General features: G+C 41.4%; 5 protein-coding genes and 2 non-coding genes across 7 annotated transcripts; 2 read left to right on the forward strand and 5 right to left on the reverse strand.

Annotated features, from left to right (window-relative positions):
* Positions 1-778: 778 nt before the first annotated feature.
* Positions 779-1600, forward strand: BNACNNG22440D. Its single transcript, XM_013855361.3, has one exon. The coding sequence runs from the start codon at positions 1333-1335 to the stop codon at positions 1567-1569; it is 237 nt and encodes a 78-aa protein (XP_013710815.1). The 5' UTR covers positions 779-1332; the 3' UTR covers positions 1570-1600.
* A 7396-nt stretch (positions 1601-8996) lies between these two features.
* LOC125582307 lies at positions 8997-9944 on the reverse strand. The gene is made up of 2 exons (XM_048748929.1): positions 9741-9944; positions 8997-9617 (listed from the first exon to the last, which is right to left on the reverse strand). Exons 1-2 carry the CDS (start codon positions 9942-9944, stop codon positions 8997-8999), a joined length of 825 nt encoding a protein of 274 aa, XP_048604886.1.
* Positions 9945-19639: 9695 nt separating this feature from the next.
* Positions 19640-20380, reverse strand: LOC106412721. Its single transcript, XM_013853625.1, has one exon. The coding sequence runs from the start codon at positions 20378-20380 to the stop codon at positions 19640-19642; it is 741 nt and encodes a 246-aa protein (XP_013709079.1).
* A 4274-nt stretch (positions 20381-24654) lies between these two features.
* LOC125582607 lies at positions 24655-24761 on the reverse strand. Its single transcript, XR_007320064.1, has one exon. It is a non-coding gene; the product is annotated as a small nucleolar RNA R71 (small nucleolar RNA).
* Positions 24762-31811: 7050 nt separating this feature from the next.
* LOC106412722 lies at positions 31812-33802 on the forward strand. Its single transcript, XM_013853627.1, has 2 exons — positions 31812-33182; positions 33422-33802. Exons 1-2 carry the CDS (start codon positions 31812-31814, stop codon positions 33800-33802), a joined length of 1752 nt encoding a protein of 583 aa, XP_013709081.1.
* Positions 33803-34485: 683 nt separating this feature from the next.
* On the reverse strand, positions 34486-36606 carry LOC106412723. The gene is made up of 5 exons (XM_013853628.2): positions 36316-36606; positions 36078-36249; positions 35792-35881; positions 35141-35697; positions 34486-35073 (listed from the first exon to the last, which is right to left on the reverse strand). Exons 1-5 carry the CDS (start codon positions 36604-36606, stop codon positions 34486-34488), a joined length of 1698 nt encoding a protein of 565 aa, XP_013709082.1.
* Positions 36607-44333: 7727 nt separating this feature from the next.
* Positions 44334-44440, reverse strand: LOC125582692. Its single transcript, XR_007320148.1, has one exon. It is a non-coding gene; the product is annotated as a small nucleolar RNA R71 (small nucleolar RNA).
* Positions 44441-63222: the final 18782 nt, after the last annotated feature.

Genomic DNA, 63222 nt, shown 5'->3' on the forward strand with positions numbered 1-63222 from the left:
ATAACTTGTAGTAGCTTAAGAATTAGTCAATAACACTATAAATTGTTTAAAATAACAATCAATCAAAATAATGGATAGTCTCGCTAATATAATTATATGTTCGACTCTTACCCAGTAAAAGTTATCTTTCTTTTTTGTAAAAAGCAGTAAAAGTTATCTTAAGAGAAAAAAGACAAAAATAGCACTAAATCAAGTTTTTGTTCCCAAGCTAGCACTCAAGGTCAAAAGTCACAAAATAGCACTTAATGTTTTATCAAAAGTCACAAACTTAGGGTTTAGAGTTAAAGGGTGGGGTTTAGGATTTAGGGTTTAGGGTTTAGGGTTTAGAGTTTAGGGTTTAGGGTTTAGGGTTTAGAGTTTAAGGTTTAGGGTTTAGGGTTGAGAAATGAGGTTTTGGGGATAAGATTTCAAATTTTGAAAAATAAAAAATTAAAATTTTCAAAGGATAAACTTAGAAATGTGCTATTTTGGTCATTTTAGTTTTTGAGTGCTATTTTTGTGATATAAACTTAGAAAGATACTATTTTGGAGATTTGCCCTTATCTTAATCTAAAAGGATACGTTTACCCAAAATTTTGGGTAATTCTGGTCATGAAAATGTCTGGATACATCATACATGACTAGGCGTAGTACTTAGAGCACCATTAACCCTAGCACTCCATCTGGGGTGGTTAATTTTTTTTTTTTTTATTTTTCTTTTGATTTAAAAAAAATAATTAAAAATGAACTAATCGCGGGCCGTCACGTATCAGTGGGGTCCGCGAAACAGTGTTAACACTGGTGCTTAATTAAGCAGAACTAGCACAAGTACTTAGTTTTTGTGTGGATCCCACCTGCTATTATATTAATTTTTTGCTAAACACCCCCTCTAAGCACCCCTATTAATGATGCTCCTTGGATCGGCAAACGCTAAACTCCTACAAACTTCGTTGATATAAAGCGTAAAGAAATATACATACAGAAAAGCAGATATATAGCGTATACGTATTTATAATATATTGTGGGAACAAACCCAATCAGTAAAATGGACCCCATCCTTTTTTTTTTTGGTTAATCAGGATGGGTTCGGGCCTTCGGCCTTAATCCCCCCCTGAGCACGGAACCAGCCGGCGTCTGTACCCACCAGGGGGCCTAAGTCATTCCGTGACCGGGTCTCGAACTCGTGATGGCGGGCACCTCAGTTGAGGTTCCTTTACCACTAGACCACGAGGCCCGGTTGACCCCATCAGTTTATATCTATAAATAACGTCCCAAACCTCTCTCCCCTTAAAATGCAACAACACTCATCTTTACCAAAATACAACAACTTTTGTTTTCGTAATCGCTAAGAAGATGTCGCTAGCTATCGCGGAGGTTTACACGGTGAGGAAGTTTCACAGAGAGAGTCTGAAGAAACCGGCCAAAGCAACGGTTACCGGCGAGGGAGATGAAAAGATCATCGGAGGTGGGCTCCGGGAGGTCATGAAAACGCTGGTGAAACAGAATGGAACTAGAAGATTTGGACAGTGGTTTGTTGGGAAGCCAAACAAAAGCTCGGCTAAAGTTTCGGATCCCACGACGATTGAGTGATAAAGAAGAAGAAACGTGTTCTCTTGTTTTCCTTTTATTTATCTTTCTTTACCAACGCAAAATCTGGTCACTACGTAGCGACCGAGCTCTCACCAAAGTCCGGTCGCTACGTAGAGTGCTCGGTCGCTACGTAGGGTGCTCGGTCGCTACGTAGGGTGCTCGGTCGCTACGTAGCATGCTCGGTCGCTACGTAGCGTGCTCGGTCGCTACGTAGCGTGCTCGGTCGCTACATAGCGTGCTCGGTCGCTACGTAGCGTGCTCGGTCGCTACGTAGCGTGCTCGGTCGCTACGTTGCGTGCTCGGTCGCTACGTAGCGTACTCGGTCGCTACGTAGCGTGCTCGGTCATTACGTAGCGTGCTCGGTCGCTACGTAGCGTGCTCGGTCGCTACGTAGCGTGCTCGGTCGCTACGTAGCGTGCTCGGTCGGTACGTAGCGTGCTCGGTCGGTACGTAGCGTGCTCGGTCGGTACGTAGCGTGCTCGGTCGGTACGTAGCATGCTCGGTCGGTACGTAGCGTGCTCGGTCGGTACGTAGCGTGCTCGGTCGGTACGTAGCGTGCTCGGTCGCTACGTAGCGTGCTCGGTTTACAAAACCTCTGCCAAACTTCAGAATGAAAGTCGATGATTTGCTGAAGTCATCAAGATCTTTTCCGATTTGATAAAACGAGTTTCGTATAAGAATCATTATATGAGAAATATTTAGGCATCAAAGCATCACTCTCATTTTCCGTTGAACCAACCGACTCACGGAAAAACATCAAAAACATTTACGACAAAGCAAAATCAAGAACAAAAGTAAAAGAAAATACGACAAAGAGAACACGTCCTCCCCGCTCGTCGACTAAGTCTATCGCTGTTTAACTGATTCATTCAAGAAACCTGCAAAAACGTTTTGCGACTAGATCTCGGTGAAATAACCTTTGGTAAAATTCCATGAGTGACTCAGAGAAACTTTCACCGAAGAATAAAAACAAAAGAGAAAACGTTTCTCAAAAATCTGCGGAAACATCGTTATTTTGACATCTCCATATGTCGCGACAATTTAATAAATTCGCCCGCTACTTACGCAAAAAATCCTTCGTATAATCAGATCATGTCATGCGAAGTAACTTTCCAAAGTAAACGTAACAGGTTTTACGAAAAAATGCTTTCCTTATAGCAAAAAACCAAGCTGTATGATCCGACACTGGACGACCAATATAAACTTTACTTCCTTGCACCACGATCTGAAAGGTCTCATTCTTTAGCCATGTGACTCACTGGCATCCGCTCTCATTCCGCTTGGTCATGTCCGAGCAGGAAATCACCCCGCAACCGACTCCGCACGGGCTCTGTATCGAGCTTCTTAGGCTTTATCTCCCTCGGAAACAAAGGAAACAACTTCCATACGAATAAAGGAAACATTATACAAAACTTTCATCGTATAAATTAACACTAAAGTGGAAAAACGTTTTCTACCACCATGGGCATACTCGGCCTATCAATCACGATTAACGCCATTCGTCACTCGCCCAATTACGCCTTTCCTTTGAAGCCAAACTAGGTTACAGCATCCCCTTTGAGGATGATTCTAACCGACTTGACCTTTTTGACAGCACGAAAGTGTCATGGTCTAATCCTTTGGCAACAACGTCCTTGGCTATAAAGCTGAGCACAACCTTCATGCAAAGCCAAAACAATTGAGCGCCACTCCAATAACTTGACGGTTAAACGGTAATCCGGAATTTGTCTTGAAACGCCAAGTAACGATTACACAAACAATTATCGTACCACCCAAAAACGGGAATCATACGGTAAATTCGTCATAACAAAACTCAGTCCTAACAACCAAACAGTTAACGGAAAGGTTCCACTTGTCAAAACTCGACCAAGTTCCATATACTACGATTCACTTTAAGCCCGCTGTGTTTTACTCGTAAAATGCGGCATGTAAGGAAAACTCGTAATAGAGTTCCTATGGCTATACGGAACATCCTCAAATAGACACGAAAGAAATCTCGGAAGGCCAACACCACACAAAGCACGATATAGGAGGATGCCTCTTTCCGGGGACAAATTTACGTGACCCCTTGGTCCTAACTCCTCGATCACAAATCAAATCCAAACAGGAACAACAATTCTGGCTGCGAACATCCGTAGTCAAACCAGAATGTTTCCCAAACGAAGGGCTAAGACTAATCCCTTGCAACATCGCGAAACATCTTCAGGCCCGCGAACATTTCAAGCATGAAACGCGGCATACGAAAGAATAACAAATCTTCAGCATCGCGAGACGTCGCAGACGCCTGAAGATTCGTTCTTCGACGAAATTTCTTTCCTCGATAAAAACACTTTCTTGGAAGACCAGACAGTCATACGCACTAACATCTTCTCAAAACATATGCTTCGTGAAGACTCGAAACGGTAATTTTAACCATTAAGTTTGTTGCTGATCACAACAAACTCTTAACGTCCTAAACAGACTTAGCCATCTCGTAGAGATGACTCTCGTACATCCGACACAAGGATAATAGCGCTATAAAAGAAACCCAAAATTTTTGGTCAGCACTTCCAGGAGGCTTAAAAATTGTCCTTGGAGAGATGCTCGGTTCCAACCATACAACTCGTATAAGCCGAGAACCAATCGCGGACTTTAAATCGGTATGAAATCAGGATGAAACTGAAACGGGATACGTAAGTCGAATTAGTCATCGCACCCTATAAAACTAGGAGTAAACCTAGGTCTTGCCCTAAACCCACCGCACTGGTCTCTAACATCTCTAGGCATAGTATCAAAAACCTTGATACGAGATCCCAAAATTTGTCTCTTTGCCAATATTCGAGCGTCTTCAGAAATCCTGGAAGTTTACACACTGCGGAAAACTCTCGAAACAGATCACAGATATATCAGTTCACATAGAGTTAGATTACGAGATGACAACTCGTAGTCTTCCTTCTACACCCATATAAAATGCCATCGGCAGCAACACGCCTGATAACCTCTACATATAAACCAGACCGTAAAGGTCTCGCTGGAAAACTAGTCATACAAACCTTAACTCCAAGACGAACTACGAAAGGCTTGATCCCTTCAACAAGGGTACGTAGGCAGCCGTCATAAGGTGCAGCCCCAATCTTATCGCGTTCTACTTTTAGAAGAGCGAGAAGACCACTTACCACGGACCTTTTCGACCATTAATTCCGCCTAACTCACCTAACTTGCCTAACTTGCCAAGCCACTCGCTAAAACCTCACGCTAGAAGCTCATGGTTCTAACGAGCTGGGGGGCTAACTGTTGGGGTCAAAATCGGTCACGACAGAATCAATGTCTGAAAGTCCGGAAAAATCGGCATGAACGTTTTTACGAAAAATAAATCTTAGAAAAAGATCTATTTTTACGAAGAATCTTGCAGAGAAAACACATTCACGAAAAATCGTAGAAAGACGCGAACAAGGTTGCCGCGTAGCAACCAGCGCAAAAGCTGGTCGCTACGTAGCGTGCTCGGTCGCTACGTAGCGTGCTCGGTCGCTACGTAGCGTGCTCGGTCGCTACGTAGCGTGCTCGGTCGCTACGTAGCGTTCTCGGTCGCTACGTAGCGTGCTCGGTCACTACGTAGCGACCGAGCTTCGGTACTGAGCTCTCACCGAAGCTCGGTCGCTATGTAGCGACCGTGCTTTCTTAAAAATTGATACGACACGAATCCATGCATTCTCGTCTACTCTTTAATGCTATCTCCCGATGACCGTAGCCAACCCATTTCATGTTTCTCGTCATTTGAAGTCATCAATCGAACTTTACGATAAAAACTGCGGAAAGTTCGTTTTTATCGAAAGAAGCCGTAATAAATGTTTCGAGTCAAACAACGGCCCAAAGAGACCTAGGACGTGACTCGAAACCCACTTACGATTTCTTAACCAAAAGCATATAAACCGTAGGACGGTTTATGCTTGGTTCGCAAGGAAAGATAAATGTCAAGTTTCCGCGGATAAATATGAAGCATTCGAAGATAATTAGAAAGATCGGGAAAAACGGAATATCTCAATTTTTAAGTTATGACGGCTTAAGGGCAGAAGAGGAAAAAGCGTAAACCGACCTAGGAGCTAGTATATAAGGAGTCCTAGGCGAGAGGCACGAGGGATAACTTTTTAGAGGGAGAACTCTCGGCACTTAGAAACTCTGAGGCATTATTCTCGACATGCTCTGTTTCCATGACTGGCACCCGATTACCAGACGAACGCGCACAAGCAGTTTGATCTCTTGGTTCACTCTTGAACTATGTTCGGCTTGATCCTCGATAGGGGTAGGTAGGCAGCCTTTCATAAGGTTCAGTCCGAAATCAATCAAAAGCTTTTCTGTATTTTCTTCGTCTTTTGTTATCGAGCTGCGACTCAACTAGGTTTGAGCTTTTAGGCCGCTAGAACTAGGTTACTCGCTTACAGCCTTTGCGGCCAAAGCTTTTATGATCTCTTGTAATGATCGCAACGCTCTTACGCGAACTCGAAATAATATCCTCTGTTTTCTCTAAATTCGTTTGTTATCTTTTCACGATTTCCGCATATATTTGGTCACTTGCCGTTGGCTCTCGCAGAGATCCGGGACCTCTGGGAAATTAGGGTTTTCCTAGTTTCCTAATTTAAACGTAAATCGACAATGCGAATTTCGGTTCCCACAAGTTTCCCCGTTGTTTTTCTTGCTCGTCGTAGAACCCAATCCCCTTGCTGGAAGGTCCTGGTTCTGACTTTTTTGTTGTACGTCCTGGCGACGTCTTGCTGGTAGGACCAGTTTCTTAGCCGAGCGGCCTCTCTTTTTTCGTCAAGTAGGTCGAGGCTTAGCGCCATCAGCTCATTGTTCTCCTCCTGAGAGTTGGACCCGGAGACCGTTGTTCTCACGTGCATCTTTGTGGGTACAATGGCCTCATAGCCATAGACCAGCGTGTATGGAGTTTCCCCTGTTTCTGTTTTGGGAGTGGTCTGGTAGGCCCGGAGGACTCCGTGTAGCTCTTCCGCCCATTTCCCGTGAGAGCCCTCCAGTCGCTTTTTAAGCATGTTGACCATGGTTTTGTTTGTAGCGTGCCTCTGACAATGGTCGCAGTGTTTGGCTTGTTTGTCGGCGTTGGCGGCCATCGTGGGCCAGTAGTAACCCGCCCTTCTGGCTCTGAGCACCAGGCTTCTTCCGCTAGAGTGTGATCCACAATCTTCTTTATGTACTTCTACAAGGATTCTAGCGGCTTCTCGAGGTGTGACACACCTTAGGTACGGGCCAGAGAAGGATCTCCGGTACAGCTTCTCCTGGGAGATACAGTACCTCGCGGCTTGCTTCTTAATTTTCCTGGCCTCGTTGCGATCTTCCGGGAGAATGTCGGCCTCCAGGTACCGGACTAGGGGGTCATCCAAGTTTTGCCTTCTTCGACAGCGGAGACCTCCTCTAACGGGGGTTCCTCCAGGGTGGCTGGCCATTGAAGCACAAGCAAGGGTATATTCATCTGGCTATTCGTTTCGAGGGTGGACCCCAGATTAGCCAGGGCATCGGCTTGCGAGTTTTGTTCCAGGGGGATTTGAGTGAGCTTGCAGCTCTTGAACTTCTTGATCAGTCGCTGGGCGACTACTAGATATTGGATCATGTTGTCATCTTTTGCTTGGTATTCTCCATGTACCTGGTTGATTATCAGCTGGGAGTCGCCGAAGACCTGAATGTTTTTTGCCCCCATTTGGTGGGCGAGAGTCAGACCTGCGATTAGGGCCTCGTACTCGCTTTCGTTGTTGGTTGCTTTGAAGTTGCATCTCACGGCCCTTGACGCCGTGTTCCCCGTCGGCAAGGTAAGCACTATTCCTACTCCAGCTCCTTTAACGTTGCTGGATCCATCAACGTGCAGGATCCATTCTCCCTCTTCTTTAGTTTCGCCTCGGACGTGTACCTCCTACTCCAAAGCTGGGAGTAAGGCAGGGGAGAATTCAGCCACGAAGTCCGCTAGGACCTGTGACTTTATTGTCGTGGCAGGTCGAAATATTACGTCGTACTCCCCTAGTTCCAGAGCCCATTTGGCTAGGCGTTCGGAGACTTCAGGTTTGTGGAGGACCAACTTTACAGGGAAGAAGGTAACAACCACGATTGGATGAGCCTGGAAGTAGGGTTAGAGCTTTGGAGCGGCGACTATCAGGCCTAAGGTCAGCTTCTCTAGATGGCTATAGCGGGTCTCCGCGTCGAGGAGAGCCTTACATACGTAACAGATTGGTAGCTGCTTGTTTCCCTCCTCGCGGACTTGGACGGCGCTCACGGCGTGTTTGGGGACTGCTAGATATAGCAGCAGGACCTCACCGAGTAATGGCTTGGATAGGAGAGGAGGAGTGGTGAGATACGACTTTAGCTCTTGGAGAGCGGATTCGCACTCTTCCGTCCATTGGAAGTCCCTTGGATTCTTGAGGGTTCCGAAGAAGGCATGAGATTTGCCGGAGACTGGAGATGAACCTGCTCAAGGCCGCCATCCTTCCCGTTAACCTTTGAACCTCCTTGATGTTCTTCGGGGAAGGGATTGAATGAATGGCCCTGATTTTCTCCGGGTTGGCCTTGATGCTCCGGTGGGTTACAATGTACCCGAGGAACTTGCCAGAAGTGACCCCGAATGAGTATTTAGTTGGGTTGAGCTTCATGTTATACTTCCGGAGGGTGTAGAAGGCCCGCTGTAGGTGATATATGTGGTCCTCCGCCTCCAGGGACTTGACCAGCATGTCGTCGATGTAGACCTTCATGGTTCGCCCGATCTGGTCCGCAAACATCATGTTCACCAGTCGTTGGTAGGTTGATCCTGCGTTCTTTAGGCCGAAGGGCATAACCTTGTAGCAGTAGATCCCTCTGGACGTCATGAAGGATGTTTTCTCCTGGTCTTTCGGATGCATAAGTATTTGATTATATCCTGAGAACACGTCCATGAAGCTCATCAGCTGATGCCCCGCGGTGGCGTCCACCAGCTTGTTGATATGAGGTGGCGGGAAGGGTTCTTTTGGACAGGACTTGTTGAGGTCCATGAAGTCAATGCAGACTCTCCACTTCCCGTTCTTTTTCTTGACCACGATGACGTTGGCTAGCCATTCTAGATATTGTACCTTACGAATGAACCACGCGCCGAGCAGGCTTTTGACTTCATCGTTGATGATTGCGTCTCTTTCGGGAGCAAATTTCCTTCTCTTTTGTCTGACGGGTTGATGTAGGGGATCCACCTGCATCTTGTGCATGGTGACTTCCGGATCGATCCCAGGCATGTCTGCGTGGGACCAAGCGAAGCAGTCGGAGTTAGACCTGAGGAAGTCTATCAGTTTTCTCCTCAATCCTTCGGTCAGCTTGGAACCGATCTTGAGATGTCGGTTCTGATCTCTTTCGGTTAATGGCACGTCGTCCATCTCCTCCACCTCCGGTTCCTCGGTGTGATGAGCCGGAGGCTTACTCTGTAATTTCTATAAGACCTTGGTCTTTCCCTTCAGAGTAGTCTGGTAGCAGGAGCGGGAATACTCCTGATCTCCTCTGATCGCCTTTATGCCCCAGGGTGTGGGGAATTTCACCATCTGGTGAAGAGTCGAGGGGACGGCTCCCATGCCATGAATCCATGGCCGTTCTAGGATCATATTGTAGGACGAGTCGCAGTCAACAACGAGGAACTTGGTTGACATGTTGATTCCTTCGGCGTATACCGGGAGGGTCACCTCTCCGGCGGTTTGTTTGACTTTCCCGCTGAACCCTATAAGTTGGGTTATCCTCTGAGTTAGAGCGCTTCCCTCCAGCCCCAGGTCCTTGTATGCAGCCTGGAAGATGATGTTGCCGGAGCTCCCATTATCTACCAATATCCTTTTAACCAGGCAGTTCGCTACACTGAGCGATATGACCAGGGCGTCGTGATGTGGGGTGAGAACTTTCTCCTGCTCCTTGGCCGTTAAGTTTATTTCGTCTGTGCCTAGGAGCTGGCGTTTTGGCTTAACTGCCTCTAGGCCGTGCTTAGCGTTCCAGGTGCTTTTCTTCGCGGCAGCATGGCTTATGCCGCTGATCTCCGAACCGCCCGATATAACATGAATCACTCGGTCCTGTCAAGGTGGCGAGACAGGAGCAGCTTCAGTGGACTTTGCCGTTGTCTCCTTGCTTAGATGGCTCTTGGCCTTCTCGGAAAGGAACTCCCTGAGGTGTCCTTTCTAAAGCAGCTCGTTGACCTCGATCTTTAGTGCGACGCAGTCCTCCGTTTTGTGACTGTGGTCTTGGTGGAAGTCGCACCAGAAACCAGGGTTCCGGAAAGAGTCGGGTGCTTTCATCTTCTGAGGCCACGTGACCTGTTGGCCCATCTGCCTCAGAACATTGATCAGCTCCGGCCTGGAGACGGAGAGATGAGAGATGTCTGGCCATGTGGACACTGCCATCCCTTCTGCCTTCTCGATCGGTCGGTTCTGGTATCTGCCCCGGTTTTGATTTCCGGAGTCCCTAGCTGGTCTTTGAGAGGGTTTCTCGTCTCGCTCTGTTCGGTTTGGTCTGATCATCTTGGGATCTGGCTTATGTTGCGCCTTAGCGCAGCTGGCAACATCTTCCTCCTATTTTACCTGCCCAGGCTCGAGATAGGACGTCTTCCATGATTTTGCATTGGTATTTGGTTAACTCCTTACAGAGGTCTCCGTCGGGGAGCAAGCCTCTCTTGAAGGCAGAGATAGCAGTAGGGATGCTGCATTCGGGAATAGCCAACTTCTCTTGATTGAAGTGGGCTATGTAGCCTCGTAGGGGTTCAACCCGGTGCTGGAGGATTTCGTAGAGGCTATCAGAGGTTTTCTCCAGGTCCTTGCTGCTGGTGAATTGTTCAACAAATTTATCGCTGAGAACCGCGAAGGAGGGTATGGACCTGGAGGGTAGGTTGATATACCATTGCAGAGCGGATCCGATCAGGGTGGAGCCGAACCCTTTGCACATGGTATCTTCGTGCAACCCCTTTGGGAGTGCTACGACAAGCATCCTTTGTCTGTAATGGGCGACGTGGTTGTCCAGATCAGTGGTGCCGTCATACGCCTTTATGCTGGGGAAGGAGAACTTCTTGGGCATCTCGATCAAGGTGATCTCATCCGTGAAAGGAGTATCGGCATAAGAGTCGGGGTTGCTCTTCCGGATGGGGGGAACTACCTCTGGGAGCCTCTTTACCATGGACTGCGTGGCATCGAGCCTCTTGGTGAATATATGTTCCAGGTAAGCGACCATGGGAGACTCCGCTTTTGTTGCTCCATCAGGTGATTCCTTGTCGGGTTCCGGCTCAGATTCACTATCATCCACGTCGTAGGTCTGGGCGTCCTTAGCCTTCTCACATGTTGACGCGTCTCCTCCCGACACCGTAGGTGGGAGATTCACATCCGTTCAAGAGTTGGATGTCTCTAGAGTCGGCATAGGCGGGAGATTCACATCCGTTCAAGAGTTGGATGTCTCCAGAGTCGGCATAGGGTGGACCTGAGCCCGGAATCAATGCTTCTTGTTACTCGCCGTGTTGAGGGCTTGGTTCTCGTCATAGAGGTTAAGATTCTCCGATTCGCGCTGGCTGAGCATCTCGGCGCTCTGCTCCAGTTGCTTGGAGTGTTCGTTGAGCTTCTCCTTCAAGCTCTGGAACTCCGAGGAGAGCTCGGGATTGGTCTCCTCTCGAGTTATATGCAACTTGGTTACATGACTCTGCAGACCATCGATTTTCCTCTGGAGTTCGGCCTCTCTTTGGGCAGCTTGGGGTAGCTCATTCTGCTCGTCCACCGCCATTATCAGGTAGTTTAGATTACTCCCTCCTTCTAGCGCCAAACTGTTAGGGGATTTTTGTGTGTACCACGAAACGATGGACAAGGCTTTGATTTCGTATGAGTTTGAGAGAAATAGACTTGAAGAGATGTTTTATTAGATGAATAAGCTGGAGCTAAAACAGATTGGTGTATAAACCCTAGTTCTAGCCGCCTAGCTATAATCTCTAAGTCTTGAAGTGTCGATCCCTTGCTTTAGGGTTTAGGTTCCCTTTATATAGTCTTCTTAAGGCGGGCATTAGTCGGTTGGAGTAGGTTAAACTCCATATTCGGAAATATGGAAGGTTCTCCTTATCGGAAGCTTTTCTTTTCCTGGGGGAAAGGGGCGGTACCGGGGACCGGACCCAGAGTACTTTATAGCGGGGAACCGGGGTACCTCCTAGCCGGGATCCAGAGGCCGGTGTCCTGCCTGGGGTCTGGAGGAATTCAATACCTGAGTATTTTTCCCCAACAATAGAGATCAAGTCCGATAGGTTCACCGAGCACCCGAGTATCTACTTTCGCTGACTAGGGATGCTCGGCTCATTCATTCAATATCAAGCAATCTACTACACGGTTAGCGAGCAGATTAAACCTAAGCTCTAGCAGTAAGTGATCAGGTTAGAACTAGTGTTAAGAACTGAGATAAACGAAGACACAATAAGGTCGCTTATTTATGTTTAGCCTAGCGATTAACACCCTAGAACCCTGGACAAGCTATCCGACTACTTAGCCATTAAACAAGATGAAACAGACATGATAACTGAATAATACTGCATATAAATCCAAAGATGAATAAATAGGGTTCAGGATGATCTTCTCTGTCAAGAAGAGGAGTCGTCTCCCTTACAATAGCAAATATCCAAGTATAGGTCTAGCTCTCTTGCAAAAATGATGTAAAAAGAAAGTAAGGATAGGGATAACTTTTATATGGAGGCGCCATCGACTTCATAGGAGGGAATAAGTGATTAGGGCAAATCTTTGAAAGATATGAACTTTCCATAAATGTCGGGAACAATCGCCTGGCTGTTCCTGGTGAGATCAACCGTCAGACTGCTCCGCATGATTGTTCTGCAGGAAAAGTCTCCAATTCTTGCTCCTTTCTTCACGCTTCTCCCTTTAGCTCTTTAGTCCACTCCAGACCTGAAATGACTCTAAAAGGACTGGACTAACTCGATAAAACAATGAAAAACCAGTTAGAAAGCATATGCACAATGGTGCCAAAAACACTATATATGAGTATTCGAAAGATTTTTGTAGTTTGTTTTATTTGTTATTTTTAATATATTTTAGTTAGATTAGATAGTTTTGATTTATTTTAAATTAGATTTATGAATAATTTAAATATTTTGAATTCTTTCTGTCAATTTTTGAGTTTAAAAAATATATTTTGGGACGATTTGAGATACATGTTACAATCTGATCTGAACCGAATCCAGAAAGAATTGAACCAAAGCCGACCTGATAATTAGTAAAACCCGAATGAGACTTATGAGCATAATATCAAAATCTGAAAATCCTAATCAATCGAACTGATACATTTTGTTTTATTTTCATGTGTCTTTTTCATTTTATTGCGTGATTGTAAGTTTATAAAATAGTTTGTTAACGTTGTAAAATATATATGAACATATGAGCAACACTATATAATGGAACTTTTGGAAAATGTCCTGAATTTTCCTCAAGACCATAGCAAGTTGATGAGTTTTATGCCAGTTCAAACCAAACATATGTGCTAAAAAATTTCATTGATGTTGTTTCAACAATATTAAGTATTGAAAACTATATATATATAAGATTAAATATACAATAGTAGTTCCTTTTATTACTTATCCAATTCGTTGCTCCGCAGTATATTCATATAAAATAGACTATCTCGTAGCTCTCTTTAATATGTTAGGATAAATCACACATTATAATGTTTTTGAGGCAACACTTTTAAATCTTAAAGTAGTAGATAAAAGAAAAGAAAATTAGTGGAACTTCAAAAGTATGAATAGTGGTAAATAAACTGAAAATATATACGAGTGTGATTGGGAGAGGACTCTGATGGCTGTGATTGGTCACAGTTTTATGACTCAAGATACAAACAGCTAAAATAGTTAGGGAATTTGTTTTTTTTTTTAAAAAAAACAATTTTACCGCTTTACCCTAGGGGTCCGAATGGTAACAATGGATTTGATAAAATAAGCAGTGCAGAATTAAAGTGCGGTGCAATGCAATAGCGATTCATGCCTTTTATGGGATAAGTGCGTTTTTGATAAAATAATATTGCGGTTTTGATAAAAAAATGTAAAATAAAATTTATAATACAATTATAATAATTTTTTTTTATTTACTAGTGTCAAAACATTTTTTAATTTTTATAATTTAAATATTAATATTTTTATAAAATTTACTATTTATTATTTTTAAATCAAAAATTTTAAAAACGAGTTTGATATTGAGCTGGTCAATGGTTTTGTTGAATTTGATCTGTTTTGACCCATTTTCTGGTTTAGTTAAAATACAGTTATTAACAAACCCATAACCGGATAAGAGAACGAGTCAGTCAGTCATGTTCAGTTTCAAAACACTGGTTAAAATTAAATATAACTAATATTTTAACTATAACTTAATATATTATGATTTTTAAAAACAAATATGAAGAAATAATATTTGACTGGTAGAAATATTAATTTTTGATTAGTTTTAGTTTTGAAATGATAAGATTTGTGAAAAAAAATGAAGTTTATGTTTGAAATCAAATCACTAATGAAATTGTTAGAAATTAAAATTAACATCATGTACTACTATAGAGTTATTTAATAAAATGTGATATTATTTATGAAAAAAATATTCTTTGGTGCAGAATTTGAAAAACACTGTATGAATAGTAACATATTATCTGTTTTAAAAATAAATATGATGATTTAAATAAATAAAATAAGTAGTTTAGTTGAAAAACACACATAAACACACGGACCGCACCAAAGTTGAAGAGGGAAAAGAGATGTGCGTTTTGTTTAAAAACCTTGAACAAACAAATTTTTTTTTTTCTTTGATTTGACATATGCGCTATCTGTATCAATTCCACTCTTTTATACAGAAAAACTATGAATGGTAACCAAAAGCGGTTTAAAAAAAAAACGCAAATGAAATACGTAGTTTTCTATGTTACTGTTCATTGCATAGATGTCTCAGCATTTGCTGCAGCAACATTTTTAGTTGTCTTGAAATTCTCTTTTCTGTTGCATGAGCCGTTTTTTTTTTTGACATCGAAAGCTCCATATTTTATTAAGAAACTATTAAGAGGTTGGCCTCATGAGCCATCCAACTCGGAAGCTGAGTGTGTACATGGGAAAAAGAGAGACCTCGAGACCGAGCCTCTTTTGCAAGGTGGTCGGCTCAGAAGTTCGAGGAACAGGGAATAAAAGATATGAAGCAAAAAGTAAACATAGAACGAATAAGATGAAATTCATCAAATTCAGCCAATAAAGATGGCCATTTGTCTTCGTCGTCTTCTTCTAGGAGGTTGTGACTAGCTGAAGGCAGTCTGTCCTGAAGTTCATTGCACTAAGGTCCAACTGAATGGAGGATTTCATGGCCCAGAATAGAGTTTGGAACTCCGCATGTAAGGGGGTTAAGACTCGTTTACTAGCAAATGAACCGTAAGTCGTCGCCCCATCCTCAGTCGCTAGGACCATTCCCCCACCGAAAAGATTGTCGTCCTTGTGCCAGGACGCGTCGATCAAGCATTGGGGGCTGGGGTCTTGAGGTGGAGGGTCGGGGAGGGGGGGGGGAGCGTCGTTTGCTGCCTCTTCGTGGGACTACTCGATGATCTGGGCTGTGCGCCAGCTCTCTGCTTCTGCGCGGGCGATTTGTATGGTCTCTAGTGATGAGATGTCCTTGCCGTTAAAGGCCTTGTTGTTGCGAGCTTTCCATATGTACCACATGACCCACGTGACAGTTGCACTGATAGTTTATGGGATTGCATATTCCCTTGCGTGCCATAAGACGTGATCCAGGTTACTATATATCGAGTTGCACGGGAATAACCCCGGAGAATGCAGTATGTCTGCTAGAGCCCAGGCTTGGACAAATGGCGGACACTCAAAGAGTAAGTGGTTTCGGGTTTCTTCTTCCGCGCCACATCTCGGACAGGCTCGATCGGTTCCGCAGTGACGATCGGAGAGCGAGCTACAGACCGGTAGGCAGTTGGAGATCGCTTGTCAGATGAAGTGTTTTATCTTTTTGGTAGTTCTGAGCTTCCAAACTTTTGCTTGGAGAGTTGTTGTGCTGGGTTCAAGGACCTGAGCATTTTCTGAGTGTTCCGCTATCTCCATGGCCAAGGTACACCCGGTTTTGACCGAGTACACTCCCGATTTGGTGAGGTTTTAACAATAGTTAATGCCTCGGGGGGGGGATCGAGTTGGCTTGAGGCTGCGTACATACGGAATGTCATCGGGGGCTATCAGTTCACTTAGGAGCTCATGTTTCCATTCGTTTGAACGAGAGTCTATCAAATCACTAACCCATAGCGAGGGGTTGAAAGATGGGCCACACGGGATGGGAGGGCATGCTGGTGTCACTGGGAGCCAGGGGTCTGACCAAACCAGAGTGGTTTGCGCAGCTCTAATCGATTTTCGTAGGCCAGCTCTGAGGAGGGGTTGAGCAGCCATGAGGCTTCGCCAGACATATGAGGGATTACTCGCCTTTTCGACCTCTGCCGGGTTTGATAGGTGATAATAACGCCCTTTAAGGATGCGAGCCAAGAGAGAGTTCGGGTAGTGTATGAGCCTCCAGAGTTGCTTCGCAAGTAGTGCGAGATTAAAGTTTTTAAAATCCCGGAAGCCTAAGCCTCTCTTATCTTGTGGGGTACAAATTTTCTTCCAAGCAATCCAATGAAGCCCACGATTATTGTCTTTTGTGCTCCACCAGAAGCGAGATATTGCGCTTGTGAGCTTGCGGATGATATCCTGTGGGAGCAGGAAGCATGACATAACGTAGATCGGGAGGGCTTGGGCAACTGATTTTATCAAGACCTCTTTACCAGTTTTAGAAAGCACTTTCGCAGACCAGGAGTTTATACGACTCTGTAGACGCTCTTGAATAAATGCAAAGGCCTGTTTTTTGTTACTGCAGATTTTTTCTCAGGTAGGGCTACGTAGACTCCCATACCACCTTCTTTTGAAATACCTAGAGCCTGCTTTGTCTCAGATTTTAAACCAGGAGGAACTTTTTTACCGAACAGAATGGAAGATTTTTCCACATTTATTTGCTGCCCTGAGGAGCAACCATATGTATGGATGATCTTCATAAGCTCCACACATTGCGGGATATCTGCTTTACAGAAAAAGAGGCAATCATCTGCGAACAGGAGATGAGAGATTGGTGGGCTACCTCGTGCAATCTTCAGGCCCGTGATTCTGCCTTCTTTTTCAGCTCCTTGAATCTGAGAGATAAGAGCTTCCGTGAGGATGATGAAAAGAAAGGGAGAGAGCGGGTCGCCTTGTCGAATGCCTCTCGAGGGGGAGATGCTGCCCTTTGGTTCTCCGTTTAGGAGGACCTGGTAAGAGACGGAGGAGATACATATTTTTATCCACGATACCCATTTTGGCGAGAAACCCAAATTGAGTAGGAGTGCCTCAAGAAAGGACCATGTAACTTTGTCGAAGGCTTTGCTCATATCCGTTTTGATTGCCATAAATTTAGCTTTGCAGCTTGAGTTTGTTCTCAGGGCATGGAAGACCTCGTGTGCTACCAGAATGTTATCTGTAATCAATCGTCTAGCCATAAAGGCTTATTGGGTTTCCGATATAAGGCTGGGCAGACAACGCTTAAGACGTTTGCTCAGAATTTTTGAGATGATTTTGTAGCTTACATTGCATAGGCTGATTGGCCGGAATTGCGACATCTCACTAGGGCGCTCGGTCTTTGGGATGAGGCAGATGTTCATCTGGTTCAAACGAGGGTCTAACACGCTGTGTTGGAAGAAGTCTTTGACCGTTTGGCACATCACCTCTGCTGTGATACCCCAATACTTCTGGAAAAAAGGCTTGTCATTCCATCGGGGCCAAGAGTTTTGTCTTGATTTATATCGATTACAGCTTTATGGATCTCATCATCTGATGGAGGTTTTGTTAGGGCTTCGTTTATGGTCGGTGTGACCTTCTCTGTATTGTATCTTAGGGATTCTGCAAAATTAGAGGGTTCCGACGAGGTGAAAAGAGTTTGGAAGTATCCTGTTGCTACTTCCTCGATATCGTTTTCAGTTTCTGCCCAGAGGCCGCTCGCCTTTCGGAGTTTTGTTACTCGGTTCTTAGCTCTTCGCTGCTTTGTGGTAGCGTGGAAAAACTTGGTATTTTGATCTCCCTCTCGGAGCCAGTTAGCTCGACGTTTTTGCTTCCAATAGAGCTCCTCGTGTCTAAATGCGGCACAGAGGTTCCATTTCAAGGATAGGATAGCATCTTGTGAGAAATTATTGTCCACTTGAGCTTGTTCAAGCTGATCCTTGATTTCTTCTAATTTTTTTTTGCGTTGGAGGGGTTGGCACGCTTCCAGCGAGAAATGAATTTACGGCACTGGGCTATCCGTGCGTGGAGGTCCTCTTTGTTGAAGAAAGATGGGTCCTTCCATCCCTGAAGTATAGAGTCGCGGAAGCCATTTTTGCCCAGCCATCTCTTATCAAATTTAAAAGCTCTCTTATCTTGTTTCTTTACTGATAGAAATCGGGTGAGGATGGGACGTGATCGCTTCCCCAAAGGCGGAGATACTCCACATTCGAGTGGGAGAAATTGTGGTGTCATTCTTCTTTACTTACTGCTCGATCTAATATACATTGAACTTTTCCAGATGCTCTATTGCCAACCCAAGAGAGGGGATTTCCTTTGTAGGGAAAGTCGATCATTCTGCAGTTCGCCAACATGTTTTTAAAGGGGAGGAACGAAGAATCAGGGCGTTTCCTGCCACCTTTTTTCTCTAAGTTACTGGTTATCTCATTAAAGTCTCCCAGCATCAGCCATGGTCCCGACCTTGTTAAGCTCATACGAGTAAGGCGTTCCCATACATTTTCTCGGTACTCAACGACCGAATCATCATATATAAAAGTAATATAGACCTTGTGTCCTTCTATGGTGGCTTCAGTATCGATCATGAGATTATTGGAGTAAAGAACAAAAACATCAAAAGAATCCAAATAAAAAATGGCTAGTCCACCGCTTCTGCCCTCGGGTTCCATGGTGACCAATTTATTATAACCAAACTCAAACTGAAAATCCTGAAGAAAAGAGAGATTGTTTTTTGTTTCAGAAAGAAAAAGAAATGAAGGAAGAAAACAACGAGGCAGTTCCCAGAGATGTTGCTTTGTCAGATAGGCTCCGGCGCCCTGACAGTTCCAATCTATTGCACTCATATCTTCTTACTGGGTGGTTTCTGGGACACCACCGAACCTGAAAGGGACACAGATTTTTTGCGTGAAGCAGAAGGAAACACCTCAATGCGAGGGACCATAGTCGAAGAAGACGTTTGTCTTTTACCCGATATTGTCTTCTTCTTTGGGGAAGCACGGTTATTGAGCGTTTGTAGTTTCTTTGATGCCTGCGCTCCTTTAATGTCAGGGGATCGGGGAGTCCTCTTTTTCAACAAGCCTTTCGGAACGTAAGCGCCAGGCAATCTCTCTTGGACTGGGTCGTGGAGACAAGCGGTTTTCTTGGCTGGGATGAGTTGCTGGTCCCCGGGTGCCGCTTCTTGGTGCACAGCATTAGCTGGAGAGAGTTGAGTTATAGCCTCAATTTTTTTCTGCATCAAAGTCAGGAGAATCTCCAAGAAGATCATCATTATCAGCATCAAACATATTTTCATCCCTCATGTTCTCAGTCATCTCTAGGCCTTCCGTTTCAAGAACTAAATTGTCTACCTTTGCCAACTCAAGATCGGTTAAGGTGGCATCTATATCCTGATCCATACCAACATCTAGTTCTAGGAATTTTTCTCCTTGTTTTAGGAGGGGGATCATACCTTTGATCTTGCCGAGCAGACTGAGGCCACTTCAAGTGTTTCTCCGAAATGGTCAGGTTGTTGCTTCGGTGCTCTAAGGTCGTGCCGAGTGCAGTTGTAGTTTGGGACGTAGGCATGTCTGTGGCTATAGATTTCCCTTTGAGGCGTCGGATTATTTCCTCCTCTGAAACAGCGTTTTCAGCTTCTGTTCTCCGGGTTACAACAATTTCTCCTGATTCCAGGGATGCACGTTTATCAGAGATTGTCTTTTGAGAGTCATAAGTAGCACAGTACCCCTCCATACGGTCATGCTCAAGCTGTCGAGGCATGATATTGATATTAGATTAGCTCCTAGAGCTCTCAACATTGCGTCTTGGGCGCCATTCCATTGAAGGTTTTTTGATTGGGCGTGTCTCTTCCTTGCGGGACAAGCTTCGGGGATGATGATTGTTGCTGCGTCCTCGATGGGTATCTTCCCATCTGGTTGGGATCTCTAAACGGCCCCACACTTCCCTACCATGGTGAGGTTGTCGATTATCTTCTCTGCTTGAGCTTTTGCGATCATTGGCTTGGTATGTAGTAACTCGAGTCTCACGAGTTGAGAAGAATGAGGGCGTGCTCTTCCTTCTTTTTTCATCATGGTAAAGCTCGTTGCTTCGTGAGGTTTCTGCAGGGCTGTAGTGTCTCCCTTTCAGAGGGGGCCGGGGTCTTTTTAGTTGATTCCTAGGGTTAAAATTTTGGGAGCCATGGATCGGGAGTCTTGTTTGATCATTGTTGGCCTGGTTTTCCAGAAGTTGCTTCCTCTTGTACTCCCTTTCCTCCGGCGTTAACTGAGGGCAAGTGTTTTCATCATGGGAAATGAGGTTGCAAGTAAAACAGTGGCGATGAAGAACTTCAGAGGTGAGAGTTACTTTTCCAATATCGCCATTTGGAAAGCCAATTCTACGTTCAAACTGCAGAGGCTTGTCTGCTTCAATGGAGACTTGAATTCGAGCCTTTTTGTCATCGACGAAAAGTTTTTTACCAAGCGCGTTGGCGATCTCCGTGAAGGTCTTGTCATTCCAGAAGTGTACTGGGACTCCCATTACAGTTATCCAGAAGGGTATTGTGTTTGGGAAGGTTTCACTCGTGAAGGGTTCCCAATGCTCCAGCGCGAAACTCCATTGGTTGAAGTGGCAAGGTCGCTTATTTAGGACCATTTGTAGGTCCGCTTCGTTGTCAAAATCGAACTGGAAGCGGCCATTTCCAAGATTGAGACCACAGAGTCTTCCTTCAACATTCCAGATCCGGGGTCGGGCAGTAGGTAGATTAGAGCGTCGATACTTCGCCCACAGATGTGGAAAACGCGTCCAATTAGCGTGAGGTGGAAGCGTTCCTTGGCGTCATTGATATCGCATTCCGGGATGCGTATGATATCATCATCCGAGTTCAGAGCACGGTGATCGCCATTGGAGGAACCTCCCTTACGGAGCATGAGAGAGGATTGACTCATAATGAGAGTTGAGTAGGGGAAACTTAGCAAAGGCTAGAGAAGAGAGATCAAGATATATAAGGTGTGAAGGACTGCGGTGTGGATCTGAGACGGGTATGGTGGTGCTTTTATGATGCGAGTTTGCCCTAGGGTTTTTGTGAGGTCGGTGTTGGCCGGGGTTTGCCCTAAAACGGGAAATGAATATCGTGAGAATATTACGATACTTGGTAAGAAAACCAGAGAGAGATCAGAAAGTGAATATCGTAAGAATATTACGTTACTTGGCAAGAAAGCCAGAGAGAGATCGGACTGCGAGATCGGACGGGAGGAGTGCTTGGGGCACAAGGAGTGTTGAGTAGTCTCCCTTGTGCACAGGAGTCGGGAGAGGGGCTTCAGAGTGTTGCATGAGCCGTTTATGAGCTTTAGTTTCTTAAAAAATATTTAAGCCACTCATAAATAAACAAAGTAATAATTTAACTTTAAGCAAACGACGGAAAATGTTTGTCTATTTAATCATTTGTAAGTAAGGAAAGCGAAACAATATAAGAGAAAGTAAAAGAAAAAGTACTTGACAACAATATTACTTTAGATTTTCAAGATTCTCTTGTATCAAGTTGTATTGAATATAAATTTTGGGGATAGTGTTATATCATGAAACATGTTTTCTTGTATTTAATCTATTTTATAAACAGCTGTCACATTTTCTTGCACTTTTACAGATTTAACAATATCTTTTCTAGATGTCTCAGCATTTGCGGGTCTCTCGCTACCAAAGAAGAAGTAGCCAAGTAAGATCCCAAACAAATTCAGAAGCTCCCATCTTTCTAAATCTACTTCATGTAATCAAGCACATGGTACATGTTCTCTCTCTTGTCGTAGAAACATACATATTTAGATATCATATTATCTTCACTTTTTAGGATAATTCAAGGAAAATTAGGGGTCATGTACATAGTAAAAAAAAAAAATTAAGTTCATACACATAATAGATGGATGGCTACGATATGTTATATAATATGCTAAAAAATAACAAAATTACATTTGCTAGCACGTGGAGAGGTTGAAAGTGTTTTTTTTTCCTTTCTCTTGAATAACGAAAAATCATTTTTACGACTAACCATTTGAATGCGACGGATTCGATAGTGTTGGAGATAGCGATTGGGAGTCTTAGCTTGCAAGGTTCAAGTTTTATGGCGAACACGTGTGTTTGAAAGAGAAAGACGGTTACCTTCAACAGTTAAGGTTTCAGCGTTTGTTCCAATTTCACGGCGAGATGATTGAAGAGACAACGACAAAGCCATTGTGATTATCAATTCAGAAACTCTGTTTATTTTACAGATCCGGTTGGAGCAGGTACCGACGAGGAAGAAAAAAAATACGATGGTGAAAACTGATTTTGATTGGCAATTCATTTTGGCGCCCTCTATGTTCCTCATGAAAACCAAAATGTCGAAACTATGTCCCTGTTAATTAGTTTTTGTAGAACATAGTTAATGGGTATTGTTGGACCCAATTCTGGTCAATACCATAATGGGCCGCGATCAAAGGCATGAGCCTTAAAGGGCCGGAGCCCGTAGCAAGAATGCGAGCTCGAGAAGGAGTCGCCGAGGTCGCGGAGATCGTGCAACAAGAAGCTGAGATCGCGGAGCTACCACAGAGGTCTCGAACTCAGCTTACTATAAAGGAAGAGGAATGGAAACAGAAGAGGACACACGTTGAAAACCCTAGAGAGAGCTATACAATTACACCGATCTTGTTGTCTTCCCATTTTTAGATTCTTTCTTTACCGATCTCGTTTGTATCACTCGATCTAGTTCAATCCATTGTATTTGATCTTATTGATATCTTGCATATTTACATTGTTTTATCCATTTATTCATGTGCATTTTCATCATATAGATTAGGATTTAGCCATGTCTAGGTTGCATTTTGCATATATATATGTCTCTATTAGGTATTGGAGTACCACATGGAGTTCCTGGAGACATTTGGGTGCGTTTGGAGCTCAAAAGAGGTGATTAAGGTGATCATTGGACGAGCAATGCATGGGAGCGACCTACCGGAGCGACGCCATGAACTCGCTCGCCATTTACGCTTCGGAGCGACCTCCTAGAGCGACAAGGCGAAGTCGCTCCAGCTCCTAGAGCGACCTCACCACAGCGACACCCAGAGGTCGCTCGCGTTTATGGTTTGCGAGCAAGCCGGGAGCGACGTCTTCAGAGCGACACAACCAGGTCGCTCGCGAAGAAACAACCCGGGAGCGACCTCTCGCAGCGACGTGCCGAGGTCGTTCCGCGTCTATTTGTTTGTCCGAATTCATGTTTTCTCAAGGGCCTTTTGGTCATTTCATTATGCACGTTTTTACTTTTCAAAACCTATGTTTTAAGTACCTTTGGTAGCCACCGGAGGCAGAATTTCTTTTCTGGAGAACAACTAGTAAAACTTCTTTTGATTCAGATTTTATTGCTTTCATCTTGTGTTCTTGTTGATTTTTTATCTATTTCTCTACATGATTAATCTGAAATCCAATATGGGTTTAAGAGGAATCATGGAGATTAGTGAGTAATCACCTTTTGAATTCATGGGTTAGGGAGATTAAGGGTGATTAGGTTAGTTCTAGGATGTTTTAGTGTAGATCATTCTTGTTCCTTGCTAGTAGAGTATTCATAATGCATCTTCTGAGTTGGCCACTCAAAAGTTGATCGATAGGCATCTCCCACCCAAAAGGTGTTTGATGAAATGCCTGAGACAACTCTCCTAGGCTTTTAGTATACTTTGCCAAAGACATTTGTTGTTAAAGGTGCTAAGATAGCTAATAGACCTGTTAGTAATGATTGCTTTCACATTATTCAACCAAAGACATTCGATGTTTGAGATATGTTAGTAAATGAGTATTCATCTAGACATAGAGCTTGCTTAGAATTGTGTCTAGGCTTAAGGTCGATAGTTTGATTGATCATTTGCCATCCTTAGTTCGATACTTGATCACCCAAGGTCTAATCCGTATGCCCATGAGTTCTCTTTTCCCTTAGTCAAGAAAGTATCATTCTGTAATTGCTTTCTAGTATTAGTAGTAGTTTAAAACCCATCTAAATCATTGGTTGCACTTAGATTAAGTGAGTACTTGCATTCTCGGTGCTTTGATATCCCTCAGAACTGGTTCGACAATCTTTTATACTACAACATTTGTCTTAGGAGCCTTGAAAACTCCTAACATCAAATTGGCGCCGTTGCCAAATTCTGAGTAGATTTCAACATTGAGATTTAGTCACTTGCTTGAGACTAAGTCATTTTTATTTTCTTTTGTTACTGATTCTCCTTCTTCACCTCCCTTTAACTTTCAGGTGTATGAACTTGAGGAGCAGGGGTCCATCAAACCTAGTTCCAAGAGTTGCAGATATCAGAGCTTTAGAGAGAGAGTGTGCTAGAGCGAGAAGAGAAGAAGAGCAACATGCTCACTTGCAGAGATTGGATATTGATATGGCAGATCAACCGCAAGGGCCAGAACACCCACAACGAGCAGGTCGACCCACTGGTACCTATTATCGTCCAAACATTAATGGTCAGAGGTTGGGTATCCGCGCTCCACCAGTGGAAGCCAACAACTTTGAGGTCAAACCAGGACTCCTCAACATGATCGAGAACAACAAGTATCATGGCTTACCTGTAGAGGACCCTTGTGATCACTTGGACAAGTTTGACAGCTATTGCGGATTGTCAAAAACCAATGGAGTGTCTGAAGACGCCTTCAAGCTGAAGCTATTCCCTTTCTCTTTGGGGAATAAGGCACGCCAGTGGGAGAAGACTGTACCCAGTGAATCCATAACTACTTGGGATGAGTGCAAGAGAGCATTCTTGGAGAAATTCTTCTCATCCTCAAGAACTGCTAAGCTGAGAAATGAGATCTCCAGTTTCCAACAGAAGAACTTGGAAGGATTCAGTGAAGCCTGGGAGAGATTCAAAGGCTATCAAACCAAATGCCCACATCATGGTTTCTCTAAGGAGAGCTTGCTCAGTACCTTCTACAGAGGTGCCCTTCCTAAGTACAGAGCCAGATTGGATACAACTAGCAATGGATTCTTCTTGGGAAGAACTGAAGATAATGCAGAAGAGCTGGTTGACAACATGGTGAAGAGTGATGCAGTCTACAGTGCAAACTACGACAGAGGCAGTAGGAGTGATGATAAGCAGACGAGGAAAGAGATCAAAGATTTGGAAGACAAGATCGACCTACTCATTGCTGAAAAAGCCACCCAAGAGCAGCTGAAGTTTGTTGGTAACTCCAAGCAGGAAGATCCACTTGTTGTTCATGAGGTTGAGGGTTTGGAAGGTCAGGAAGAGCTGTGTTTCATCAACAACAATGGTAGCTGGTACAAAAAAGAGCCCAACTTTCAGTACAACAACTACCAACAGAAATCCTATCCCAACAACCAACATAGTGGTTATCCGCTTAGAAACAACCATCAAGACCCCTCGTCTGGTTCCTCTGCTCCTCAAGTGAGCAGCACTGATACCTTACTGAAACAAATCTTGGAGTCTCAGACTCGAAGTGAGAAGCATGTTGGTTATGAGTTGAAGAACCTTCATTCCAAGATTGATGGGAGCTACAATGAGCTCAACAACAAATTCTCACATCTTGCTTCTACAGTTAAGAATTTAGAGAATCAGTTTGCTTCCATGAACACTCACCAGAATCGCCAGAAAGGATCTCTACCTGGAAAATCTGACCAAAACCCCAAAGAGGCCAAAGCTATCACCCTTAGGAGTGGTAAGCAGTTACCTCCTACAACTCTCACCAGGGATGCTGAGAAACTAGGTGAGGAGGTGGCGATCAACTTAGATGATGAAGTGGTGATTGTTGATGAGAAAATCAATGATGAAATCTTGGAGAAGATTGTGGAAGCCAAAGGTAAAGGAAAGGTTGGTGAAGAGAAGAAAACAATGAAAGATGGTGAAGTTGTTGCCCCAGCAAGTGAGAATTCTTTTGTTCCTCTTTCCTATGAACCCAAACTTCCATTCCCTGGTAGATTCAAGAGGCAGCTGCTAGAGAAGTACATAGCTCTGTTTGAGAAGCAAATGAGTGAAGCTCAGGTTGCAATGCCCATCATCGATGCTTTCATGTTGATTCCTCAATACAACAGGTTCCTGAAAGATGTTGTAGCTGCAAAGAAGAAGGAGATGGAAGGCATGATGATTCTTACCCATGAGTGCAGTGCCATCATCCAGAGGCTTGATGTTCCAGAAAAGTTAGAGGATCCATGATGCTTCACACTACCTTGTGCTCTTGGACCTATGGTATTTGAGAAATGTCTCTGCGATTTGGGAGCTAGTGTCTGCGTGATGCATTTGTCTGTTGCAAAGAAGCTTGGATTCACTCAGTACAAGAAGTGTAGACTCTCTCTGGTGTTAGCTGATCGTTCAGTGAAGTACCCTGTGGGCATCTTAGAGGACCTCTCTGTGAAGATTGGAAGGTATGAGATACCTACATATTTTGTGGTGCTTGAGATGGGTGAGGAGCCTCAAGACCCATTGATTCTAGGAAGGCCATTCTTAGCTACAGCAGGAGCTATTGTTAATGTGAAGGAAGGCACGATTGATCTCCATTTGGGTAAAGAGAACATCCTCCACTTTGCAATCAAGGGGAAAATGAGAAAACCAACTGTGTTCGGGCAAGCCTTCTACATTGAAGAGATGGGCACTCCTGCTGATGAGCACCTTGAAGAGTTACCACCTGAGGACGACGAGGAGGGAGCATCTCCCTCTACTCTTTCCCCATAGAAGGTAACCCACTACTTTCCCTTGTATATACCAGCTCATATTTTGCATTTTAGTTGTCTTTTGGGTATCTCTCTCTCACTCACACAGAGACTGTGTGATTTAAGTGTGGGAGAGGTACCAAGTATTTGATCACGTTTGCTTTGATGATTTTGAGTCTCATGCATTGCATTATACATACATATTTGCATTAAAAAAAAAATCATTTAGTTTGCATCATTTGCATTTCTAGGAGAGTCTAGAGCATATAGGTTGCATTTACTTGCATTGGGAGCAATGATTTGAAATGCCTTGTAAAGAACATTACTTTGCACCTGAGTAGCTTATGCACCTCTCAAAAAGACTTGTATGCTTCGAGCCTTGAAAACTCTTCCTGAAACTTGTTGAATGCTGAAACTCAGTCTTTGAAGCCAACTACAACCTTATTTGAACTGAATGAACTTAATGCATCTTGCTCATGGTCCCTTGTGTACCGAATCATGGATATACACACTTGAGTTGTCACATCCTTTATGCCAATCTTTTTGACAACCTCTAGTGGTAGACCTCTCCCCAAAATCCCTTCCTCCCTTTAAGTCTTCATTGATTGATGACTGAGGCCTTTTTCGGAAAGTCTTACATGCACATAATGTTGAGAGTATCGGGAACGACAATGCTTGATCTTCATTCTTGCTAGATTAGGCACATGATTGTCTAGCCATAGGATGGGGGTGAGTGTTGTAAAGTTTGATTTGGGAGTATAAGAAAGTTGAAGGAAAAGAGTGAACTCTTGTGCTTAATTGACTAGTCTTTATGGGATAAGTAGAGAAACTTCTAGCTTAATTTGCGAAAAGTCTTGGCCCCCAAACATTAAAAAAAAAAAAAAGAAAGGGGGCTAGCAAAACTAGTATGAGCTAAGAGGTGTTCAAAAGAGTGTAAGAAATCTATTGAAAAAAAGAGTTTTATGTTGGGAAATGCTTTTGAAGTCCTTGGGTGAGAGATGTGAGTTGAGTTTAGAATGGGGAAATGAATGTGTATCATATATGTTTGGGAAAAGTGTAGAACAATGGAGATTGAGCATTGTATGCATGAGTTGATCCCTTTCTTAGATATATTATGTGCAATGTCAAGACTACTTGTCTTGAGAGTATACCACCTTAAATATCATATATCTTGAACCCCTTGACTCACTTGATTAAAAAGCCTCCCCTTACCCAAATGATTTGGACCAATTGACCATTTGCAAGAATTCACTTGATGCTATGCTTAATGAACTTGAGAGTTGGCTGATTTGCATGTGTGAATGCATGATGATGAGTGTAGGGATGAAAAGAGTTGAAATAGGCCTAGAGAAGCTAGAGTATAATAAGAGAGGGTGTACTAATGCTGAATTTAGATGTTGATTTGAGTGCTTTGTGTGTTTCTTTTGGCTATGAGCTCCCACCTACAAACTTCTCTCCCTATGAGTTCTAGAAAGTTCACTTGAGGACAAGTAAAAGAATAATTTTGGGGGAGTTGATATCTTGCATATTTACATTGTTTTATCCATTTATTCATGTGCATTTTCATCATATAGATTAGGATTTAGCCATGTCTAGGTTGCATATTGCATACATATGTCTCTATTAGAGCATGATTATCCGGGGTCCTTAGTCGGTTTCTTAGTGCGTGGGCCCCCACAAAATCCTTAAGGATCGGTTACAAAAACTACTAATTAAGAACCGATCTTAGTGAGTTTCTTACACTGTTCGCGGACCCCACTGACACGTGGCGGCCCGCGATTGGTTTATTTTTTATTTTTTATTTTTTTAATTTTTTTTAAAAAAACTAAGAAACCCAATAGGTTTCTTAGGGATAATCATGGCCTTAGGTATTGGAGTACCACATGGAGTTCTTGGAGACATTTGGGTGCGTTTGGAGCTCAAAAGAGGTGATTAAGGTGATCATTGGACGAGAAATGCATGGGAACGACCTACCGGAGCGACGCCATGAACTCGCTCACCATTTACGCTTCGGAGCGACCTCCTAGAGCGACAAGGTGAAGTCGCTCCAGCTCCTAGAGCGACCTCACCACAGCGACACCCAGAGGTCGCTCGCGTTTATGGTTTGCGAGCAAGCCAGGAGCGACGTCTTCAGAGCGACACAGCCAGGTCGCTCGCGAAGAAACGACCCGGGAGCGACCTCTCGCAGCGACGTGCCGAGGTTGCTCCGCGTCTATTTGTTTGGCCGAATTCATGTTTTCTCAAGGGCCTTTGGTCATTTCATTATGCACGTTTTTACTTTTCAAAACCTATGTTTTAAGCACCTTTGGTAGCCACCACAGGGAGAATCTCTTTTCTGGAGAACAACTAGTAAAACTTTTTTTGATTCAGATTTTATTGCTTTCATCTTGTGTTCTTGTTAATTTCTTATCTATTTCTCTACATGATTAATCTGAAATCCAATATGGGTTTAAGAGGAATCATAGAGATTAGTGAGTAATCACTTTTTGAATTCATGGGTTAGGAAGATTAAGGGTGATTAGGTTAGTTCTAGGATGTTTTAGTGTAGATCATTCTTGTTCCTTGCTAGTAGAGTATTCATAATGCATCTTCTGAGTTGGCCACTCAAAAGTTGATCGATAGGCATCTCCCACCCAAAAGGTGTTTGATGAAATGCCTGAGACAACTCTCCTAGGCTTTTAGTATACTTTGCCAAAGACATTTGTTGTTAAAGGTGCTAAGTTAGCTAATAGACCTGTTAGTAATGATTGCTTTCACATTATTCAACCAAATACATTTGATGTTTGAGATATGTTAGTAAATGAGCATTCATCTAGACATAGAGGTTGCTTAGAATTGTGTCTAGGCTTAAGGTCGATAGTTTGATTGATCATTTGCCATCCTTAGTTCGATACTTGATCACCCAAGGTCTAATCCGTATGCCCATGAGTTCTCTTTTCCCTTAGTCAAGAAAGTATCATTCTGTAATTGCTTTCTAGTATTAGTAGTAGTTTAAAACCCATCTAAATCATTGGTTGCACTTAGATTAAGTGAGTACTTGCATTCTCGGTGCTTTGATATCCCTCAGAACTGGTTCGACAATCTTTTATACTACAACATTTGTCTTAGGAGCCTTGAAAACTCCTAACATCACTTATTCATCAATAAAGTTCATTTTCACCTACTGAAAACTATTTAACATCGTTGTGTTCTAAATATATCGTTGCGTACATCATTTTTCTTCCCTAGATCAAACCCCGATCACTATCAAATACTTTGTGTAGATTTTAGGTTCTACATTTTGGCGCCGACTGTGAGGAGGATAAACGAAAAACGTCTTTGCTAAGAAACCGATCTAAGTTTCCTAAGCGCGACTATGGATCCCAACCAAGTCCAACATGATCGCATCGGATCTATCGATCTCGAACTCCTCAGATCGGGCAAATTGATCACGACAAGAGAGGTTGATAATTTCGATAAACACTCTCGTACCTCACGGGGAATGATTAACAGTCCCACCATCACCGCATTCGAGGATACACCACAGAAAGGGGAAATCTTGACTTTCCACGAGCATGAAACTGTAAAGCTCGATATGCCCCACGATGACGTCTTAGTGATCGCGTTAGAAGTAGGAGGCGTCGCCCTCTCGAAAATTCTCGTCGATACCGGAAGTGCTGTTAACATCATTTAACAAGAAACGATACGGTTGCTCGAACAACCGGCCCGAAAGATCAGACTGGAAGTGAACCCCCTCGCCAGTTTCGAAGGAAGGTCGGTCCTTTCACTCGGGGTCGTGTTATTAACTACGAAAGCCTGCGACCTAAAAAGAAAAACAGAATTCACTGTAGTCGACCTTCCCATGCCTTTTGATGCCATTGTAGGGCGTTCCTGGTTATACCAGATGAGGGCAGTTCCCTCAGTTTATCACCAATGCGTGAAGTTTATGTCTCCAACCGGAGAAAAGACCATACTCGGAAGCCAAAAACAAGCTCGAGCCTGCTACATTTTCGAGTTCCAAAAAATGCCACAGAAGGAGGAGAATATCCCACTCGCACGCGACCTCTCGGTCAAAGATCCCGCCAAAGATCTATCCAGTACCGTCTCTCTGGACGAAAATTCCCCTGAAAAAATCGTTAACATCAGAAACGGTTTACCTCCAGAGTTAAGGTGCGACCTCTTGTCATTTCTCAAACAAAATATCAAAACGCTTGCATGGTCCGCAGCAGACATGCCAAGAATCGATATCATTGTCGCTTCCCACGACCTAAACGTCGATCCCACATTTAAACCCATCAAACAGAAGCGAAGGAAGTTAGGCCCCGAGCGAGCCAAAGCCGTGAATGGCGAAGTGGATAAGCTCCTGAAAATCGGCTCCATTCGCGAAGTTCAATACCCCGACTGGCTCGCAAATCCAGTCGTGGTTAAAAAGAAGAACGGAAAATGGAGAGTATCTATCGACTTCACCGACCTCAACAAAGCATGCTCGAAAGATAGCTTTCCATTACCGCATATCGACCGGCTAGTAGAAGCCACAGCCGGACATGAACTACTCTCCTTCATGGACGCATTCTCAGGCTATAATCAAATCCTTATGAATCCCGGAGACCAGGAAAAAACGAGCTTCATTACGAAGCGAGGAACATACTGCTATAAAGTGATGCCATTCGGGTTAAAGAATGCCGGAGCCACTTACCAAAGATTAGTAAACAAAATGTTCTCCAAGCAACTTGGGAAAACAATGGAAGTTTACATAGACGACATGCTAGTAAAGTCATCGAAAGCACGTAACCATGTTCCCTAGTTACAAGAATGTTTCAACATCCTCAACAAATTCAGAATGAAACTAAACCCAACCAAATGTACGTTCGGAGTAGCCTCTGGGGAGTTCCTCGGCTACTTGGTAACCGAAAGAGGAATCGAAGACAACCCAAAGCAGATCGCAGCACTCGTCGATACCTTACCCCAAGACCGGTCCGAGAAGTACAACGCCTCACCGGGAAAATAGCCGCATTAAACCGTTTTATATCCAGATCGACCGATAGATGCCTTCCTTTCTACAAATTGTTGAAAGGAAATAAAAAATTTGAATGGAACATTGAATGCGATTATGCCCTAAAAGAGCTCAAGGCGTACATCAGCGAACCGTTCGTGTTGTCTAAACCAATCGTAGAAGAAACCCTCTTCCTATACATCGCGACCTCTGAACACGCGGTGAGCGGAGTCCTGATCCGCGAAGAAAATGGAGAACAGAAACCAATATATTATGTGAGTAGGTCGCTAGTTGACGCCGAAACCAGATATCCCGTAATGGAGAAACTCGCACTAGCGGTAGTAACTGCCACCAGAAAACTGAGACCCTATTTCCAGTATTATTCGATCATAGTCATGACGTCACAACCCTTTCGGACAATACTCCATAGTCCGAGCCAATCTGGCAGGCTCACAAAATGGGCAATCGAGCTCAGCGAATATAACATAGAATATAAACCACGAACGAGCTCGAAAGCACAAGTACTAGCAGATTTCGTCATCGAACTCGTCCCAAAGGAGGATAGCTCGAGCTCGAATACTAAATGGATATTACATGTCGACGGGGCATCATCGAAACAAGGATCCGGAATCGGAATACAGCTCGAATCCCCGACGGGAGAAATGATCGAACAATCATTTCGCCCAGGGTTCAGCGCGTCGAACAACAAAGCCGAATACGAATCCCTGATCGTGGGACTACGGCTCGCAAGAAGCGTCAGTGCCCGAGAAATCAGTGCCTTCAATGACTCGCGATTAGTCACAAGCCAATTCCACGGAGAATACGAAGCAAAAAACGAAAGAATGGAAGCATACCTTTCAGTCCTGCAAGAAATCGCTCAGCAATTCGACAAGTTCGAACTAACAAAAATCCCAAGGGGAGATAATACATCAGCGGATGTGCTGGCTGCACTGGCTTCAACTTCCAATCCAGCTGTGAAAAGAATAATACCAGTAGAAGGGATAGATAAACCAAGCATAAATCTCCCACGTAAGGAAATCGATCTTCTGGAAAACAATCCCCCGCGCATTGATGCAATCACTACTCGAAGTGGGGCACGAAGAGAAAGCCAGGGTCTCGATAATGAAAACAACGACGAGCCCGACAGTCAATCGGCCCCGAGCACATCGCGCGTCAGGACTAGAAGAACAGCGACCACCGCAGCTATCCCTGAAGAGGCCGTCCATGATACCTGCAACGAGGCACACGAGGCCTTCAAGAAGGAGCTAGAAGCCAGGCCAGATTGGAGAGTCCCGATATTTAAATATATAAAGGACGACGAGCTCCCCACCGAGAGATGGGAAGCTCGAAAAATAAAAGCCCGAAGTTCGCGTTATTGTATCATGGAGGAAAGACTGTACAAAATAAGTCAAGACGAGCCCTATCTATTAGGTGTATCCCCTAAGGACGCGTTCACAATCCTGAAACAAACTCATGGGGGAGTGTGCGGAAGCCACTCCGGGGGACGATCCCTAGCAATCAGGATAAAGAAACTAGGCTACTTCTGGCCAACAATCACCGATGACAGCGAGCAATTCGCGTTGAAATGCGACAAATGCCAAAGGCACGCGCCGATGATACATCAGCTGACTCAAAAACTGTCTACGATATCCTCACCATACCCTTTCATGAAATGGTCTATGGATGTGGTAGGCCCGCTAGTACCTTCCGGACCAGCCCAGCTGCGATTTCTTCTGGTATTAACCTACTATTTCACCAAGTGGATCGAGGCCGAAGCATTCTCAAATGTCACTTCCACGACGGTAACCAGCTTCATTTGAAAAAGATCATCTGTCGACATTGTCTACCATACGAAATAGTAACCGACAATGGACCACAATTCATTTCTGAAATGTTCGACGAGTTTTGCGTGAAATGAAAAATCAAGATTAAGGCCGCAAGCCCCCGATACCCAAAATGCAACGTTCATGCCGAAGCCGAAAATAAGACTATAATGAACAACCTCAAGAAAAGGCTCGACCTCAAGAAGGAGAGGTGGGGAGAAGAGCTGCATGGTGTCTTATGGGCCTACAGAACAACCCCCCACACCGCAACCGGTGAAACTCCGTTTTCACTATCTTATGGAATCGAGGCCGTAATCCCAGCCGAAATTGAGGTCCCGAGTCAGCGACGAGGAATATGTCCAGAAGACGCCGAACTCAATGAAGGGTTGTTAATCCATCAACTGGATATGATCGAGGAACGACGCGAAAAAGCAGCAATATGCGTACAAAATTACCAACAAGCCGCGGCACGTTATTATGATTAAAACGTAAGAAACCGCGCTTTCTCCGTAGGCGACCTAGTTCTCCAGAAAGTGTTCGATGAAACGAAAGAGCCAGGAGCAGGAAAGCTAGGAACAAAATGGGAAGGACCATACAAAGTAACTATATAAATCCGAACGGGAGTCTACGAGCTAGAAAAAGTCAAAACAGGCCTCCCAGAAATGAGACCTTAGAACGCCTACAACTTAAAGCAATACTACAAATAACGCAAACCCGAACCTCGATCATAACGATCAAAGCTTCGAGCTAGGGGGCCATCGATACCTACAGCTCAGTCAAAAATGGAACTACGATAAGGCTTGATCACTCGGAAGGGGTACGTAGACAGCTCGTCACCAAGCGCAGCCCAAACAACCAAACAAACAGTCTTTAGCTTTCTTTCATCACTTTGAACATCTAATTCCTAAGCATAGCCCATTTACCAACTTGCTATCAGGCCATATAAAGGCCCACAAAACAGATTCCTGATCAGTCTCTGTTTCACGCCTTCCAAAGGGTAAAACAACAAGCTCAACGAGGCTTAAAACAAATCGGAAACATACGATTAAAGAGGTGTTATCCCGTAAATCCGTTGGAAACATATATATGTTTCTCCAACAACAAAAACAAAAAAAAACATACATATAAAACATAGCAAACTTCAAACTAAATCGAAATAACCGTCGCATCAATCTTGGTTGACCGAGCCTCCGGAGATCTCGGGGAGATCGAGACGACCAAGAGAAGGGTCCGACACCGAAGCAAGACTGTAATCGACGTCGAGTGAAACCTCCAAGTCTTTAAGGCGCTCCAACTCCGCCTCGAGCTCGAAGCCGCCCTCACTATACTCGGTCAAAGCTTCGATACGAACTCGCGTGTCTTGCAAAAGAATCTCCGCGGACGTTTCTTTCTTCTTCTGCTCCAACTTACCCCTGAATACAGCCAAAACCCCCTCGTACTCCTTTGCAAGAGAGACACGAGCTAGATGGAGATCTTTGCGAGCTCTCCTATCCCGACCTTCCATCTCTCGCTTATTCTTCTCCTCCATCGAGTTAAGGTTGCTTTGAGCAACAACCTTTTCTGCCTCAGCAGCCGCCAACTTCTTCTTCAATTCTTCAAAATCCACTTCGCGCTGTCTCTCCACCTCCCGAGCAGTATCCAGCTCACCCCGAAGCTGTTGGATCGTGAGAAGGTGACCCGCGATCTCTTCCTTACTCGGAAAATTTGCCAATCGCCCCTCCATTAAAGCGGCATAATCATTGCTCGCGTCCATAGCCTAAGGAAAACGATAGCATCAAAACTAAGCATCCCAGTCCATAAAGAATCAAGCGAAGACAACGTACCTTGGCATTTGCGACTGCCATCCGAACATAGGCGTCGCGCTCTCGCATGTGCTCCAAAGAAGGGAGCTCGCACCCTTCTGCTCTGATCTTACACCAAATTGCTGCAAGGGACTCGGGGTTCTCAAGGATGGGGATCTCGCTGTTATACGCAAACGACCACAAAAAAGCTTCGGGCATACTCGAAGGAAGGACACCGGGGTTAACCCGCGAAGTACCTTCACCAGAAGCACGCAACGGCGGAGAAAGTCTTGGGCTCGATGATCCCGAAGTCACAGAGTTAATCTCCTCCAAAACCCGACGTCGAGATTGACGAGATGACGAATCGATCTCGTCATTAAGAGCTCGATCACCAGCAGAGCTCGCCGAAGTATCCGGTGCCTTGCAAGCTCCACCAGATGGAATAGCGACCGACACTGGCCTAGCAAGAAGACCAAGAGACTGAGCCTGCGACCTCGGTCTAAGGACCCGCCCCCGATGGACTTTCCGAGCTCGCTCTGATGACCCGGCCTCAGAAGACTCGTCAGGACGATCGAGTAACACCTCTTCATCCTTCTTCCCTAAAAAGCAAAGCAAACCTCGAAAAACTTAGGATCATATCAACGAAGTGCCCCAAATCATGCCAGAAAGAAGAGCAATATAATAGCCACTTACTTTTGGTGCCCCGACCTCTCTTGGGCTGAACAGGAGCCACCAAGGCGATAGGAGTAGCACGATTCGCACCCGATGGGAGAGTGCAGGCGGCTTGAATTCGGTCAGGAGTAAAGGAGAGCCAGCGAGTGCTACCTCAACGCAAAGTCTCCATTAACCCGTGAAGCTCGGGAGACATAGGCGCAGACCAAAAAGGCTCTATAAATAAATGAAATTCTCTTTTTTTTTTAAAAAAAAAAAAAGAGAAGAAAACAACAGACATCGTTTACCAAGATGAAATGAGACTCACCAATGTCGTCGGACCATTCCCGAGGAATCCTCTCGAAACCGACTGACGCCGGATTTATCTTAAAAACAAAAAATTTCTCCCTCCATCGATCATCCTTATTAGGAATGCCTTCGATGATAACACGACCACCTCGAGGAGCAAGAATCATCGTGCAATGAAAGCCGTTGTTTCGCTTTATGGCAAATAATTGCATTAACTCCCTGAGACCAAATTCGAGATCTTCTTCCTGAGCTCAGACCCAGCAACCCAAGAAGTACCGGAAAAAGTTAGGCGCCATCTGGGTAAACGCCATATTGATCTCCGTCAGCACCTCGAGAAGGAAACGAGGAAGAGGAAACGATAAGCCGCCAGCCTCGAAATGAGACGCGTAAGCTCCACAATACCCCAGTCTCACGTTCTCCGGAGTCTCACCGTCCTCGGGGAGTTCGATTTCTACGGCGTAATTGACTCCCCAGAATTCGTAAATGGCGTCGATATGTTTCCCTTTAAGAATCGTCTTGAGATGTAGACCAAACTTTTCGGCAGCCATAGTTCCCAATTAAGAAAAAGTGTCGCGAAAGAGAGAGAAAAAACCAAGAAGAAGATGGCAAAGAAAGAAGAAGGATCGAAGTGACGAAGAAGACGATCTGCTCAGTAATATGTAATATATATAATAAAAAATGGTTCCCGAGAACACTAGGATCTAATCGGCCACGAACTTTCAATCTCGACAACACAATCCTAAAATGGCCGATAAGTCAAATCAAGACGACGCGCGTGGCACCCCATTCCCCGAGAATCGCGACACCGCCAAGTAACGGTAGTTTCTCGCCTTTTCAGTTTCCCATTAAACCAAAAAGGCTGGGGGACAAATGTTGGACCCAATTTTGGTCAATACCTTAATGGGTCGCGATCAAAGGCATGGGCCTTAAAGGGCCTGAGCCCGTAGCAAGAATACAAGCTCGAGAAGGAGTCGTCGAGGTCACCGAGATCTTGCAACAAGAAACTGAGATCGCGGAGCTACCACAGAGGTCTCGAAGTCAGCTTACTATAAAGGAAGATGAATGGAAACAGAAGAGGACACACGTTGAAAACCTTAGAGAGAGCTATACACTTTCACCGATCTTGTTGTTTTCCCATTTTTAGATTCTTTCTTTACCGATCTCGTTTGTATCACTCGATCTAGTTCAATCCATTGTATTTGATCTTATTCATCAATAAAGTCAATTTTCACCTACTGGAAACTATTTAACATCGTTGTATTCTAAAGATATCGTTGCCTACATCATTTGTCTTCCCTAGATCAAACCCCGATCACTATCAAATACTTTGTGTAGATTTTAGGTTCAGCAGGTATTACAGGAGAGGGTTAAAAAGATGAAATATTATACTATACTATATGGGACACATACATAGTATGGTTCCCCGATATAGGAAAATAATGAAAATGGCTTTCGGGGTAATAGTATAGGTTATGGTTGAACTATATGCATAATTGATGCATGTTCCACCTATCGGTTGTGTGCCGGTGTCTTTGTATGATCTATTAAGACTACATGGACATCGTTTGTAGTATAGTTTGTATGTTATGGGGGAGTACTTTAGACGGAGTTGTATATGTCTAAATTTCACATATGTTTGTTTCTTTTAACGTACATTCTTGTATGCTTGCAAGGTTGTGATAAACATTTATATGACTAAGTTGACTTTATGTGCTGTATGCATGCATGTGTGTTAAGTTGACTTTCTGTGAGTTGTTTATACTATCTTGCGAACATTAGTAGTATTGTTTGCATGTTATGTTTGTTGAGGCATGCATACGACGTTGTATGTGTACACAGGACCGGCGCTGAAATTTTGGGGGTCTGTGACTTTTTCTATGTAAAATTTTTCTTTTAACAAATTTGGAGTCCTAAAATTTTTTTTGGAGGCCTATTTGTATGTAAATTTTTTTTTAAAAAATTTGGGGGCCTGTTGCGAATGTTTCATCTAGCATGGCCCAGAGCTGGCCCTTTGTGTACAAAGTTCGCATATTGTGATGTGAAATATATTCATATGTGCAGGTATGGGTGTGATGATATGTGTTCATGTCTGTGTGTACGCCAAGGTAAATGTAAGCAAAATAGTAATGCTTTCTTGCAATTAGCCATGTACTAAACCACCTGATCTATATACCAATTAGTTTTGTCCTTCCCAACCACATTTGTTGCGCCTTTGGTGTGTGTTTCCAATATTTGAGTATAGATTGATCTATATACATTTGGCTGAATGGGTGTCCGGCATGGTATGAATTCTATGACTATAATATATGAAAATTGTTAGTAATATATAGTTTACAAGATATGTGTATTTTTGAAAAGTATAGTCACCCAATGGCATAGTCACGTAATAGATGAAACTCAACCTTGTAGCTAGTTAACTCTTTCGCATGCCTATACTATATGATATGTAGTACAGTAATCTCTATCACTTACATGCAGTGTTTTGAAACCCGACCCGGACCCGCGGTTGAACCGGTAAACCCGGTGACCCAGAAAAAATCCGGTTTGGGTTTTGTGAAAAACCCAATATTTAGAAACCCGCAAACACCCGTAAAAACCCAGTAAAACCCGGAACCCGGTACCGGTTGAACCAATAAATAACTTTAACTTCTTTTTTTAGTTTTTAATTATGTTTTTAGATTATGTTTTATATTATAAATTTCCAATTAAGAAATTAGGTGATGATTAGAAAAGTTAGGTTTTCCCTTTTCAATTTTATATTTGTAATTTTTAGATTTTGATGAAGATTTCACTATGCCACTTGAATAAAATGAAATGAACGATGGTAGAGAGAACCAAAATTAGTTGATGTGATTTGGTGTTAGTTTATTTTCGTGATTGACAATTTATTACAATGATCTTTTACTTTTGGTTTATTTTGTATTTGAAGTTTAATTTATTATTCACATTACACATTTAAATATTTATAAATTTTATGTCTTGATTTTTTTAGATGTCATACATCTTACCTTGTTAGAGAAAATTTTAAATAGTTTAAACTATTTTTTGATATTTTGTATGTCAAATGAAAATAAAAATATAAAAACTAAAGTTAAGTATTTTTTTAAATGTTTATAAACATAAAATATATACATATCCAAACTATTATTTTACTTTCTAAAAAACATTTACAAAATATTAAACTTTAGTTTCTATTTTTTTAGTTTACATAGCTGATATATTATTATATAATAAAATAAATTTATTTATTAACATGCGGTTCACCCGCGGTCGACCCAGTGACCCAGCAACCCAGTAAGTCGTCCGGTTCAGTGTCCGGGTCGGGTTTAAAAATATTGCTTACATGTGTTACTTGTAAACGTTTCAGGTTTAGAGTGTGTTGTGACGGTTGTTCTCCTGGAAGTCAATGCGATAGTGCAACTTAATCGGGGTGACACCCTCACAGAAGCCTCCCTTGGCGTCGCAGCACATACATGTGCGATTACAACATTCTCTGTCTTCAGTTCGGACATACTCACACAATTAGTTATTTTGTGCCATTTGCTTTCATCTTACATTATTCTTAAGTATTAACCAATGATGTTTCTGTTATTTTTTCCTACATACTGCTTCTCGATATCCTGTAAACTTTGTTTTGTGGCTTTAGCTTTGGGGCAAAACTAAACTTGATTTGTAGAACAATTTTTATGTACGTTAACATTCCCAAGCTGTCACAATAACTTTGACCCCCCCCCCCAATTGGTAAAGCATTGTGGGCATTATGTGTTTGTGTTGAGTATTCTATACTATGTCGTAACCATGTAGTATAGTCATGTAATGGATGAAACTCAACCTCGTAACTAATTAAATCCTTTGTGTGACTATATTACATGGTATGTAGTATCGTATGACAGCTTTAGCTTTGGTAGGTCAACATCACGCGCACGCGCTTGGAGGGAGATTTCGGTCAGGTTTGTGCGCAAATTGTCTCATTCGTCCCTTGTTACTGTAACATGGACATATTCTTCATTTTTTGCTTCTTATGAATATTCAGCAAATTCACCCATCATTCAAATCATTAATATAAGAAAATTTGACCCAGCAAAAATCAAACACAAAAGTCTTTTCCTCATAAAATTTGAGAGGCTCAAATACAAAATTCCTATGAAAAACATAATCGAAAATGAGATTACTGATCACCAGGAATTGAATGGATAATGTCAGAATCACCTAACACCAGTCAAAAAGTACAAAATCATTAATAAAGATAAATGAAGAACCAACAACATAAACAAGAAGCTAGGCGAGTAAACAATTTTGGTACTTTGGTTTTGGTCTTTTTACCAGGATCAACGATGCTCAGGCAAGAAACACGGAAGTACTTTCCACAAGCTGACCGAAATCAACGTTATCTGAAATCCCATGTGACAAATGAATAACACATTTAATCAAAACACTATACAAAAACCAAGACTGAAGGCAAAGGTAAAGACATCAAGACCAACAATGTTGACATTGCAGAAGCCTTGGGGAGGCCTGGTTCTTACACGAACGGCAAGTCCTTTAGTTGTGAACTCGGGGACGACAAGATGCTCAACTCAATAGGATCATTTTTCTGAAAGAAAGGAAACGAAGAAGCGGTTTAAGAGTTGGCTCTGGTTTCTTAAAGCATTTTACGATCAAGACATCATTGAGGAAGAGTTTGTGTTGGAATGGTACCAAAAAGGTCTAATCGGAGTTGACAAAAGATTTAACTTCCAAGTAAAACATAGGAACCACTGTAACTTCTACAATTATATTCTTAGAAATATCTTCTGCTATTCGGTTACCTACACTACAAGAAAACACACCGAATTCCGACGGAGGTTTCGACGGACAACAAGGTCGTCGGACATTTTTGACGGAATACTGACAAATTTCCGACCAAATCCAAAAAAATTAAGTCGTCGGAATTCCGTCGGCCATTTCCGACGGAATTCCGACGAAATATGGTTCGTCGGAATGTTCCGACGACTTTTGGACGACATTCCGATAAAAAATGTAACCGTTGTAGTCGTCGGAAGTTCGTCGGTATATTCCGACGAATTTCCGACGACATCCCGATTAACAGCAAAGTCGTCGGAAATCCGTCGGTATTTTCCGACGGAATTCCGACGAACCATGTGACCGTTGCCGACAAATATATATGACCGTTGTATAGCCGTTAGAAACTTGGAGAATACCGACGGAATTCCGACGGACTGCTTTACATCCGTCGGAATTCCGTCGGAAAGTCGTCGGAGGTCCGTAAGCAATTTCCTATAAATACAACCCCTCCTCATTCAACTCATTCACACTTCATTCTCTCTTCATTCTCTTTAGTCATAACAATTCCGTGAAAATCATGTCTTCAGAAGTTTATTATCGTTCGTGGATGGATAAACCTCATTTGGATCCGAACACCAATTTGCTTACGGAAGAATACGTTCAAGGGATTGGAGAATTCACGAGGCTTGTTCAACAGCAACCGGATGCAAAAAGTGGTATGTTAAGATGTCCCTGCTCTTCTTGCAATAATAATAAGGTTATAAAAGAATTTGATGTTTGGACTCATTTGTATATGAAAGGGTTTTCACGTAATTATAAAGTTTGGTACCTTCATGGGGAAACTGGTTATGAATATGGTAGTACTAGCGAACCTCGGCCTGTTAGTGAACCTCAGCCTGATATTAGGTTAGAAGGATCTAGAACGGATATAGATTATGGTGTAGGTACTGAGCAGATGGTACATGATCATTATAGAGGGGAAGAACCAAACCCCGAGTCTAGGAGATTTTTTGACATGTTGGATGCAGGAAAACAACCTTTGTATTGATATCTTGTGAATTTACATGTTTTTAACTTCTTATTCTTGCATGGTTTGGTCATTTAGAGCATCATTTAGGCACATTTAGGTTGCATATCATTGCATTTGTACATATCAGGTGTTGGAGAGCACCATGGATGAGTTAGAGGACCATTGGTGGGATTTTGAGTGCAATTGGAGTCCAAAAGAAGTGTTAAAAGTGATCATTGGGCGAGCACCTTACCAGAGCGACCTCACGCAGCGAGGTGGCGTACCCGCGCTGAAGCCAGAGCGACCTCACGCAGCGAGGTGGCGTACCCGCGCTGAAGCCAGAGCGATCTCCCTATCAGAGCGACCAGCTGGGAGCGACACCCGCTCTAGACGAGACGAATCCAGAGCGACCTCACGCAGCGAGGTGGCGTACCCGCGCTGAAGCCAGAGCGACCTCACGCAGCGGTGTGAGCAACCCGCTCCATATGTAGAGCGACCTGGTGGAGCGGGGTCTGTAGCTCGCGCGAGTTATGAAGAAACGAAGCAAAACATTTGGAGCGGGGTTTGGCAGCGAGGTGGCGAGGTCGCTCCCGAATCATGGAATTTCAGAGAGTGAAAGATGAACACGGATGAAAGCCTTAAAGATCTTTTCTGAAGCTCAAAATTTGTGGAGACACTGGAAATTGAGTTAGCTTTCCAATAGAAGTGGTTTCAAGTCATTTGGAGCTGTATTGGATAAGTTATAATCGATTTACTATAGGTGTATCAACCCTTGCCGGGGACCACTGGAAAGTTGATGGGATTAACCAACTTCCCACTTTCTTCCACCCACCTTTCCTTTGCACGATTTTTCCTACTTTTCTGTATAATATCTGCTTTCTTTTTATCAAAAGAGGGGGCAAGAAACATCATTATCCAACTTTGTAATAATTTAACTTGTCAAAAATTCTCTCTCTTTGAAATATCATTGTTCTTATTGTTCTTGAGCTGTTCTTCATTGTTCATCATCTGTTCTTGAGTTTTAATTTCGTTTTGCTTGTTTAAATCCTTGTTTATCTTTATTCTCTGTCGTATCTACTTGAATATGCTTCAATCTATTATGAGATTAAGTGTTTTCATGGAGATTAGTGAGTAGTTTCCTTAAGAATTCATGGGTTAAGGAGATTAGAGTAACTTAGTGAAGATCTATGGTGTTATTGTATTAGATCCTTGTATGAACTTGCTTGTTGAGTATTTTTAATGCTTGTTTAGTCTTGATCACTCTAAACCTGATTTCTAAACACTTCTCATCAGACATGATTAGATGAAGTGTTTGAATCAACTCAACTAAGCTCTAGTGAGATTAGCCAAGGACACTTGATGTTAAAATTGCTAGATAGTTATTAAACTTGAACTTAAAGATTGCTTGATTGAATTAAGCCAAAGACATTTGATGTTTAATGATTTCTAAGCAAATAGACATTTACCTAGACATAGGACTTGTCTAAAATTGTGTTTAGACTTAAGAGATTACTTTGATTGAAAGCTTGTCACCTAGATTGGATCTTAGTTACTTGAAGTCAATTCCCAATACCCATGGATTCACTTGTCTAAATTGATTAACAAATTGTTGTATTGCTCTGTTTGCTATTGTTACTTGTCACACACTCACCACTATTGAATCTGCTTAGCTTAAGAAATGACTTGTATTCTCACTGATTCACATCACTAGGACTGGTTCGACATTCACCCCCCTATACTACAACATTTGCAATAGGTGAAAAACATATTATCAAATTGGCGCCGTTGCCAATCCTAGTCTGATTGTGACATTGAGTTTGAGTCTTTGCTTGAGACTGAGTTTTACTTTGTTTTAAAGTTACTAATTCTACTTCTTCATCTACTTGTGATCGCAAGTGCATGAACCTAAGAAGTAGAGGCACTACACATCTTACTCCCTTGACAGATATCAAAACACTTGAAAGAGAGAACAGGAGAAGGTTAAGACAAGAAGAGCAAGAGGCTCAGATACAAAGATCAGAACCTATGATGGAACCAGTTCCAGAACAACCTCAAACTGAAGAGGGCAATGGTCAAGGAGCTGCCAACCTTCGACCTAGACAACCACAACGCCAAGCTAGGGCCATCGGTACATATGATCAACCTAACATAAATGGGAATAGGTTGGGCATTAGGGCACCGCCAGTTGCCAACAACAATTTCGAGATCAAGTCCAGCCTCATCAACATGATTGAAAACAACAAGTACCATGGACTTGCCTTGGAAGACCCACTAGATCACCTTGACAGATTTGATAAGTACTGTGGCTTGTCAAAAACAAATGGAGTTTCAGAGGATGCTTTCAAGCTCAGATTGTTTCCCTTCTCTTTGGGAGACAAGGCTCACACTTGGGAGAAAAACATCTCAAGTGATACTATCACCACTTGGGATGAATGCAAGAAGGCCTTCCTCAACAAGTTCTTCTCTGCTACAAGGACTGCCAACCTTAGAAATCAGATCTCTGGTTTTCAACAAAGAGGACTTGAAGGATTTTCAGAGGCATGGGAGAGATTCAGAAGCTACTTGTCTCAATGTCCCCACCATGGCTTCAACAATGAGAGCTTGCTAAGCACTTTCTACAGAGGAGTCTTGCCTAAATTCAAAAGCCAGCTTGACACTGCAAGCAATGGAAACTTCTTGGGGAGGACTGTCGAAGATGCTTTAGAACTCTTGGAGAACATGGCACAGAGTGACTCTGTCTACAATGATGAATATGATAGAAGAGACAGAGGTGGTGGAGGAGAAGATATGACCACAAAGAGAGAGCTGAAAGCACTTCAAGACAAGATTGACATGCTACTATCAGAAAAGACCAAGAAGGAGGAGTTACATATGGTTGCTGAAGCTGATGGAGTAGAATGCCAAGAAGATATGTACTATGTCAATGCTCAGGGTACATGGTACAAGAAGGAACCTGACTATCAATACCAGAACAACTACCAACAGAAACCCTTCTACAACAACCAACAGAAGCCATTCAACAACTACCAGCCAAGACCATTCTACAACAATCAGCCTAAGCCATTCTACAACAACAACCAAGGTGGTTACCAACCCAAACAGAACTTCCCTCCTGGATTCTCACCAAAACCAAGTCAACCTGCACAAGACCAAGCTGGGTCATCAACACAACCTCCACAAGAGAGTAGTACTGAAGCTATGCTGAAACAATTATTGGAGGGACAGGCAAGAAGTGAGAAACAATTAGGGTATGAGCTGAAAAATCTCCACAACAAGATTGATGGGAATTACCATGATCTAAACAACAAGTTCAAAAACTTGGAGAACCAGTTTGTCTCTATGACAGCCAGCTCAAGTCGCCAACAAGATACACTACCTGGAAAGGCTGAACAAAACCCAAAGGAGACAATGAAGGCAATCACCCTAAGGAGCGGAAGAGAGTTGCCTCCTAAAGTTCTCATTAAGGATAATGAGAAACAAGGTGGGGAGGTGTTCATCAATGTAGATGATGATGTGGTGATTGTGGATGAGAAGACTAATGAGGAAATCTTGGAGAAGATAGTTGAAGCTAAGGGCAAGAGAAAGATTGGAGAGGAGAAAGTTGAGAACAAAAATGAGGCTGCTACATCAACAAAGGAGAAATTTTTCACTCCTCCTCCCTATGAGCCAAAGCTTCCCTTTCCTGGAAGATTCAAGAAGCAACTCCTAGAGAAGTACAAAGCCTTGTTTGACAAGCAAATGAGTGAAGTTCAGCTCACCATGCCCATAATTGATGCATTTATGCTGGTTCCACAATACAGCAAGTTCTTGAAAGATGCTGTAGAACAAAAGAAGAAAGAGATGGAAGGGATGGTGATTCTTACTCATGAGTGCAGTGCCATTATTCAGAGACTGACTGTCCCAAGGAAGCTAGAAGACCCTGGTAGTTTCACCCTGCCATGCGCCATTGGACCTTTGACATTTGAGAGATGTCTATGTGATTTGGGAGCAAGTGTCAGCCTCATGCCACTATCCATTGCCAAGAAGCTTGGGTTTACACAATATAAAAAGTGCAAGATCTCTTTGGTGCTAGCTGATCGATCTGTCAAGCTCCCCATTGGCATCCTAGAAGATCTTCCTGTCAAGATAGGAAATTGTGAAGTGCCTACTGACTTTGTAGTGCTTGAGATGGATGAAGAGCCTAGAGATCCTTTGATCTTTGGAAGACCTTTCTTGGCAACTGCTGGAGCAATGGTGAATGTGAGAGATGGCACAATTGATCTCCACCTTGGAAAAGATCACATTCTCCATTTTGATATCAAGGAGATGATGAAGAAGCCCACAACTCAAGGAGAAATATTCTACATTGATGAGATGGATGCCTTGGCTGATGATTTCCTTGAGGAGTTAGCGATTGAGGACTCTCTTCAACATGCCCTGACCATTGAAAGAGAGACCCAAATGATTGAAAACAAGGAGAGTGATGAGCTAGTAAGAAGGCTAGATGTTCACCTTGAGGAGGATGGAGAAGATGAGTTCATGGAGTTGCCACAAATGACTCAACATGCTGCCTCAGCAGACATTCAAGAGAACCTCCATGAAGCTGATTGGAGTGAGCTCAAGGCACCAAAAGTGGAGCTTAAACCTCTTCCCCATGGTGTAAGGTACGCTTTCCTTGGACCTAATGAGACATATCCTGTCATTGTGAGTAGTGAGCTGACTGAGAATGAATTGTCTATGCTTTTAAATGAACTTAAAAAGTATAGAAAAGCACTAGGATACTCACTTGATGACATTAAAGGAATCTCACCATCTTTGTGCATGCATAGGATACATCTAGAGGATGAATCTAAAACTTCAATTGAACACCAAAGAAGATTAAATCCTAATTTGAAAGATGTTGTTAAAAAAGAGATAATCAAATTGTTAGATGCTGGTGTGATCTATCCTATCTCTGATAGCAATTGGGTTTCACCTGTGCATGTAGTTCCTAAAAAAGGTGGCATAACAGTTGTTAAGAACGAAAATGATGAGTTAATACCAACAAGAACAATAACTGGACATAGGATGTGCATTGACTATCGAAAACTGAATGCAGCCTCTAGAAAGGATCATTTCCCTTTACCATTCATTGATCAGATGTTAGAGAGGCTAGCTAACCATCCTTATTATTGTTTCCTTGATGGATACTCTGGATTTTTCCAAATCCCTATACACCCAAATGACCAAGAGAAAACGACATTCACTTGTCCTTATGGTACCTTTGCATATCGAAGGATGCCATTTGGACTGTGCAATGCACCAGCAACATTCCAAAGAGCAATGATGTCAATTTTCTCTGATCTTATTGAGGATGTAATGGAGGTGTTTATGGATGATTTTTCTGTATACGGTTCTTCGTTTGCTACTTGTTTGTCAAATCTTTGCAGGGTATTACAGAGATGTGAGGACACTAACCTGGTGCTCAATTGGGAGAAGTGTCACTTCATGGTCAAGGAAGGGATTGTTCTTGGACACAAAGTTTCTGAGAAAGGAATTGAAGTGGACAAAGCCAAGATAGATGTCATGGTTGGTCTAGCTCCACCAAGAACAGTGAAGGATATAAGAAGCTTTCTGGGTCATGCCGGTTTCTATAGAAGATTCATCATGGATTTCTCTAAGATAGCTAGACCATTGACCAGGCTGTTATGCAAAGAAGCTGCATTTCACTTCGATGAGGAGTGTATGGAAGCTTTCAAAAACCTGAAGAATGCACTCATCAGTGCACCCATAGTTCAACCGCCAGATTGGGATCTCCCCTTTGAGATCATGTGTGATGCAAGTGACTTTGCTGTAGGAGCAGTCCTAGGCCAGAAGAGAGACAAGAAGTCACATGTGATCTACTATGCAAGTAGAACCCTTGATGAAGCTCAAGCTAAATACTCTACAACTGAGAAGGAGCTATTGGCCATTGTCTTTGCATTTGAGAAGTTCAGAAGCTACTTGGTTGGGTCAAAGGTGACTGTCTACACTGATCATGCTGCATTGAGACACCTCTTAGCCAAGAAAGATGCAAAACCAAGACTGTTGAGATGGATTCTGCTGCTACAAGAGTTTGATCTTGAGATCAAGGACAGGCCTGGAGTTGAGAATGGAGTAGCTGATCACCTGTCCAGGTTGAAGGTGGAGTGTGGAATCCCTATTGATGACAGACTTCCAGAAGAGCAAATGATGGCTATTCATGCAGTGGTAGCTGTTTGTGAGACGGGAAAGAAACTTGAAGAGGTGAAGGCAGCTGATGAGAAGGGTCCTTGGTATGCTGATATAGTCAACTACTTAGCTAGTGGAAAAGAGCCATTGAACCTTGAAGGTTATGCCAAGAAGAAGTTCTATAAGGATGTGAAGAGATATTATTGGGATGAGCCTTACCTCTACATACTTTGTAGAGATCAACTCTATAGAAGGGCAGTGGCTGAAGAAGAAATTGATGGGATCCTTACACATTGTCATGGATCATCCTATGGAGGCCACTTTGCTACATTTAAGACGGTTGCAAAGGTGCTACAAGCTGGATTTTGGTGGCCTCACATGTTTAAAGACACCCAAGACTTTGTCTCAAGGTGTGACTCTTGTCAAAGAAGAGGAAACATCACCAAGAGGAATGAAATGCCTCAAAACCCCATCCTAGAAGTTGAAGTGTTTGATGTCTGGGGTATTGACTTCATGGGGCCTTTTCCTTCATCTTATAGCAACAAGTACATACTGGTGGCTGTAGATTATGTCTCTAAGTGGGTGGAAGCAATTGCAAGTCCAACCAATGATGCAAAGGTGGTTCTAAAAATGTTCAAGAGCATAATCTTTCCAAGGTTTGGGATTCCAAGAGTTGTGATCAGTGATGGAGGGTCTCACTTCATCAACAAACTGTTTGCAAACCTCCTTAAGAAGAATGGTGTGAAGCACAAGGTTGCAACTCCTTACCACCCCCAAACAAGTGGTCAAGTTGAGATTTCCAACAGGGAGATCAAGTCCATTCTGGAGAAGATTGTGGGGGTTACAAGGAAAGATTGGTCCATCAAGCTTGATGATGCATTGTGGGCTTATAGGACAGCTTACAAGACACCTTTGGGAACTACACCTTTCAACCTTCTCTATGGAAAATCTTGCCATCTACCAGTTGAGCTTGAGTACAAGGCACTATGGGCAGTCAAGTTGCTGAACTTTGACATCAAGAGTGCCAAGGAGAAGAGATTGATCCAGCTGAATGAACTTGATGAGATAAGACTTGAAGCTTTTGAAAGTTCAAAGATCTACAAAGAGAAAACAAAGGCTCTCCATGACAAACATATCCTGAAAAGAGACTTTAAAGAAGGAGATCAAGTTCTTCTCTACAACTCCAGACTGAAGTTGTTTCCAGGCAAGCTCAAGTCAAGGTGGTCTGGTCCTTTCAAGATTAAAGAGGTTAAACCTTATGGAGCAATAGTTTTGTGGAGTTCTGATGGAAGAGAGTTCACCATCAATGGACAAAGGGCGAAGCTTTACTTGGGAACCAAATCGGAAGACCTGGGAACTTCAGTTCCACTTTCCGATCCAACCACAGTCTAACCTAAAGGAGGCAAAGTCAAGCTAGAGACTTAAAACAAGCTCACTTGGGAGGAAATCTCAAGAGTATCCTTTGTATATATGTGTGAATGTTTTTAATAAATTGTGTGAACTATCCTTGTTTGTGTGTTTGTTTGTGTGAATTGTGTGTGATTTCAGTTTGGAAGGTGCTCAGGAAAAGGAAAGGATTCAAAAGAGGCTAGGAAAGAAACACAAGTGCTGTGGAGACAAGCGAATAGCGACCCACACATGTCGCTATAACCCTTTACGGACAACCTTAGCGACGTGCGTCGCGACATATCCATAGTGACATGCTCATGTCGCTACAGTCACAAGGTAAGTACTCTAATCCGGTTTAAAATCTCTCCACATCTCTAGTAATTTTTATTTTACATATCATGTAAACCACTCCAAATTCAAAGTCACACAAGAGACTGTGTGATTCGAGTGTGGTGGGGGTACTATAAAAACTGATCATTTTGCTTGTTTTTATTTGGATGATTTGCATTTGACATATCTAGCACTTTGCATCTGTGTGGATTTTAATGATTTGCATTTTGGATTTTCTTGTGATTTCTAAAAATAAAAAAAAAAAAAAAAAAAAAAAAAAAAAAAAAAAATAAAAAAAAAATTTAAAAAGAGTTGTGAGTTTTGAATTATGCATAGGGAGCCATGATTGAAATTGCCATGAAAAGAACATATCTACAAGCATCTCTTGAGCCTTGAAAACTCTTTTTGAAACATGTTGCTCATATGATATTGACATTGTTCTTGAAACCAATTACAAACTGAACTTGAGCATAATGAATTTAATCTCTCTTGCATATGGGCACTTGCATACTTGATCATGGATTTCATACACATTTGGGTTATCTTATTCCATGTCTTATCCTTTCATTAACCCAAATAGCACTCCCCTACCCTTGAACCCTTGCCATTTTTTGAAACCAATATTGATTTGTTGAGTGAGGTCTCTTATTGATAGCTTGTCATGTGCAAAATCCTGAGAGTATTGGGAGCGACATATGTTTGTTCTCATCTATTGCTAGCATAAGATCCTCATTTGAACTAGCATCTAGGATGGTGAGTGAGTTTGTGTGTTTTTAAGTTGTTATATCTTGGGTTTGAGAGAAGAGAAAAAGATCAAAGAGTGTCAATAAGAAAAGAAAACCAATAGGAACCAAGAAAATAAAAGAAGAAAAACTCTTAAGTGTGTCAATTAGAATTCCCCAAAGTAAAAAAAAAAAAAACGAATGAAAGATCATAATGGGGAAAGAAAAAGAGTGTCAAGTTCTTAGTTGGTTGATCAGGTAAATAAAAAAAAAAGAGAGAATTCACTTGGTGAGAAATGTGAGTGAAGTGTATATACTTGGGTTTTGAAATATAAAAGATGGGTAGAATTTGTAATCACTTAGGAAGAAGAGTAGAATGATGAGAATGAGCTATGTATGCATGAATTGCTCCTAGTCTTAGATAAATTTTGCATAATGATCATGCTCCTTGTTCTTGAGTGATTGCCACCATTAAAAAGATTGTATTTGAACCTTTCTTTTTATTCATAAAAGACCATTAATGTACCAAGCCAAGTGATTGAGATCATGTGCCCATTTGTGAGAATCCACCTTGTGTGTGTGTGTGTGAATGAATGTGAGAATTGGTTGAAGTTACTTGTTGATTGATGAGCATTGCACTTTGTATAAAGAAATAAAAAGAGGTTGATAGGCATTGAGAAGCTACACTGATAAAAGAATGACCAATGATTGTTTGCTATGATCATTTGGAATGTTGTAGAAGAGCTAGGATGTGTGTCTTTTGGCTATGAGCTCCCTTTTTCAAACTTCTTCCTTCTTAGGACTTGAAAGTTTACTTGAGGACAAGTAAAGGACTAGTGTGGGGGAGTTGATATCTTGTGAATTTACATGTTTTTAACTTCTTATCCTTGCATGGTTTGGTCATTTAGAGCATCATTTAGGCACATTTAGGTTGCATATCATTGCATTTGTACATATCAGGTGTTGGAGAGCACCATGGATGAGTTAGAGGACCATTGGTGGGATTTTGAGTGCAATTGGAGTCCAAAAGAAGTGTTAAAAGTGATCATTGGGCGAGCACCTTACCAGAGCGACCTCACGCAGCGAGGTGGCGTACCCGCGCTGAAGCCAGAGCGATCTCCCTATCAGAGCGACCAGCTGGGAGCGACACCCGCTCTAGACGAGACGAATCCAGAGCGACCTCACGCAGCGAGGTGGCGTACCCGCGCTGAAGCCAGAGCGACCTCACGCAGCGGTGTGAGCAACCCGCTCCATATGTAGAGCGACCTGGTGGAGCGGGGTCTGTAGCTCGCGCGAGTTATGAAGAAACGAAGCAAAACATTTGGAGCGGGGTTTGGCAGCGAGGTGGCGAGGTCGCTCCCGAATCATGGAATTTCAGAGAGTGAAAGATGAACACGGATGAAAGCCTTAAAGATCTTTTCTGAAGCTCAAAATTTGTGGAGACACTGGAAATTGAGTTAGCTTTCCAATAGAAGTGGTTTCAAGTCATTTGGAGCTGTATTGGATAAGTTATAATCGATTTACTATAGGTGTATCAACCCTTGCCGGGGACCACTGGAAAGTTGATGGGATTAACCAACTTCCCACTTTCTTCCACCCACCTTTCCTTTGCACGATTTTTCCTACTTTTCTGTATAATATCTGCTTTCTTTTTATCAAAAGAGGGGGCAAGAAACATCATTATCCAACTTTGTAATAATTTAACTTGTCAAAAATTCTCTCTCTTTGAAATATCATTGTTCTTATTGTTCTTGAGCTGTTCTTCATTGTTCATCATCTGTTCTTGAGTTTTAATTTCGTTTTGCTTGTTTAAATCCTTGTTTATCTTTGTTCTCTGTCGTATCTACTTGAATATGCTTCAATCTATTATGAGATTAAGTGTTTTCATGGAGATTAGTGAGTAGTTTCCTTAAGAATTCATGGGTTAGGGAGATTAGAGTAACTTAGTGAAGATCTATGGTGTTATTGTATTAGATCCTTGTATGAACTTGCTTGTTGAGTATTTTTAATGCTTGTTTAGTCTTGATCACTCTAAACCTGATTTCTAAACACTTCTCATCAGACATGATTAGATGAAGTGTTTGAATCAACTCAACTAAGCTCTAGTGAGATTAGCCAAGGACACTTGATGTTAAAATTGCTAGATAGTTATTAAACTTGAACTTAAAGATTGCTTGATTGAATTAAGCCAAAGACATTTGATGTTTAATGATTTCTAAGCAAATGGACATTTACCTAGACATAGGACTTGTCTAAAATTGTGTTTAGACTTAAGAGATTACTTTGATTGAAAGCTTGTCACCTAGATTGGATCTTAGTTACTTGAAGTCAATTCCCAATACCCATGGATTCACTTGTCTAAATTGATTAACAAATTGTTGTATTGCTCTGTTTGCTATTGTTACTTGTCACACACTCACCACTATTGAATCTGCTTAGCTTAAGAAATGACTTGTATTCTCACTGATTCACATCACTAGGACTGGTTCGACATTCACCCCCCTATACTACAACATTTGCAATAGGTGAAAAACATATTATCATGTATCAAAATTGTAGAGATGGTCATTCAGTCTTATCATCTGCAACTAGATTAATGGGTATTAAGACAGACTATAATTTGGCTGAAGAATGTATGGATGCGATTACTGATTTTGTCAAAGGTATTCTACCTGAGGATAACCTTGCACCGGGTTCATACTACGAGGTTCAGAAACTTGTTGCAGGTCTTCAACTACCGTATGAAGTGATAGATGTATGTATTGACAACTGCATGATCTACTGGAGAGCGGATGAGACACGGAATGTATGCAAATTTTGTGGGAAACCTCGTTATCAGGAGACGAGGGGAAGAGTTCCGATCCCATTCAAAAGAATGTGGTATTTGCCTTTGACGGAAAGATTGAAGAGGTTGTATCAGTGTGAGCGCACAGCAAAAGCAATGAGATGGCATGCAGAGCATTCCACAAATGGTGAGATTAGACATCCTTCAGATGCAAAGGCTTGGAAACATTTCCAGTCAACATATCCAGAATTTGCGGAAGAGAGAAGAAATGTTTATCTTGGATTATCTACTGATGGTTTCAGCCCATTTGGAAAGCATGGAAGGCAGTATTCTCTATGGCCAGTTATTGTGACACCGTACAACTTACGGCCGAGCTTGTGCATGCGACGAGAGTTTTTGTTTCTCTCAATTCTCGTCCCCGGGCCAGATCATCCTAAAAGATCACTAGATGTGTTTCTTCAACCACTAATATATGAGTTGCAACAACTATGGGCGCATGGTTTTGAGACATACGATGTTTCGCGCAAAGAAAACTTTCAGATGCGGGCAGTACTTATGTGGACAATAAGTGACTTTCCAGCATATGGTATGTTATCTGGATGGACAACACATGGGAAGCTATCATGTCCATATTGTCAAGATGACACAGATGCTTTCCAACTAAAGAACGGAAGGAAAACGTGTTGGTTTGACTGTCATAGAAGATTTCTACCACCTGATCATCCATACCGCAGGAGTAAGACTTCGTTTACGAAGACAAGCAGGTGTTTGATGGTCCACCTAAGGAAGTTAGTGGGAAAGATTTGTTGAAGCAGTTCAGGTATTTTGATGCAGAAAGGACGCCAGATGTAGGTGGACATGAAAACATTCGAGTCAATGCGGTTGGAGAGCTACATAACTGGCACAAAAAGAGTATTTTCTGGGATCTGCCATATTGGGAGAGTCATCTATTGCGGCATAATTTAGATGTCATGCATATTGAGAAGAACTTCTTCGATAATCTGATGAACACAGTCCTTAACATCCAAGGTAAAACGAAGGATAATTTGAAGTCAAGGTTGGATTTAGTCGATATTTGTGATCGTTCTGAACTTCATGTTGATGAGAACGGTACGGCCCCTTTTCCCATTTATCGGCTAGATGGTGCTAGAAAAGAAGAGTTCTTTGATTGGATTACAGATAAAGTGAAATTTCCTGACGGATATGCATCAAATTTGGGGAACTGCGTTGATAGAAGCGAAGAAAAGTTTACTGGCTTGAAGAGTCATGATTGTCATGTAATTATGCAGCGCCTCCTTCCGTTTGCTTTTTCAGCATTATTGCCACGTAATGTTCATGAAGCAATTGCAGGTATATTATATTTTTACAATTTAATTTATTTTTATATTTAACAATTATGCTTATAAAAACTTAATACTTACGAAAATTATGTCTTTTATCTATGTAGGGATTAGTGTTTTCTTCCGCGACTTATGCAGCAGAGTAGTGACTGAAGAGGGTATAAATAATTTGAAGACAAACGCACCAGTCAGCATGTGCAACCTTGAGAAGATATTTCCTCCATCATTCTTTGATGTAATGGAACATCTTGCTATTCATCTCGCAAGAGAATTGGAACTTGGTGGTCCTGTGCAGTACAGATGAATGTATATTTTTGAGCGTTATATGCATCATCTGAAGAAGATGGTCAAAAATCAAAGCAGGGTGGAAGGATCTATAGTGGCACAGGTGATCAATGAAGAAACTGCAATCTTTGCTGAAAATTATTTTCCACCAGAAGTGCATACAAAACACCGAAGACCTGCTCGGCATGATGATAGAGGGGAGAGAGCAACATATCATGTTACTGTCCCAAGCATGTTCAAGGAAATAGGACGACTTAGTGGAAAATTCACGAAGCGGAGACTTACGGACACTGAGCACGCTCATTTGCAAACATATTTGCTCACCAACTGTGAAGATGTTCTACAATATGAGAGGTAAAAATATTTATTCATTTATTGTTAGATTAATATTCAATAATTTTATTTCCTATTGATAATATTTTTGTATATAGTGTATATATGGCGGAGTTGCGTATGACTCACATGCATGCAACAGAAGATGAGCTTCGACAACTTAGAGATAACGGATTTGCTGCGTGGCTTCGTAGTTATGTGAGTCATATATCATATTACCCTATGCAAATGATTAGTTTAAATTTAATATATATAAACTAATTAATTTTGCAATCATATATTTTTTTAATTTATAGGTGAATGATGGTTTGGCCAGAGGTCTTGTGTTCGATGATTGGATACGCAAATTTGTGCAGGGACCAAACTATGTGGTCAAATCATATCCTAAATTTTGTACGCGAGGATATGCATTCACAAGGAAAGGTCATTCTAAGACAACATATGATGCTGGTGTTTCATCTTCTTCTGGTGACGATGTCTACTACGGCAACATAAAAGAAATATTGGAAATCCAATTTCCTGGAATGGTTGGATTGCGTTGTGTAGTATTCTATTGTGATTGGTATGACACCACCCCAGATAGAGGAGTGAAGATACTATATATATTATCAAAGATTTGGATTTTGCATTTAGAAACTTGAAATCAACACCCTAAACACTAAGTCGTCGGAATTCCGTCGGAATTCCGTCGGAATATACCGACGGAATGTGTCCGTCGGAATATACTGACGGACACATTCCGTCGGAATTTCAATTTGCCCGGGAGAACCAAACCGCTTGAAAATTTTCGCGATTTGGCATTTGGTATATTTTAAAAATACCGACGGAATACCGACGAACCCGTGTCCGTCGGAATCGTCTGATATAATAACCCTCCTCCTTCTTCTTTCTTCGTTATCTCCGCATCTCTCTCTCTAAATTCCTCTCTCCACCGGCGATTCACCGGCGATTCCTCTCTCTACACCGCCGATTCCTCCCTCTACACCGGCGATTCCTCCCCCAAACCCTAAATCATGTAAGAATCATCTCAAACCTTCTTTAATCTCAATTGTTTAGGGTTTTGGATGTTAGATCTCGGATTTTAGGTTGTTTGATTGATAGTTTAGGATATATAAGTTAGGATTGTTGTTTGGATTGTTGTTTTAGTTTTTTTTGGAACATTTTTTGATCTTTAAAAATGTTTTTTGATTTAAAACGTTTTTTGATTTTTTAAAACGTTTTTTTTATTTTTAAAAACGTTTTTCAAGTTTCCAGTAATTAAATATATATAATAAAACGTTTTTAAAATTTTTTAAAAATATTTAACAACATTTTTCTATATTTATGAATTTTTTATAATTTTGTATACATATATATATATATGTAAATCATGTAATTTTTTATAAGTTTTCACTAATAAACTATGTATAATAAAACATTTTTTTTTAAAATATAAATATTTAACAACATTTTTCTTCATTTATAAATTTTTAACAACATTTTTCTATATTTATAAATTTTTTATTATTTTGTATACATATATATATATATATATAAGGTTTAATAGTTTTTTTAAAAACGTTTATAAAACCTTTTGTAAATATATAAATGAAAACATTAAAAATAGAAATGATTTGAAAATATGTTTGATGTATTAATTTTTTTTTTTTAGGGCCGAGGATGAAGCCCGCCCCGCAGCCCGTCTTCGACGTAGTTCGGTGAGCAGTTCCCGTGCATCGGGATCGTCTCATGACTCGGTTCCCGCATATATTCCCGCTCCAGCTCCCTCAGCCCCTCACGCTGCCCCTCACGCTGCTGCTCAACAGGATCCGGGGGTCATGCCGGTTCATCTATTGGTTCAACAACCAGGTCGAGAGCATCTCCCGTTTCTCCAACCCAACCCACGACGAGGCCATAGCACTTGGTTAGTATTTTTTTTATTTGTACGGTTATATTTTTTCCTTTAATTAACTTGCTAACTTGTATTTTTTTTAAAGGTTCACCAAGTCGAAAAATGGCATTAGCCGGAGCATCAACCAGATGATGTACTCCATGATCCGTTTTGGATATCCAAAGTGGAGCGTGATCCCTCCCGACGAACGAGAGTTGTGGTTTCGTCAGTTTGCGGTATAGTAACTCTTCATTTTTTTAAAGTTTTTACATTCTTTTAAATATATTTACTTATTAAATTGTGTTTGTTTTGTAGCAAGAGTTCAACTGGCACTCCGATCTTACGGAAACAGTCCGTAAGAAATTCAACGAAAAGACCATGGACTCTTACACAAAGCAGATAAGCGCGTGGAAGACAGTTTGGCAGAAGAACAAGAAGCCACGGTTCATCAGCGGGACGGTGTGGGAGCAGTTGATAGCTCATTGAGAGAAGGAAGAAACTGCAGAGACGTCTTCTAGGAACTCCAGGAACCGGAAGAGCGATCGTGGCGGGAAAGGTATGTATGTGCACAACCTCGGCGCTTGCTCTATGTCAACTAAGGAGGATGAACTTGTAAGTATTTTATTATTATTTATCTTTATATTTTTTAAATAAATATTTTATATATTTCTTGGCTAATAATGGCGGTTTTTTTAGATCGAAGCAAATGACGGTAATCCCGTTGATCGTCTACAACTCATTAAGGTGGCTCACACTAACAAGACGACGGGTCAAATTCAGGACCCCGTGATCAAAGGTGTAGTTGATTTGGTGGAAGCTGAAATAGTTTCCCAATCTCAGCCTCTCTCTGATGACGGCGACTCCACGGGAGCTTCAACCAACCTGTCTCTATTGCAAATAAATGAGATGGTTGAAAAGGTAATTTTTTTATTAATATATTTTTTTTATAATGTCGATTACTTACTTGTCCCTATTTACTTACTTTAAATATTTTTGTAGGCGGTTCCTAAATGGAAAGGAGGCCGTTTAGTTGGGTTGGCCCGTCGTGCTTCTTCGTATCCAGCATCTTCTTCACAAGCTCCGTATGCCGATCCCATGATTCTCGAGGAGCTACATGACAAAGATGAACGGATTGGGGCATTGGAGGAGCAGAACACCACTATCCTTTCGGAGAATGCCACTATCCGTTCGGAGAATGCCACTATCCTTGCTGAGTTGGCATCCCAGAAGAAGTTCAACACCGAGATTATGCAGAAGCTAGATCGTTTGATGTCTTCGAGTTCATCTTAGTTTATTTCGGCTTTTTAAAACTTTCGGAATGTTTTTTTTTATTTGGGTTTGTATGAATTTTAAACTTTATGAATGTTTTTTTCCTATTTCTGTTTTTATGAATTTAAATTTTATAATATTATTAGTTTTAAATTTCTGATTTTTTAAATTTATTAATATCAAAAAATATATAAAAATGCAAAATTAATTTGAAAAAAAAAATGGGTATATACCGACGGACAGTGGTCGTCGGAATATACCGACGGACATATATCCGTCGGACTTTACCGACGAACCACGTTCGTCGGACTTTACCGACGGACAACGGCCGTCGGTATATTCCAACGACCACTGTCCGTCGGTATATACCGACGAACGGGGTTCGTCGGAATGCACCGAGGAACGTTCTCCGTCGGTACGTAGTTTTTCCGATGAACTCTGGTCTCGTGTATCCGCATCGTAATATCGTCGGAAGTTCGTCAGAATGACGTTTCTCGGTATTCGTCAGAAAGTCGTCGGAAGTTCTGACGAAATTCCGACGAATTGTTTTTTTCCGACGAAACGATACCGACGGACGAGTACGTCGGAAATTCGTCGGAATCGTCCTATTCCGACGAATTTCCGACGATTTCGGCCATCAGAATCCCCCTGTTTTCTTGTAGTGCTAAATTATTAATGTAAATATAAGCATACCTAACAATTTTTTACCATCACAATTTCAAGCAAAAATCACGGATGTCATGTTTTATAAATTAAAAATCACAGCGAGTCAAATAGTATTATTCCATATATTCAATTTCTTAACACTGAATTTCATTCATTTGAATTGATTCAATACATTACAATATAGCAAAGCAGTTTGTGGATAAAACACTCGAAACAAATGAAACCACAAAGCATTAAAAACAGCAAAAGATATCAGTAGGCACCATCAAATGCTCAAATAGAGCACTCCAAAAAAACTTGCAGATCTTATGGAGAGCGAGCAGGAGCATAAAAGATTTAATAAATCGAATCACCTCAGGCTAGTAAACATGACAAGCATGCATCACAACATTAACTACGTCCAACTACATTCTGAACTTAAGGGATGAAGGAAAATCCACGAGTTAGAACTCTGAAAATTGTAAGCTCTGCTTTTATCCACAACAACGGCTTGAGAAGAGCATAACATAATCCAAAGTCTGACTTCAAGTGATGAATCTCGCTTAAGTGGAAGAGCTTGGAAAATAAACAAGAAGCCACTGTGAAGAAACTCCACCACCGCCAAACCCAACAAGAGATTTGACGAACCAATGAACAAACTGAGTAAGAAACGCTGCATACAACCAGCACGACGAACCAACGAAAAAATCAAACAAAGAAACATAACGACAACACCATCTCCACTTGAACCACATGAAACAGAGAAAATGACAAAACCCATCATCGATCGAAAGAATCCGAATCCAGAGCTCTGACATCAGTGCAAGATAGAAGACGATCCGATTTGAGACTATGAACCTCTCTTAATCTCATTGTAGCAATAAAACGCCAGACTCTGACTAAGACGAGACAATCCACATCTAACAACGAAGAATAACAAGAAAAGAAAGGAGGGGAGATCAGCTCCGATGCTATTGAAGCCCTCGGAGATGGTCTCTAAACAAGCTTGACGGCTGTCTAGGGCTTTTTCTAAAAAGTTTTTTTCCTTATTTAATTAGTAGGTCAATGACTAAAAGTTTTTTTTCCGTATTAATCCATCTGAAAATCAATTTTGAAAAATATCTATTAGATTATTTCGATTTCAAATTAAAATTAAGACATCTACTAATTAATTACATTTAAGCTACTTTATATACTTTTTATAGTAGAAGTTATTATAGATATTCGGTAGGTATACATATTTATCTTTTTATGTTGCAACAAAAATATGTACAAGAAATATTTAAGAGAAATTCTCTAAGATAACCATTTTTAAGTTTTTGTTACAAAAATAGTTCTCAATGAGAAAAATGACCAAGAGAAATTTTATTAAAGAGTAAAAATACATTTATACCCTACGGTTAACTAATATAGACTTAGGGTTTAAAGTTAAGGAGTGGAGTTTTGAGGATATGATTTCAAATTAAAAAAATAAAAAAAAAATTTTAAAAATTTTAAAATAAAAAAGAGCTATTTTGGTCATTTTTCTTATTAAAGGTTATTTTTGTGACAAAAACTTAAAAATGTCGATTTGAAAGAAGGGGGATTTGCCAAATATGACTCAAAACATGACTTTGATTGCAAAATTATACCCAAACTTGAATCAAATACAAAAATAACCTAAAAGCCTTGTGAAATACAGCCAGCCCCTTGTGACCAAACAAAAAACAGAACTCATTTTAACGAATATAGCTCTACTAAGTCTTCCGAGTCTTCCGAGATTCTGTTAAGTCTTCTGGACGACGTCCACATAAGTCGTCTGCTATAGTGGATCTTAAAAATAATTTATAAATTTTGTAAAAAATATTTTGATAAGCGAAAAATTAAAATCATGTAATTATAAACAGTTTTAAGTAATATAAATTAAGATAAAATAAAATTAAATTGTTTTCAACATAGATGAGTGAAAGCAGTGAATCATGATATTCTTTGGTCTAGGGTTTGACAACATATGTTGTAGTATTGTATGTATTCTTAGGGTTAGATTTTGGAAATCTTAAATGTTTTTTGGAAAAATTAAATTTTTACCTACATGTGATTATTTCTGTGTATAGTAAACACTTTTTAAGTTAATTTTGATTTTATGAAGTGTTTAGTTAGTTAATTTAGTTTAGAGGTTGCGTTTAGGGTCTAGATGACTAACAGGTAAGTCGTCTGGCGATTAGAAGACTTCTCTGAAAGTCTTCTAACTCCCGCTAAAAATATTTTAGTTTTCTGCTAAAAATATTGAAGTCTTCTGGGCGACTTACTTGGAAGTCTTCTTAATCGAAAATATTTAACCTTATTGGAATTTTTGTCTCCATATATAAAGAAAAATTTACACATTCTCTCTCCTCCTCTCAAATGGCTGCAACAAAAATGGTATGCTCCTCATTCTAAAACTCTCCAACCTCTCTCTAATCTCTTTGAACTTATAAACACCAAACTTTATATCAATTTATTGTTTTGTCTCATGTCTTTCTTAATAGTTTATCTTGTTTTGCAGGTTTTCATCACATGGTTCTCATCTTCCATTCATTTAAAGGTAGATCTATCTAATCTATTAAAACTGGAGTACAAATAAAATTTGACCCTGATTTTTCCTAAATAATTACAGCCTAATACCACTGAATTAATATCTCTTGATTTAACATAGTTATCTATTTTTCCTTTTATGAAATCAACCGATTGGAACCTACAATTAATTTCTGTTTAATATTTCCATATTGTGCTTCATCGTATAATAACGTACAATTTTTATTGTCATCATTGTAGCTAAATGAAGTATACATATATATCCACCATATCGTTCATAACCATCTCCCCCATATACACTACGGATACATGTTTTTTTACATAATATAGTAACCACATTCTGAACTATTTAGGACTTAATTAAAATTACATCAAAAATCATATACTTTATACAATACGTTTTAGAAATTCATTATAAAATCGCTATTAGTATCAAATTTTAATGTCATCAGTATGATGCACATAACTAATACTTTTTCTTTTTCTTTTCTTTTCTTTTCTTTTCTTTTTTCTTACCAAACAAAAAAATATACACGAAACAATTAGTGGTCGTATATTTAACAAATTGTGTTTGGAATTTTTTTTAGCAAATTGTGAAAAAATGTTCCACAATATGCACTCACTATGACAACAACATAAAATATGGATATAAAATTTTAAACTTATTTTTCACGTTTTGCTAAAGATATCCGGCGTGATTCACTTGTATTTAAATGTTCTTATTAGGAAGATTTTGGAGATAGTCCAGTCAATTTTAAAATTTTACAATCGGAATATTCTAAGCGAAGTCAACATCATAATTTGCGTATATATTAGGCATGATTCAATCCTAACTAACCTGCTTTAGTGAAATCAATTTGTTCTATCAAAAAGAAATATTTCCATCAATAACAACCCTACAATCAAGCACCATATTTAACTATTAACTATTTACTATTTACTATTTTTATATTCTGTTGATCACGTCTATATATATATCTATATGTATAGTGTCTATCTCCATCTAATAGTCACAGAGAAAACGAAAAAAAAAAGACTAGATGGCGACCAACAAAAGTGTTTTTGATAAAACAAATCATAAGTTATGGAGGAGAATCTCTTGAATGCATATTTGCAGAAGAAACTGAATCACGTTAAACTACTTCATGTCTCATATATATTACTCCCTCTGTACGCTGTTCCTCGGAGTAAAATTTTCTAAAGTGTTCACGATTAATAAGAATTCAATAAACGTTTATAATTTAATTTTTTTTACTTTATTATACATTTTTCAATAACTTTTCATTAATAAATTTAATCAATTGAAATATTCTCATTTAATGTTTTTTAAAAGTATAAAAAAAATACTTTAAACATATAGAAAATCTATCTTTGTGGAATAAGTAAAAAATCTAAAATATCTTACTTTCGGGAACGGAGGGAGTAATTGTTTTGTTTGATACTATAAGAAGCACCAAACCATCTGTTAACTATTTTGTGTAATATCTATATTATTAAAAGTGTCTTATTAAAATTGAATTAGAAAATAAAAATACCTCTTAGTTTTACCATTTATTTACATTGAAATGCCATAAAAATATTTATTGAACCTATATTGACATATGCTTGCCTTTTCTTAATTTAAATAATAGATTTAAACATTTTATTTCTTTTCCTAATTTAAATAATATATTTTCTTATT

The sequence above is a fragment of the Brassica napus genome, chromosome C2 (assembly GCF_020379485.1).
Source record: "Brassica napus cultivar Da-Ae chromosome C2, Da-Ae, whole genome shotgun sequence".
Lineage (NCBI taxonomy): Eukaryota > Viridiplantae > Streptophyta > Magnoliopsida > Brassicales > Brassicaceae > Brassica > Brassica napus.

Coding starts and splice junctions, on each gene's coding strand:
- LOC125582307 (XM_048748929.1), bottom strand. CDS start 9,944: ATGGCAGTGTCCACATGGCCAGACATCTCTCATCTCTCCGTCTCCAGG. Junction 9,618..9,740: donor GCGTCGCACTAAAGATCGAG/GTCAACGAGCTG, acceptor CCACCTTGACAG/GACCGAGTGATTCATGTTAT.
- LOC106412723 (XM_013853628.2), bottom strand. CDS start 36,606: ATGGCTGCCGAAAAGTTTGGTCTACATCTCAAGACGATTCTTAAAGGG. Junction 35,698..35,791: donor GAGAGGTCGGGGCACCAAAA/GTAAGTGGCTAT, acceptor TTTGCTTTTTAG/GGAAGAAGGATGAAGAGGTG. Junction 35,074..35,140: donor TGGCAGTCGCAAATGCCAAG/GTACGTTGTCTT, acceptor CGTTTTCCTTAG/GCTATGGACGCGAGCAATGA.
- BNACNNG22440D (XM_013855361.3), top strand. CDS start 1,333: ATGTCGCTAGCTATCGCGGAGGTTTACACGGTGAGGAAGTTTCACAGA.
- LOC106412721 (XM_013853625.1), bottom strand. CDS start 20,380: ATGGGAGTCCCAGTACACTTCTGGAATGACAAGACCTTCACGGAGATC.
- LOC106412722 (XM_013853627.1), top strand. CDS start 31,812: ATGGAGAAACTCGCACTAGCGGTAGTAACTGCCACCAGAAAACTGAGA. Junction 33,183..33,421: donor TGAAATGGTCTATGGATGTG/GTAGGCCCGCTA, acceptor TGAAAAATCAAG/ATTAAGGCCGCAAGCCCCCG.